At 45.5% G+C, this 50,988-nt stretch overlaps 2 protein-coding genes across 5 annotated transcripts; one reads left to right on the forward strand and one right to left on the reverse strand.

The window, feature by feature from the left end:
* Nucleotides 1–315: 315 nt before the first annotated feature.
* On the reverse strand, nucleotides 316–3,159 carry ZCCHC3 (zinc finger CCHC-type containing 3). The gene has a single exon (XM_059406727.1). The coding sequence runs from the start codon at nucleotides 3,043–3,045 to the stop codon at nucleotides 1,828–1,830; it is 1,218 nt and encodes a 405-aa protein (XP_059262710.1). The 5' UTR covers nucleotides 3,046–3,159; the 3' UTR covers nucleotides 316–1,827.
* Nucleotides 3,160–8,772: 5,613 nt separating this feature from the next.
* Nucleotides 8,773–28,592, forward strand: C7H20orf96 (chromosome 7 C20orf96 homolog). 4 transcript variants are annotated; one of them, XM_059407939.1, is made up of 11 exons: nucleotides 8,773–8,965; nucleotides 9,235–9,283; nucleotides 9,833–9,950; nucleotides 17,749–17,861; nucleotides 21,657–21,815; nucleotides 24,068–24,167; nucleotides 25,273–25,430; nucleotides 25,510–25,611; nucleotides 25,785–25,871; nucleotides 26,556–26,674; nucleotides 28,219–28,592. In XM_059407939.1, exons 1-11 carry the CDS (start codon nucleotides 8,946–8,948, stop codon nucleotides 28,277–28,279), a joined length of 1,086 nt encoding a protein of 361 aa, XP_059263922.1. In that variant the 5' UTR covers nucleotides 8,773–8,945; the 3' UTR covers nucleotides 28,280–28,592. The 4 variants fall into 4 exon arrangements, with proteins under 4 accessions (XP_059263922.1, XP_059263923.1, XP_059263924.1 ...); XM_059407940.1 differs by lacking the exon at nucleotides 26,556–26,674; XM_059407941.1 differs by lacking the exon at nucleotides 9,833–9,950 and having other exon boundaries at nucleotides 8,776–8,965.
* The last annotated feature ends 22,396 nt before the right edge of the window (nucleotides 28,593–50,988 follow it).

Here is a 50,988-nt window from a genome sequence, read left to right on the forward strand (position 1 = left end):
TGGCTGCCCATCAGAATTGTTTGAGGATGCTCACTAAAAATATTTTCACTCACACCAGTGATTTTGATTCCTTGGAGCAAAGTTAGGGCTTAAAACTTGAGTTTTTACAATGTGCTAAGTGAGTGCGATGCATACATAGGGTTTAGGTAACAACTCCAAAGGGCTTGGCACAACATAGTAGGTGCTAAGCATTGCCTGCAGGGGTTAGAAATGTATTTGCAGGGTAAACAAATGATGTGTAGAAATATGGATTGATTGAAGGAGACTCTGTGTACTGGAGCATCTTACACTTTGAAAGGAGATAGGGCAACGGTGTTAGCAATACAAAAGATAAATATTTATTCAGAACAAAACTTAACAATCGATTTTACATTCTAAGCCACAAGGAAATAGCAAAACATAAAGCAAAGGGAAAACAAAAACTAAAACAAAAGCAGTGTACTGTCTTTTCTACTTTAACTTGATAACACTTAGTTGACCCAATGCCCTCTTGCTTGACCTGTTTTGCAAGCACATTTTAGAGTTAACAGCTTATTATTCCAGGTTAAAATCACCTTTCTCCCGTGAGTCAGGAAATCGTGGATGAGCTCCAGTTTGAGACTTCTCTGGGGTTTCTAGCTATGGAGGCTAAGGTACAAATGTAAACGTCTGGGAGGTTTCCTTATTCAGGAACACCCCCATTTCTAAGTGGTGGCAATGAATGATGTAGGGTAAGGCCCCAAAGGACTTGGCACTTTAATCCAGATAAGATACCCCAGGGAGCAATGAGTACCCTCTAGCTTATGTTCCTTTGTCCCTTCCCTATCTCCCAAGTTTATTCAGAAGCCCCTGCTAAATCCCTTTCTGCTTCCTCCCCCAGATGATTTCTAAGCATTCCTCTGGGCTCATCATTCTGGAGAGATCAGACTTTCTGGGCCCTCAAGTGTTGAGGAAAATGTTGTGAAGTGTGAGAGGTAGTGGAATGAGCACCGGGCTTGGGGTCAGGGAACTCTACTCTAGGCTAGCTCTGGCACCAGACAGCTCTGTGATTTTGACCCAGTCATTTAACCTCTCTGGGCCTGTTCCATCTGTTGGAAATCCAGGGGATTGGTCTAAACCAATTTTTAGGTCCTTTCCAACAAGAAGATTCCAAATTCCATGATTCTGTGAAAAATGGCTTCTGAGCCACTGAACAGCTGTCCCAAAGTCCATGCATTTTAATGCCATAAGAGAGGCCCTTGGCCACCATTCAGAGCTTATTGACTCAGATTACATACACTTCTAACAACACTGGTTTCACAAATTCTCAGACCACATAGATTAGAAGCAGCAAATTAAACCGGGAGGGGAAGAGCTGCAAAAAGTAGACACCCTGAGGGAAGCCACAGTCAACAATGTTCTCAATTCAACAAACACTGATGGAGTGCCTACCACGTGGTGGGCCCCGTACCTAGTGCTGGGGCATAAAGATGAGCAAGGCAGCCCAATGGGTGAAAGTCCAGGGAAAAGACAAGGCGTGGGGAGTAAAAAGTACAAAAAAACCCACACAAAAAACCCACACACACAAAAAAACAAAAACAACTCATACAAAAATAAAAACAAAATTTTAAAAAGGGCGAGGCGACACATCTGCACACTACAGTTCTCGGTAGTTACTGATGACAGAGTCACCAATTCAGAAAAGGCTGAAATGGAGTAAACTCGGTTTAAGAAGGCAGAGAGAGAGAGATGTCTCTTGTAGGTTTAAAAAGATCTCCTTCGAAAACGTAAAAAATGGTCTAAAAAAAAGTTTTGGCACTTAAGAGGGGTAAGCTGGCTCTGTATTCACCCTGGCAGGCAGGCGGGTGTTCAGTGTCCAGCCACCCCGGTTAGCTGAGCTGCCACGGAATTGTGAACTGCTTTGGGACACTGGGCAAAGGCGTGTCCTCGCTTGCCACAGAGGTTACACACGATGCCCTTCCGACAGTAAGGGCTCAGGTGTCCCTCCTCCCCACACCTGAAGCACCTGTCCTGCGTGCAGCTGCCGCTCATGTGGGTCCGGGAACCACATTTAAAGCACGTCTTGGGCTGCCCCTTGTACCAGCTGTAGCCCCTCTCGGCCCCCAGGAAGAAGGCCCCCGGCAGGTGCCTAACCCCGCCCTCCCCTTGGCGCAGCTCGATCTCACACTTGTACTCCCCGGTCCAGATCCCAAACCTGTCGGTCACTTTCACGGGCACGGCCAGCACATCGCAGTGGCGCTTGAGCCAGGTCACGATGTCTTCCACGTCCACCGTCTCGTTCCGGAAGAGGATGAAGAGCGTCTTCAAGCTGGACTTGCTCCGCCCCAGCACCACAAAGTTCTCCCAGCAGTCCTCCTGCTCGCGCTTCTCCTCGTAGACGCGTAGGAACAGGGCCAGCTTCTCCGCCGAGCGGAAGCTCACGTCGAACTCGCGGCTGCCAGGGATCTGGATGACCGCGAAGATGTCGCTCGGGTCCATGCCGATGGAGCGTAGGATGAGCGCGCCCACAACGAAGTCCCGGGTCGGGCAGGCGCCCTCGTCTCCCTGGAAACAGATGCGCACCAGGAAGCGCCCCTTACCCGGGCCCGCCGCGGGGCCCGCCGCCACCGCCTGCTCGTCCTGAGCGGACCGCTCCGCCGCGTCCTCGGCCGCGCCAGGCCTGGCCGGGCTCGCCATGGCCGCCGCCGCCTCGGCCTTCTTTCTCCGGCCCGGCTCGGCTGCACCCTTCTTCTTGCGGGGGTCCGCCGCCTCGCCGGCCGGGTCTCTCCGCCGACCCTTCGGATCCCCACGGCCGGCCGGGGGGAAGTCGCCGAGGCCCGGCGCCGCCAGGCCCGCGGGGGCGCCGAGCCCGCCGCCCACGCCGCTGCCTCCCTCCTCCTCCCGCCGCGGCGGCCGCGACTCGCGGAACTCGCCCTTCTTCTCGGCCAGGTTCTTTACCACCTGGGCCCAGCCCATCTTCTCGCGGCCGCCCTCGGGTTCCTCGCCGCGAGCCGCGGGCCGCGCGGGGGGCAGGAGCTGCGGCCGCCCCCGCTTCCTCTCCTCCTCCGCGCCGCCGCCGGTGGCCATTTTACCTCCTTCCCAGCATCCTCCACTCGCTCCCGCAGCCAAAGGGCGCCCATCCGCGCGCCCGCCCGCCGGGGGCTGTGGGGGTTTGGTGGTTTTTTTTTTTTTTTTTTTTTGGAATTTGGCCCTTCCCCCCCCCCCCCCCCCTGAAGGTATTTACCCGCGGCGCGCCGCGGCCAGCGCCGGCCGGGAGCCCTCGGGTAACGGCCGAACTGCGGCTCCGGCGACGCACTCCGGCCCCACCTCCCGGGCGCCAAGGCGGGATGCGCCGCTTGGAGCGCGTCCCTGTCCCTTGCGAGGGCTTGGCAGCCCCGGGCTGCGCTCTCGAGGATTCGCTCTTTCGCAAGCGGTCCTCGATTTCATTCAGGCAGCCTCGCGAACGGCCCTCGGCCCTGAGGCGGGCCCGAGCGGAGGAGGATGTACCCCCGTTTCGTTTGCTTTTCTATACCTTTTCTGTTTCTCCAGAAACAAAACGAAATGGTCTCTGCCTCCCAGAGCACACGACAATGCCTTGTTTGTCCAGGGTTGGGTTATGGACATTTTCTAACAGAGAAAGTTGAAAGAATTTTACAATGGATAGTTTACCTTTAACTTTGGACTATTTTGACTTTATATCGTTAGAATTTTTACTGTGCCTTATCACACTACACCTCTGTCTATAGTCCTTATTTTTTGATACATTTCCAAGTAATACTGCATTATTTTTTAAAACAGACCTCCATCATACTCGTGATGACAATTATAATATATTGAGCTCCTCAGTGCCCGGTACTGTTCTAAGCACATTCGGACATTGCAAGCTTTATCACATGGAATCTTCCAAAACCACACTGTGATTACACCCTTTTTACAGGGGGCAGGGGTTAGAACACTTGGTGAAGTGGCAGACTTAATAGGCTACCACGTGAAGCTGGCTTATATTTCTAAAGGCGCTTGCTTCTGACATTGTGGAGCAAAGCTGTTTCCATCACACTCTCCAGAAAAATCTGGTTAACACAAAGATTCTCGGCTAAAGCTAGCGCTGGACAGAATTTCTGTTCCTCTTTCATTGTCTCAACGGGCTTGGGAAGCATTGATAAAATCTGGGTGTCTGAGGGGATGGGTTTAACAATACCCTTTGTCAGCTTCGTTTTTCTTAATGCAAGTCTGTGTGCATTTCAGGGTGCTTCAGTGACCATTGTGACTTTAGTGAAAGAAGAGGTGGATTGTGGAGACAGAGAGACCCTAGTGTGAATCTGATTACTTTGAATCTCATGAGAGATTCATTGTCACATGAGACCAATGACCTCAGTTTTTATAGATTGCTCATCCATAATGAAGGAATATTAATGTCTACTCTCAGAGGGCTAATGTTGGGGTTCAAGGAGATAGCCTGTGTCAAAGAACTGGGTCCACAGTGGGTTTCCAGGCAAGGTTATTTTTCCTTCTATTGGTGTCGGATTATTTCCTCTTTCTCTGCCATATCTTCCAGTTCTACTTAGCATTTACGGAGTCCCTGTGAGTTCTTGGCTTACGATCTTTCGCTTCTCCCAGTTCCACATATTGGTCTCAGGGAAGCCTACGTCTCCAACTCTTATGCCATTTGGACCTTCCGGTTTCCTCACATTATAACTTCTGGCGTGCTTTCCTCCATCTCTTCACTGCCACACATTCCCATGATCATACTCAGATCACTACCAGAGGCATCGAACTCTGGTAGTCACATAATCCACTCTTTTCCTCTTTCTGTTTGCCAGCTCACTGGGAGAACATTTACAAAACCAAACAGAACCTATATAATTTAAAATAATCTCTTCCATTCCTCTTAACCCTGCCCTCCCACCCCAGGTGAGAGGGTGGGAGGCAATATCATACAAATATCTACAAGATCAGGCAGGTACCTTAAATAAGGACAAGGTGCTGAGTGAACTGGAGAGCAAGTCTTCTACCTGAAGGGGCAGTGGCAAGTCAACCCTAGCTGATTATTACTCTCCATAAGTGAGAGCCCACTGTAGCCAGATACTCCAAATTCTAAAGAGAAAACCGAACTCTATTTTATTTATGGGAAACATTCTTTCTTCCCCTACAAGGCTGTCTCAGCTATATTTGGATCCTCTGCAGAAAATTTAGAATCAGTCTACGAAGTCCAAGGAAACCATTTTTTTGGATTTTAATTGGAATTGCATAGAATTTGTACAGAAGTGCCATTTTATAATACTAAATTGCTGCATCTGACCTCACTGGTTGTCTAGTTTATTTAAGTCTTATTATTTTTACAAATTGCAGTAACATTTTATAGTTTTCTTCATAAGGTCTTGCATAATTAAAAAAAATTATTCCAAGGTATAATATGATTTGGTTGTTATTGTAAATAATATGTTTAGAAATTACATATTTGTTATTGGTATTTAAAGGGAATACAATTGGGGCACCTGGATGGCTCAGTTGGTTAAGCATCTGTCCTCTGCTCAGGTCATGATCCCAGACTCCTAGGATCACACCGCATGCTGCATCGGGTTCCCTGTTTCTCCCTCTCCCTCTGTCTGCCACTCCCCCTGCTTGTGCGCTCTCTCTCTCTCACATTAATAAATCTTAAAAAAAAAATAGAGGGCATACAATTGAATTTTGTGTGATAGCAACAATGCTGACATCTTTTAAAATTTCCAGTGGTTTTTAGAATCATTTTGCTTTTCTGTGTTGATAGTGGTATTGTCGGAGTAACAAAGGTTTTGCTCTTTCTGTTCAGATCTTACACATTTTCTTGTCTTGCCTTACTGCACTAGCCAGGACCTCTCATATAATCATCATATAGAGGGCATTTTTGTTTTATTTCTGACTACAAAGAGATCTATTTGAATTTCAAAAAGATTTGACTTGTGGATTGGGTTCTGGCTCCCTCTGAAATTTTAGTAACAACATCTTGTATCTTAAGGTTTTGTTGGTATATGTATGGCCATTCCTTCCATCAGTTCTATTTTTCTCAGGTCAAATTTTGGAGATCTAAGATCCTATATTCTCTTTTTGTTATTTTTGGCTTAGTTCTTATTATCACTGCCAGCAATTTTCCCTATGAGTTGGACAAAAGACTGGAGACATATATATATATATATTTTTTTTAAGATTTTATTTATTTATTTGACAGAGGGAGATCACAAGTAGGCAGAGAGGCAGGCAGAGAGAGAAGGAAGCAGGTTTCCTGCTGAGCAGAGAGCCAGATGTAGGGCTCGATTCCAGGACCCTGAGATCATGACCTGAGCCAAAGGCAGAGGCTTTAACCCACTGAGCCACCCAGGCGCCCCTGGAAATTTATTTTTATTTCTCAGTGGATTTCTTTAAAAATTGTCAGCCATCCTCCTTAGCACTGTTCCAGCAGTCAGACTGGCCTTTTGTGGAGATCAGGGATCAGGAGCTACAAGGACCAGGCAAAATCCCTCTAAACAAATCAGTCCAGATGGGCACTGAGGCCATCTACAGAGCGGAACTTGACTCATTTTTTGGCAAATTATTGGCATAGAAGGATATCAGAATTGGTCAGTTTGGCACCTCAGTCTAGCTTCTTATTGACAGACTTTTGGAATTGCACTTTTAAAGAATTTTATTTAAACAAATTTTTAAAAAGATTATATTTATTGAGAAAGTGAGTGAGAGAGCAGAAGCTGGGGGTTGGGGGTGGGCAGCAGAGTGAGAGGGAGAAGTAGACTCTGCTGAGCAGAAAGCCTGATGTGGGGCTTAATCCCAGGACCCTGGGATCATGACCCGAGCTGAAGGCAAGCACTTAACTGACTGTGCCACTCAGGCACCCTGCACTTTTTTTTTTTTTTTTTTTTTTAAGATTTTATTTATCTTTAGAGAGAGAGAGAAAGTGGGCAGAGGGGGACCAAGAGGAACAAGCCGATTTTGGAGCTAAGGGTGGAGCCAACACAGGGCTCTATCTTATGATAGAGCTAAAACCAAGAGCCAGACACTCCATAGACTGAGCCACCCAGGCAGCCTGGATTTTCACTTTAAAAAAAAAAGCTACTTAGAAGATTGTGGAGGAGGCATGATTTGAGATGGATCTTGAAAGAAGAAGTAGATTTGGAATGCGAGACGAAGAAAATCTGTGGGCCAGAATTTGGCAGGCAGGTCTTTGTCCTGCTAGTTGTAGTCTGGGTGTGAGAGGAAAGGTGGGTATGTGTATGTTGGGTGGTGGTAGTAAGAAGTATGATTCCAGATGTACTTTGAAGGTATTGCTGAGACTTGGATGTGGGATGAGAGGTGAATCAAAAGATGAATCAAGCGTGACTCCAGGAAGAGAGTTGCCGTTTTGAGTTGGGGGAGAGAGTTGCATGTTAGAGTTGCCTATTAGGCACCCAAGAAGAGATGTTGAGTAGGCATTTGGATGTTTGTGGCTGAAATTCAGTGGCGACGATATGAGTATGTGAGGCACCCAGGTAGAGATGGCATCCGAAGTCACAAGACTGGAAGGAAACTTGAATGGAGTGTGAGTGGAGAGAGGAAAAGAGAGGGAGAAGAGGAAGAACAAGCAAAGGAGAAGAGAAAGGGTCAGGAAGCCATTCAAGAGAGTGGTTTCCTGGGCACCTAGTTTACAAAGTGTTTCAAGGAAGGAGTCTTCCGCTCCGTCAAATGCTGCAGATAGGCCAAGTAAGATGAGGACGGAGAAGTGACTGTGCTGTTTAGCAAAGTGGAGGACACGGGTGGTGTTGGCAAGGACAGTTTTAATGGAGAGGTAGATAATGAAAGCCTGACTAAAGAGGTGGAAAGGAATGGGCAACAGCAGTCAAATCTCTCTAGGAGTTGGGCTGTAAAGTGAAGCAGAAATGGCAGGACAGCTAGATGGGAAGTGGCCACTTGTAAAATTTTTCATTTTTAAAAGTTTTGTTTTTTTTAATTAATTTAAAAAAAGATTTTATTTATTTATTTTACAGGAGAGAGAGCGAGCTAGCGCACAAGCAGGGGGAATGGCAGACAGAGGGAGAGGGAGAAGCAGGCTCCTGGCTGGGCAGAAGTCTGATGTGGGATCAGTCCCAGGACCCTGGGATTGTCACCTGAGCAGAAGGCAGATGCTTAACCAGCTGAGCCACGCAAGCGCCCCTAGTCACTTTTTTTTAATAGCAGAAATTAAAATATGGTGTTATACCGATGGGAATAATACAGGGAGGGTGATAGGAGAAAATTGGAATTTCTAGGGCAGTATCTTAAAAAAAAATGAGGAGGGTAGGATTCAGTGTACAGTTGACAAAATCGGTCTTAATAGGCAGTTTATGCAGTCACAGGAGGGAGACAAAGTAAATGAGACATGAAAATGTGAGTTTAGGGGCGCCTGGGTGGCTCAGTGGGTTAAAGCCTCTGCCTTCATTCAGGTCATGATCCCAGGATTCTGGGATGGAGCCCCGCGTCGGGCTCTCTGCTCAGCGGGGAGCCTGCTTCCTCCTTCTCTCTCTTTGCCTGACTCTCAGCCTACTTGTAATCTCTGCCTGTCAAATAAATAAATAAAATCTTAAAAAAAAAGAAAAAAGAAAATGTGAGTTTACTGATCCCCACAATTTTCTTAATGAAATCGGAAGCAAAGTCATTAGGCAAGAGAAAGGATGGAGAAGAAAGTGATGGGGTTTGATGAGAAGGGAAATATGACATAATTGTTTGGGATAATGGGTGGGGCCAGCTGAAGGATAGCACTTAAAGCCTAGCTGAGCAGGCAGTGGCGAGCTCCGTTTCTGTGAGAGATTAGTCCCTCTGGGCGCTCGGTAGTCTGCGTCCGTTTCCTTGGAAACGGAGGCGAGGGACTGGTCTTTCTGGGAAGTTTCAGTGGCCTAGGTTACCACGCGGTCCACGTTGTGACAAGAAAGTCAGAGAAGCGGAGTAATAAGTATCGCAAGAGACCAGGGCTCCACGGACTCACTACTCTTCTTCCACTTCACCCAATGGCGCACGTCTTTCCCAAGTAGGTGTAAGAACCAAAGGGTGGTGGAGTGCGCATGCGTGCCCCCCTGTGCTCCATATCGGCCTTCTTCTCTTTTGGCCCCGCCCCTTCCCCGCCCACGTCTCCCTAGCTCCGCCTCTCCCTCGCGCTACCGCAGTTCCCGCTTGGTTGCTCCGGTTCCTAGTGGACCATGGTCTCTGTGGAGACTCCACGCCTGTTTCACGTTTGCTGCTCACAGTCCCAGGGGTTGGGAATGATGGAAGTTCTTTTCCGCCCCGAACTCTTTCCAGACCCAGCCACTGTGGGATTCACTCTACAATCTACAACTTCCAGAATCTGGTGAGTCCGGGAGGGCCAGGGAGGAGATGAGGGCTTGCTGACTCTGGGTCTGCAGTCCACATGCCCCCATGGCCGTGACTGTTCCCGCTGATAGAATCTGGAGACCTGAATTCCAGGCTTACCTGTGTCACACATTGGCTGCAGGACCCACTATTTTCGCACCACCGTATCAGAGCGTGAGGGTGTATTATACTGCTCTCTTACTCATCTCTGATCGCTCCTCTGGTTTCCTCTTGGGTCTTTTCCATGCCTTGTGTTTAGTTCTTAGCACCTCACAGCCTGGATGTGCTTAGTAAATTATGGCTGGCTGATAAAACAAGTGATAGCTCACATTTATGGAGCACTTGCCACATGCTTTACAAATACCGCCTCTTGGAATTCTCACATCAATCTGTGGAGGTAGGTTTTATAATTAGATCTAGTTTACAGATGTGAAAATTGAGGCTTCGAGCTCAGAAGTTACTTGCTCAGTGTCACAGATATCTGTAAGGGGCAACGCTGGGATTTGGACACACTGGGCTGTGTGACTGATTGTGTTATATCTGGTAGGATTATGTTCCATGGCAGCGGTCCAAACAGAAATCCAAGTCACCTACTCTGCCTCCCATCCTACAAACCAGAGGCCACCAGAAGAGCAAAACGAAGACTTTGACTAGCGTCCTGCCAGGTGGGCAGAGGCACTTGAAGGTGGACATGGGAACTGGGGACAGGATAGAGTGTACGCCTTTGCCCTTTGGTGACATAAATTATATTAGAGTAGGCTAATTCTTGTGACAAACAATACCCAGGTTTCAGGTATTAGTACAGAAGCTTATTTCTCATTTATGTCAAAGTACATTTGCAGATCTGCAGGGATGGAAGTAATCTTTTCCACATGATCATTCAGGGATCCAGGCTGCTTCAACCTTGTGGCTGTGACAGTTTGGAAGGCCTTGAATTCCTCTGCTAAATACTTGTGCATTCAGCTGGTAGAAAGGGACGAGAGAGCGCATGCGCGCGTGTGCGTGCGTGAAAATACGGGTAATTTTTTGGGCAATTTTTTTTTTTCAGGGCCTAGACTTGAGGTGACACATACCACTCCCACTCTTATTCAAGTGGGCATAACTAGTCATATGACCACCCTTAACCACAAGGGAAGATGGGAAATGTTGTCCTGCTGTGTGTCCAAGAAGAAAAGAGAGGAAAAGAAAACAGGGTTTGGTCCACTTAGGATAATCTCTGCCACATCGTTGTCATGCTATCCAGGGGAGTTCTCAGACCCTTGACTGAGGCAGACACAGGTTTTCATCTTGACTCTGCCATTTACTATCTTGGGAAAGCCATTCTTCTCTCTGAGCTTTAGTTTTCCCACTTGTAATATGAGGACCTGACAAGATTGTCGCAAGAATTGTTGCTCTCAACCTCATCAGACCCAACATTCCTTTCAATAACAAATACTTTGTAATATTCCTTTAGTATAGATAATATAACCTACCTATGTATATAATTTAAAAAACTTAAAATAATGCCCTAAGGTAAAGTAAAGGAAAAGGAAAAGGAAAAGGAAAGCTACTTATAGTTAAGTAATGTATATTTCAGTATGTAAGTGCCCGGGATGAGCTCTACTGGAAGTTATGTCAAAGTAGTCAGAAGCTTACTCACAGATGTGGAGTCATGGTGAACGTAACCATTGCAAACGCAGACTGTCACGTGGTGTTATATCAGGGACTCAAATAACTAGAGGGATTTTTTTTTTTAAAGATTTTATTTATTTATTTGACAGACAGAGATCACAAGCAGGCAGAGAGGCAGGCAGAGAGAAAGGGAGAAGCAGGCTTCCTGCCGAGCAGAGAGCCCGATGCAGGGGGGTCAATCTCAGGATCCTGAGATCATGACCTAAGCCGAAGGCAGAGGCTTTAACCCACTGAGCCACCCAGGCGCCCCAGAGGGTGTTTCAATGAGGTCATGATTTCCAAAGTGGGACCCATCTCTTGGTAAAGTTCTGAACAAAACAAAGTACAACCTTCCCTTGATTGTAGCTGCTTTCTTGGAAAATTTAGCATTACTGTAAAATCCTGCAAAATATCCTTTCTGTTTATACGTGAAAGAGAGTCAGGTTCCGGGATCAGATCATTATAAATAAGTTTTTTTTTTTTTAAAGATTTCATTTATTTATGACAGACAGACAGAGATCACAAGTAGGCACATAGGCAGGCAGGGGGGGGGTGGGGGAAGCAGGCTCCCTGCTGAGAAGAGAGCTCGATGCAGGGCTTGATCCCGGGACCTTGAGACCATGACCTGAGCTGAAGGCAGAGGCTTAACCCACTGAGCCAACCAGGTGCCTTTTTTTTTTTTTTTTTTAAATTTATTTGACAGACAGAGATCACAAGTAGGCAGAGAGGCAGGCAGAGAGAGAGGAAGGAAAGCAGGCTCCCCGCTGAGCAGAGAGCCCGATGCGGGGCTCAATCCCAGGACCCTGGGTTTATGACCTGAGCCGAAAGCAGAGGCTTTAACCCACTGAGCCACCCAGGCACCCCCCCCCCCTTTTTTTTTAAAGAGTCAGGGGAGAGGCAGAGCGAGCCTGAGCATGAGCCGTGGGGGAGGGGCAGAGGGAGAGGGAAAAGCAGACTCCCCACTGAGCAGGAAGCTGATCCAGCACTCGGATCCCAGGACCCTGGATCATGACCTGAGCCGAAGGCAGATGCTTAATTGACTGAGCCACCCAGGTGCCCTGGGAGAGAGAGAATCTTAAGCGGGTTCCACACCCAGCATGGAGGTTGACAGGGGGCTCCATCTCAAAACCCCAAGATCATGACCTGGGCCGAAATCAGGAGTCAGACACTTAACAAATTGAACCACCCAGACGCCCCTCCAGAATGCACAATCTTTTAATTTTTATTTTATTTTAAATTTGTTTGAGAAAGAGAGAGTGAGAGAGCATGAGGGGTTGGGAACAAAGGGAGAGGGAGAGAGAGAATCTTAAGCAAGCTCCATGCTCAGCATGGAGCCCGATGCAGGGTCTGATCCCATGACACCGAGACCATGACCTGAGCCAAAATCAAGAGTCATATGCTCACCCGACTGAGCCACCCAAGAGCCCCGCCAGGATGCACAGTTTTAACCATGTATTAGTGGGGAGCGTATGGGCGCTGGAGAAACATGGACCTGAGTTGGTATTCCAGTTTCCCTTCTTGCTCTCCTATCTAGGTTGCTTGTCACAGCCCCAGTCTGCAAGGATTCCTGCCTTTATACAAGTGAAAGTGTCTGTGTAAATTATAATGATGAAAAGAGCTACTGCTGGCTCAGGACCCATGTTGTGTTGTGGAGTCATTATTCTTTCCTTCCTTCATTTAGCAGCATCCATTTGCTGAGAACCCATGTGCCCAGCAATGGGCTGAATGTTGTTGACTCATAGTGAAGGAGACAGATTGGGTTTCTAGTCATGTAGAGTTCACGGTCCCAACCTCAAACTGTAACTACACAAGAGACAGATTGGGTTTCTAGCTGTGTAGAGTTCATGGTCCCAACCTCAAACTGTAACTACACAAAACTTTAAGAACACTTGAGACAAATAGATAGAAGGAGGTCATCATTTCATTCATTCCTTATGACCTGGGAGATGATCTCATCACCATTTTACAGATGAAGAAATTGAAGCTTAGGTTGGTAACATGTCTTATGCAAAGTCATGGCCTTGAGGGCAGCTTTTGTGTATTAACATAGGTAAATCAACTGATTCCACCAAGATGGGGTAGCCCCATTCCTTCTTGGTGATCCCTTTTACAACTAAAAAAAGCCCTGACTGAACACAGAGAACGTAGAGGACTCTGAAGACTGGCCTTCATGCTACATCTCAAGAGGGGACTGTCTGAAGTAGGATCCTGAGTGTTATTTAGAACATCAAGGATTCAGTAGAAACCACTTGTCATACCAAGAATAAGGAAAATCACAACATGAGTGAGAAAAGACAGACACCAACATCAAGATGAATTAGGTAGAATGATATGACTGTTTTTATTTGCAGATGACACACCCATCTAGTAGAGAATCTTTAAAAATCTACTAAATTTAAGAGAAACTGGAATTAATAAGTGAGTTCATCAAGGTTGCAGAATACAAGTATACAAAAATCAATCACATTTTAAAAACGTATTTATTTAGAGAGCGTGAACGCAAGCTGGGGGAGGAGCAGAGGGAGAGGGAGAGAGAGAATCACAAGCAGGCTTCATGCACCCATCATGGAGCCCCACGCAGGGCTTGATCTCATGACTCGGAGATCATGACCTGAGCTGGAACCAAGAGTCAGATGCTTAACCAACTGAGCCACCCAGGTGCCCCAATCACATTTCTATGAACTAACAACGATTAAATTTAAAATTAAAAAATGTATCTATAATCTAAATAAATGAAATATTTTTAAAAGATTTTATTTGTTGGGGTGCCTGGGTGGCTCAGTTGTTACGTGTCTGCCTTCGGCTCAGTGCATGATCCCAGGGTCCTGGGATTGAGCCCTGAATCAGACACCCTGCTTGGCTGGAAGCCTGCTTCTCCCTCTCTCACTCCCCTGCTTGTGTTCCTTCTCTTGCTGTGTCTCTGTCAAATAAATAAATAAAATCTTAAAAAAAAAAAAAGATTTCATTTTTTTCAAGTAACCTCCACAGCCAATGGGTTCAAACTCACAACCCTGAGATGGAGAGTTGTATACTTCACCGACTGAGCCAGCCGGGTGCCCCAGGAAATGAAATATTTAGATTTAAACTTAAAGCTACTACTCTATGCTGAGAATTACATAATGTAAATGAAAGAAATCAAAGAAGACCTAAATAAAAGGAGAGACAAACTATGTTTATGATTAGAACATTCAGTATAGTAAAGATGACAGTTCTCCCCAATTTTATTTATATGTTTGATGTAATACCTGTCAAAATCCCAGCATGGTGTTTTGTAAATTGACAGGTTTATTCTAAAATTTATATAGAAAAGCAAGGCCCTGGAATAGATATACTATTTTGAAAAAGAAGAATAATGTGGGAAGAATCACTTTATCTGATACTAAGGTATATTATTAAAGCCAAAGTATTCAAGATAGCATAATATTGGCAGAGAGATAGACACATAGATCAATGGGGCAGGCTAGAGAAACCAGAAATAGAGCCACACAAGTATGCCCAGCTGATTTGGACAAGGGTGTGAAAACAGGCCAGCAGAGGAAAGGAAAGCCTTTTCCACAAATGGTGCTAGAGCACCATTTCTTGGACATCCACAGGCCAGAAAAAGAACCTTGACTTAAGTTCAAATATAAATGTAAAATGAAATAAAGATTAAACGTTAAATGCCATACTGGAAAACTTTTAGAGGAAAACAAAGGAGAAAATTATATTTGGGACCCCTGGCCCCATGAAGTGCCCTTAGACTTTCTACCAACACCTTGATCCATAAAATAAAAATGAAATAAGTGGATATGTTGGATGTCATCAAAATTAAACACTAATTCTGTGAAAGACTCTTAAGAGGATGAAAAGACAAGCTACAGACTTGGAGAAAATTTTGCAAATCACCTCTGACAAATGACTGCTATGCAGAACATATGGAGAACTCTCAAAACTCATATTGAATTGAATTGAAAAGCAATTCAGTTAGGAAATGGGCAAAAGAGGAGCCACCTGGGTGTCTCAGTTGGTTAAGGGTCCTGCTCTTGATTTGGGCTCAGGTCATGATCTCAGGGTAATGGGATGGAGTCCAATGTCAGGCTCCATGCTCAGTGGTGGGCTGGCTGGGGATTCTCTCTCTCCCTCTCCCTCTACCCCTCCCTCTCACTTACTCACTCACGCCTGCTCTTTCTCTGAAATAAATAAATAAATAAATCTTAAAAAAAAAAAAGAAAGAAAATGGGCAAAAGATATGAAGGGACGTTTCACCGAAGAGGATCTCCAGATGGTAAATAAGTACGCGAAAAGATACTCAACATCATTATCCATTAGGGATATGCAAATTAAGCCATAATGTGTTTTCCCTACCTACCTATCAGAATGGCTAAAATGAAAAATGGTGATAACTCCAAATGTTGGCAAAGAGGAGAAACTGGACCGTGCATGCATTGCTGGTGGGAATGTAAAATAGTGTAGCTGCTCTGGGAAAAAGTGTGATAGTTCTTTTTTTCAGAGAGAGATTGTGAGCATGAGGGTTGAGGGGAATGGGCAGAGGGAGAGGGAGAGAGAGCATCCAAAACTGACTCTAACACGGGACCCTGACATGGGGCTTGATCTCATGACTCTGAGACCATGATCTGAGCTAAAATCAGGAGTCAGATACTTAACTGACTGAGCCACCCAGGTGCCACCATATGAGAGTTTCTAATGAAACTAACATGTAATTCTCCTCATACTGCAACACTTGCACTCTTGGGCATCTATTCCAGTGAAATGAAAACTTCTGGTCACACAAAAATCATTGCATGAATGCTTTGTAGCAGCCTTATTCATAATACTCCCAAACTGGAAGCAATCCATACCATGGAATACCATCCATTAATTAAAAGAAAGACCTATTGATACAGTCAATAGCTTGGATGAATCCACAGGATTTTGCTGAGCAAGAAAAACCAATCTCGGAAGTTATATACTCTATGATTTCATGTATACAGCATTCCAGGAATGACAAAATTCCAGAAATGGAGAGCAGATTAGTGATTGCCAGGGGTTTGAGACAAAGGTGGGCAGAGCATGGTCAGGGGAGGGAAGAAAGTATAGCTATAAACGGCAGCATGAGGGACGCTTGGGATAATGGAAATGTTTTGTATCTTGTCTGTCTTGATGTCAATATCATGGTTCTGATATTGTAGTTAGTTTTGCAAAATGCTACCATTCAGAGACTGGGTTAAAGACACATAGGATTTCTCTGTAGTCTTTCTTTAAAAAAATTTTTTTTAGTTTAAATTCTAGTTAGTTAACGTACAGTGCAATAATCATTTTTTCAGGAATAGAATTCAGTGATTCAACTCTGTATTATTTCTTAAAACTGCATGTACTTGAACTTATCCCAAAATACTAAGTTTAATTAAAAAGAAGATAAATCAGGGTTACTACTACTAATGAAAATAAATAGTCATTAAAGCTACAAATCTCCCTAAGTATTCAAGTTCAACTTACTAATCTTATAATTTTTATGAACACTTCTAAGGGGGATTTTGGAACTTCGCTAATTAGGTTCCCGCAATCCTTTTAGGCCACATTTTAAAATTTAATATATTCATTTTTCATTTTCAAGTAGTTCACTTGTCTGATTCACAAAGACCATTGAGCGTTTGATAATTCTCGTAATCTAATAAATAAACATCAAGACATGGGTAATCTATGTCCTCTTAAAACTTTTGGTAACCTATACACATTTAATAAAAATGTCTTAAACCTTAAAACAAATCTAAATCAAAATCTCATTTAAATTAGAACCACAAGATTATTCTATTAATCATTTCATCTTTTAAACAATGCAATTAAATACCCGACATATACAGATAATTCACAACTGTAACACAAGATTATTTTATTTTGCTTCATCACTTCAATAGTTAATAGTAAAAATTTCCAGGGTTTGCTGTATTAATTCATTAGAGAAATCATATTTTCTGAGAAGTACTGTGTTGCCCTTGGAGGGGGGGATTTTGGTGGACATTGAGAATGTGGCCTTAGCATTCAAGATGATTTGGGTGATTTGTCTCAGGCTGATGCCTGAGAGGAATCTGGGGTTCTGAGAACATGCCCCCCAATGCCTTATGCTGATTGGAACTATTTCTATATGGTCTTTATCTGGCGGGACCACAGGTTTTATAGGTGTTTCCGTCAGGTAGGAATTTTGCACAGCTCTTGTACCTTTGTGAGGGGCTGTGGTCCTGATGCCAAGCCTCAGGTCATCAGTAATGACAGTGACAGCTAGGAATGCATATTCCTCACTGAGTCTGTGTTGGGCACTGCTCTGAACACTTGAAGGTATAGTGACATCTTATTTAATCTTAGGGACAGCCCTATGAGACAGGTGTGATGATGACTCCTGTTTTATAGGTGGGAAACACTGAGGGACAGAGAGGTCAGGCTACCAACCCAAGCACACATGGCCAGTAGAAAGTGGAGCTTGCATTGGAACCCAGGCTGTCTGGCTCATTAGTTCTTGCCCTTAACCCCTGCTGCATCTGACCTTGCTACCTGCCAGGTTGGTGGGAGAGACTGTGGGCACCTGGCCAGCTTCTGTTGCTTCCCCTCTCCTCCCCTCTGTCCATACCCATAGTCATGTGGAAGTCCCCTGTGCAGAGTGGGGCCTGGGAGCTGATTGACAGATGTGAGTCCCATGCTCTGCCTCACTGTCACATATTAGAAGGTCAAGAGTGGGTGGGGCTGGTGCCCAGGGCCATCTCCTAGATGGTGCCTTCCCTGGGACCCGCCCTCAGGCCTGCCTGTACCCTCACTCCCTCTCTGCTCTTTCCCATGCCCTAGGGTTACATTCCAAGCCCACCACGTCTATGACAAGTCAGCTGAGGAATCCACAAGAAAAGTACAGTGGGAGGTTGGACTCCGGGAAGACACAGAAGAAAATCCGGCTATTGAGGGTATGAGCAGCCTCCCCATAGGCATTGGAGCCGTGGTAGGGACAGAGGGTCAGGGGGATGGTGATTGCAAACACGCACAGACCATTTTGCAGTGCTGCACTTGACTCATTTCCTTTCCAGCAGTGCCATGAGCATGCTTATCATCACCCCCATTTTACAGATGGGAAACTGAGGTGCAGGGAGATCACGGACTTCTATCAAGTCGTGTGGTTAGAAAAATGGCAGTACCAGGGATCAAAGCTGGTTAAGCAAGGTGTTTGCCTTTGTGTTGAAGACTAGGAAGATGATCAGAATCGCTCTTCTGTTTCGCTGCATTAGGAACACAGTCTGGTGGCTTGCTTGTTTAAAAATTTCCAGTAAATTAACCTTTCATGGAATACAGAGCAGCTCAAGGCACAGCTCAGAAGCTCACTATTACATTTTTCCCATCATCTGATACAGCTTTAGATAATTAGTGTTCTCACCATCTATTGCTTTTTTATGGCTTCTGAACAATGTTTTAAAATGTTTGAAATGACTAAAAGAGGAGGAGTCTTTTGTGTCCTTAGCAGAAAGTAGAATACTAAATACTATAAATGCTACAAAATACTGGCAAAGAATTCGTACTTTCTTCAAGAAGGTTTTTAAGAGCTCAGTGAACAATGACTACTATATAAAGAAATAGGGAAGAATATATTCGCTTTGAAACCTTTTCTTCCCTTTAACCTTTAATTTTGCAGAGTGGTTCAGAGGCAGCCCAGAGTTCTTAAAGGAGGAATTCCTATCTCTGGTGTTATTTTTATCCTGACTTTAGAACTTGGACAATTTGGCTCTGAAGCCTGGGCTCCCAAACAGTTCCTAATGTTGTCTCTTGTGATTATTCATTCATTTAATTGATTTATTGAATGTCTACTATGTGCCAGGCCCTGGCATATAGTATCTAAGTGCGGACATTCACCAGTGATATGGCCTCTGACCTTAGAGAGCTCACATTCGACTTTGAGAGACAGACAATAAACAAGACAAATAAGTATATAACATGTGCCACGAAATGAAGAATGTAAAGCAATGCACAGCAATGAAGTATAAAGGTAAGGTCAGGAAGAGTGGCCGTGACCATCTGAGACAGAGTGGTCAGAGAGGCTGCTTAAATGGTGACATCTGAGGAACGAATGTTCCAGACATAGGAACCGCAAGTGCAGAGGTCCTGAGGTTGATGTGGCTAGAGCAGGTGATGAAGGAAACCTGGTGGGTGTGAGGGTATGGGTGATGACTTATTTGCAACTCTGTAGTCCGTAATTAGGCTTTGTGTTTCTATGCTGAGCAAGACAGGAAGACCCTGGAGGATTCTGAGTAGAGTAGAGAGACATGATATGACCTAGGTTTTCACAGGAGTCCTTGGGCTGTTGCTGCTGCTGTGTGGAGAATGGACCGTGGAGACAAGGGGGAAACAAGAAGGGAGCAGAAATTACTCTGTTGATTTGCTCTCAGAAATGGAACAGGATCCTGACTCTGCCCCTCAATCACCAGCCATTTAATTTGTTCAATCTACAATTCTTGAGAGAGTGCCTCCTATGTGCCGGGCACCATGCCAGGTGTTGGGGACACAGCTGTGAACATGGCACTCAGAATCTGTGTGCTTATGGAGCTTACACTATAATGGGGAGACGTATAATAAATGAATTTTAAAAACCCAAAGAATAGTTTATAGCCATCAGTTTATTCAGCCCATACTTATGGAGCTCCAGGCACCATCCTATGTGCTGTGTCCTACAACTGTGATGGAACAGCCAGTTCCCTGCCCCCCCCCACCCCCCCGCCCCCGCCCCCCTGGCTGTGCCTTTTGAGTGGGAGAGACAGTTACAAAATAAGAAAAAAAAGAAAATAAGATAATAAGAAAAACATATAATCCCAACTGGGGTTAAGGGTCAGGAAGGAAACAAAGTCGGGTTTCTGCACTAAATCTTGTGCTCAGGGATGATCCATTTCTAGAGCAGAGGTCATTAATTATATAGCTTCTCCAAATCCCCTGGGAATGGGGTCTGTGCTAAGGATACACATTTCTTTTCTTTTCTTTTTTTTTTTAAGATTTTATTTATTTATTTGACAGACACAGTGAGAGAGGGAACATAAGCAGGGGGTAGTGGGAGAGGGAGAAGCAGGCTTCCAATGGAGCAGGGAGCCTGATGGGGCGTTCCATCCCAGGACCCCAGGGTCATAACCTGAACTGAAGGCAGATGCTTAATGATTGAGCCACCCAGGCGCCCCAAGGATACACATTCCTGATGCCAGCCCCCGCGATGTCTGCTGGGTGGGCTTCTGTGAAACGGGGCCAAGATTGGTGCCAAGTGAGGTCGTGCATGTGACCTGCTGAGCAGAGTGTCAGGCCCATACATAATAAACAGTCTGTATGTTTGCAGGGTTACTCGTTATTGTATGAGGAATGCGGGAGTTGGGGGCCAGGAAGGGGTAGCTTCTCGTGAGGGACAGAGAAACAAGGAAGAACAGGAATAAGACAGAGAGTGCAAAGGCGCAGCAGACCTGGAGGCCTAGAGCCTGTGGGCACGGTTATCACGGTTATCACCACTTCCTGCGGGCAACCTGAGGGTGCCAGGCGCAGCCACTCCGTGTCTTGACTGTGAACATTATCTCATTTGTTTTTCCCAGCAATGCTAGTTTCCTAACCTTTAGAATGAGTACAGCAGGGACGCCTGGGTGGCTCAGTGGGTTAAGCACCTGCCTTCAGCTCAGCTCATGATTTCAGGGTCCGGGTATGAGTCCTGCTCAAGCCCCTTGCTCAGCCGGGAGCCTGCTTCTCTCTCTGCCTGTTGCTCTCCCTACGTGTGTGTGCTCTCTCTCTATAAATACACTTAAAAAAAAAAATAGAATGAAGATAGCAGAGTTCTGGGGGGTGGTTAACTCGTTTGCCCATGTTCCCTGAGGGAGTAAGCGGCAGAACTGGTATTTGAACCGAGGTTCAACCATGCCTTGCGCTTTGAGGCCGCTCACTTCCTTCTCTTGATGTGGTGGAGAGCCAGACATCGGGAGTCAAGAGTCCGGCTTTCCAGTTCCGGTGCCATACCTTCTGGCTGTGTGACTTTAGGCAAGTCACTTAACGTATCTGAGCCTCCATTTATCAATAAAATAAGAGTCAGTAGACAGGGCCTTTGAATGAACCAATATCACCTTCTGAGTGCCCAGTGAAGCCCAGTACCCAACACATAGCTGTTATTATTGTAGCTTTTGTTTACCTGCTGGAGGTGATCTTAGCAAACCCCTTAAGCTTTCAGCGCCTCCTTGTTTCTGCGGGGAAATGCGGGCAACGAGAGAGCGAGTACTCATTTAGCTCAGCCGTCTCTGATGAACATCGGTAGCGACTATCATCCACTTGGCTTCCCCGCTTTTTCCAGACCTGACCCATCACTTCCGCCCCTTTCTTACCTACCTGAGGTGTTTTCTATTTTTATTACTACTGTTACTACTATTTTTTATTGATTCTAAGAAGCCATTGGTAATAAGGTGCAGCTTTATCTTGTTTCCAACGAACAAATTTTGTCAGATCGTGACATGCCACCCGTTGTAAGAGGCGTCCACCTCTGAGGTGTAAAAATCAGGGAAAATGGGCGTTTCAGAATGGATTAAAGAGTTGGGGGGGGGGGGCTGCGTGGGGCGGACTCTGTCCCGCAGACAATGGGGCTGCATTTACCAGTCGAGACCACAAGGGGGCGGGCGTGCGGCGGGAGGGAAATGGTCCCTAAGCTCCGGGCCGCAGCGCGCAGCACCGCCTCCCATCCTTGCCCTCCCCTCCGCCTGCAGGCGTTGCTCAGGAACAGGCGAACCACGCTGCAGGAGCTCTCCAGCCATGAGGTCTTTCTCACCAAGCTCAACCTGGAGCTGATCAAGGACATCCAGGACATGGAAGACAGCTCGGCCCTGAAAGTGCGCACGATGCTGCAGGAGCAGGACATCCTCCAGGTGAGGTCCCACCCGCACCTTCCCCAGCCTTGGCCTCCGCCCCCTGCACCTCGGTCCTGCCCGCGGCACCGCCCCCTTGAGCCTTCGGGCGCCCTCTCCTGGCTTCTCCAGGCCCTTTGCACAAGCTGCTTCCTTCCTCTGGAAGATGAATCTCTCCCACTCTTCGCCCCACCTAGCTGGGCTTTGGAACTATACCAAGATGGGGGTTCTCACTCCAAAGCCAGCATTTATTAGCTGGGAGAATTCGAGTTAACCTCTGAGCTCTGTAAAATAGAGCACAAAGCACCTACCCTAGAGGGGTGTTGTACTTGGCACACAACAGGTGTAGCTATGCCGACCACTCCCATTCCTACTCACACAGGGTTGTACATATCCATATAATCCCTTACCACAACCCCGTGGGGTGGGCATTATTATCTTTATTTTATATAGGAAAAAATGGAAACAGAGGGGCCGGGTGACTTACTCAAGGTCACCTTCAAGCTCACTCATCTAGCAAGGGTCGACACTTGACTTGAACACAGTACATCTGGCACCAGGATCTGGCTTCCTTCCCGCAAGCTGTGATTGTCACCCTCAGCCACTGGTGGTGCTTATGGTCTGGGCGGGGGGAACCACTTTTTCGAGAACCTGGGTGGCATCCTCTGCCTCCTCTGGGAGAGGCTTGGGAAAGCTGCTGGAGGAGAGTGCAAAGTTCACAGGGGACCCAGGAGCTCGGGCTGGAGGAGAGGCGGAGGAAATGGTCTCATAGAGCAGTAATGCCCTCTGGCTGCCGTCTGCCCAGGGAGAAGAGGGACTGAGCTCACCGGAGCCTGGGAGATGAAGAGAAAACTCGGTGTTGGGGACTTAGTCTGCTCAGGTGGCCTTACCAAAGCACCAGAGACCAGGTGACTTACACAGAGAAATTTCTCCTAGTTCTGGATGCTGGAAGTTCAAGATCAAGGCGCTGGCAAGTCCGAGATCAATGTCCAGTGAGGAAGCCTCTGTCGTTGGGGATACAGATAGCTGCCTTCTCTTTGGGTCCTCACGTGGCCTTTTCTCTGTGCTCACATGGAAAGGCTCTGGAGTCTCTTCCTTTTTTTAATAAGTACACTGCTCTTATCGGATTCTGCACCCTTTAGACCTCATTTAACCTTTTACCTCCTTAAAGGCCCTGTCTGCACACACAGCCCTATTGGGGGTTAGGGCTTCAACATATGAGTTTGGGGGAGTACACAGTTCAGTCTATCACACAGGCCAAGGACTGCAGAGTCATTCAGCCCAAGGGAACTTAGAATATTCTCCAAATTTAGATAAAATCATTGTTGATCTTCTGGCATTGATCCATTAGTATATTTTTTGTTCATCCTGAGTGCTCCCTGTGGGCTCTTGGGAAACAGGGATCAGTGGGACACGTTGTCTACATCAAGCTGTCATTCTAGTGGGGTCCAGGCAGTTAGAAAGCCATTTGTGTACTGTCGTGGGGACAGGGGTTCTGGGGAGCTGAGAGGGGCCTCTCACCCAGACATGGGTGGGAGATCAGGAAGGCTTCCTGAAGAAGGTGATGCCGTTGAAACGGGGAGAAGTAGGTGTTACCTGGTAGAGAGCAGGAAAGTGTTCCAGGCAGAGGAACTGGGTGCTCAAGGCCTGTGGAGAGAGGGGGCGTGGCCAACTCAAGGGGCCACATGTTGGCCTAAGCCAGTGCAGTCAGGGCCTTGTCAGCCAAGGTTAGGAGTTCAGACCGTATTTACAGGGCAGAGGGGAGCCCCTGGAGGGTTTTAAATAGGAGAGGGATGAGGTCAGCTTTAAAAAAATTTTTTTTTTATTTTTAAAGAAAGCTCATCCTGACTGCGGCATGGAGCAAAGATCAGAGGAGGACCAGTTAGGGGTAGCTGTGGTACTATTTGAGGCAGGAGATGAAGAGAACTTGAATAAGACAGTGGCAGTGAGGGTGGAGAGAAGGACATGGTTGTGAGAGCTGTTGAGGGTTAAATCCGTTGCACTTGGTGACATTTTGAAGGAGGAGGGAGCGGGGACCACTGCACGGGTTTGGGCCGGTGCCTGGGTGTGTGGTAGAGTCCTCGGCTGGGGTGGATGGTAGGAGAGGGCCCAGTTTGGAGCGGCTGGGCTGGTCTCCGGTCAGGTTGCTGGGTCTAGGACTGTTTTTGGATCTGGGGACTCCCTGGAGGAAATGCCGAGTCGCCTGAGGGGGGACCAGGCTTTGGTAGCGCCAGAAGAGGTGGTGGGGCAAGCTGACCCCGCCATTCCCACAGACTGTCGTGGACATCTTGGAGTACTCGAACAAGAAGAAGCTGCAGAAACTCAAGTGTGAACTTAAGGAGTGGGAGGAGAAGGAGGAGTCCAAGATGAAGTGTAAGTATTCCCGGCATGAATTCCTTCATCCTCTCCCTGGCTTTGGGGAGGTCAGCAGAGCCTTCATCTCGCACCTACCTTTTGGAAGACAGTAGGCCCAGCATCCCCTACCTTAGGCACGGAATTGCTAAGATGCAGAGCTAACAGCTTACTTCTGGAGCAGTGAGCCCTGAGCACTTCAGGCCCCCCGAGGGTTCAGATGTACGGGCACACTCTCAGTCATGGCAACTACCTGTGAGGCAGGGACTGTTTGCCCATTTTACAGATGAGAAAGCTAAAGCTAAAAGAAGTACAGTAGCGTGCCATAGATCATAGCAGCTGCGAGCCAGGATCCAGCCCCAGCCTGCCTCTGCTTCCTGCCGTCTCTCTGGGAGTCAGTGGCTCAGCCAGGTCTCAGGTCTTCTGGCTTCCATAGCACTGACCTTGAGCTTGAGCTTGTGCTTTCTTTCTGGAGTAGACTGGGAGCCCTCTGGCGGGGGTGGTGTGTCAGCCAACCTCAGACCTTGGGGCCACCACCCATGGAGGGCATCAGTACAGACATGATCTTTTTTTTTTTTTTTTTAAAGATTTTATTTATTTATTTGACAGACAGATCACAAGTAGGCAGAGAGGCAGGCAGAGAGAGAGTAAGGGAAGCAGGCTCCCCGCTGAGCAGAGAGCCAGATGCGGGGCTCTGTCCTAGGACCCTGGGTTCATGACCTGAGCTGATGGCAGAGGCTTTAACCCACTGAGCCACCCAGGCACCCCCAGACATGGTCTTAATGGTCATTTCACGGGAGTCAGTGTCACCCCATCTCCCTGGGCTTGTTGCGGGGGAAACTTGTGCAGGAGGAGACGGAGGTCCAAGGAGGGACAGTCTTGGTGAGTGCCACAGAGTAAGTCAGCGGCAGAACTGGGACTCATCTAGGGATCAAGCCCTGGTTTAGTTCTCTTTCCTACCCAGTGTTGCCTCTTCTCCTTCGGGGGTAAAAGACTCTAGGGACTTAGCCTTGTGGGAGCTTGCTTCCACCAGATCCCAGTCCATTGGCCAAGGAGAGCTTTGCCTCCTGGATGTCCTGGGAGGGGTCCCTGAGAGACTGCCTCCTGTCCCTCCTGCCCTCTGCAGCCCTGGCACAGCAGGTGGAACAGCTGAATGCCAAGATTGAGAAGACCTACAAGGAAGTGAGCTTCCTGAGCACGTACATGGACCATGAGTATCCTGTCAAGTTGGTCCAGATCGCCAGCCTTGTGCGTCAACTGCAGCAGATAAAGGACAACCAGCAGGTAGGGGAGCCCCTGGCCCCGCCCTGCCGGACTACACTGGAAGCAGGGCCGTGGCCCACACCTTCCCGCTGGCCCCTAGGATGAGCTGGATGACCTTGGTGAGATGCGCAGAATGGTCCTGCAGTCTTTGTCTAATCAGATTCAGAAGAAGAAGAAAAAGCTTCTGCAAGCTCTGGTGGTGGTGAGTGGCCAGACGTGGTGGTGGGTGTCCAGGTCCTGCCCCAGCCCTGCTTCCTTTCCCGTCCTCTGCCTCCAGGCTCCCTGCACTCACCCCCTCCCACCCCAACTGGAATCTACCAGGCCCTGCCTCCCCGGAAGAGGCACCTGGGGGCCAGATCTCCTCTCCCTCCGCAGAAAAGCCAGCAGCCCCATCAGGAAGCTCTTCTGCAGAAGACCCGGGACAACCAGGACCTGCTGAAGTACATGGACAAGTTCCGAGAAGTGAGTGGGCACGGAAGGGGACGACCCCTCTGTGAGGGAGCAGAAGGGTGGGTAGGCCCCAGGACCTGTGTGAGTCAGGCTTGTCCTGACCTGGTGCTCAGGAGGCCTCTGGCTCTGGTGTCAGCCTCTCGCCCAGCTAGCGCCATATTATTCCTCTGACAAGGAGGTTAGTGCAGGCCCAGGCCTTGCCTCACTAACCAGCATCACCGGCGATGACCCACTAGCAACATCACCAAGCATCCTGTGCTCACCCATCATTTTACTGTCATAACCCCCTCCTATCTTCACCACTTAATTCTCGCCACTGACCATCACTCACTAGCCGAGTTAATGAACTTCACCATCACTGCCCCTCACCCCACATTCATTTTCATTATCACCCTCCATCTGCTGTCAGCATGAGTGGCCTTCACCGTATCTGCCAGCCCCCATTCGTTCTCATCACTGGGTACTGCCCCTCCCTGCTTTGCCACCTCTCTCCATGCTCCATGACCTCCGCGCCTCATTCAGGACCATCAGACATTGGCTCTTACTTGCGAGCAGCCCTCCAGAGTCCAGGAGGCCCCTGTGGCCAAGCCGTGCCATTTCCCTAGATGGCCTTCCTCCTCATTCGGGTGGCCCCATTCTTCCTTTGTTGGGGGACGCTGGGCTCCTCACTCTCCCCTGCTGTGCTTCTCCCCTCAGTTTATCAACCAGTTTGAGGAGGAAATACCCATACTGAAGGCCGAGGTGGAGCAGCTCCACGTGCAGGTCCAGGAGCCCCGAGAGATCGTTTTTGCAGACGTCCTGCTTCGGAGACCCAAGTATGGGATCTTTCTTTTGCAGCTGCTGCTTAAACCCACCATGCTGGGCCCTCGAAGAGGCTCTCTGTCCCCAGGAAAGGCAGCCTGGTGGAGAAGGCAGACCCCCGGATAGAGGGTGCAGGGCCACCCGGGTCTCCTTGGCTCTGCTGCTAACCACGTGGCAGAAGTGACCTTTCCCGTCTCTGGGCCTTCGTGTCCCATTCGTACGCAGGAAGCTGGGTTATATAAACTTTGTGGACTCTTCAGGTTCTCAGATTCCATGTTTCCTCCAAGTGGGTATACCCCTAAGCTCTCAGGGTGTTTAGGAAGGTGGAATTGAATAGGGTGTTTGGCTCCAGGGAAGATGGGCCTGGAAGGCACTCTGTGAGGAGAGAAGGATGTCTTCTCCGCCTGGCAGACTCCCAGGCCCCAGAGGAAGAACTAACTTCCTTCCAAAGCCAGTTCTCCACCTACCTTTCTTGGATCAGGCGGAGCCTGGGGTTCCCATGAGGCCAGGCCTCATGTGATGGTTCACAGGACCTGGGGCACCTCGTGCAGAGCCCTCAAGTCGATGATTGAACTCAGAAGACTGATACCGGCTACAGATGGAAATTTCGGCATTGTCAGTATAGAGATGCTTTTTCTTTTTTGCCATTATTTTGGGAAATTTCAAATATGCAGACAGTAGAGAGAATGTTCTGGTGGACACTAAGTTGCCCGTGTAGATTATGAGTTGTTCTATTTTTGTCATATTGGGTTCATCTTCATTCCTTCGCTTTTTCTCGTGAAATACCGTCCATTGCAGACATCCTGACATTTCGTGCCTGAATAGCTCATTGAGGGTCAGGAGAGTATGGAAGCCACGAGAATGGATGAGAGAATTGGGACGAGGTTGGGGGCAGGGTGTCATCCTCTGGCCCCCTAAATGTGCTGGTCCCTGTGATTGAGGCTGTTCTCACTCCTTGTATGGAAAGAAGGACACCTGTCAGTGACGGAGCTTAGTCCACCTGCCAGAGATCGAGGTTCGAATTATTCCCTCCCTGTTTGAGCAATGAGGAAACTGAGGCCGCTCTGGGCTTGGGCACATAGTGAGTGCTTGTCACATACATGCCAACCAAAGGAGTGGGGCTCTGGGGGAAGTTGGAAGCTCAAGGTGACACACAGCCAGGTGTCCAAGCCGGCCATTCTGACCACAAAGACAGTGCTGGGCGTGAGAGGCTGCGTGTTTCAGAGCCTGCTCCCTCTTGACCCCAGACCTCTGGAGGGGAACATTCATTATGCCAGACCCATTCCTCTTATTTTTGGTGTGTGTGCACATCTCCACGTGCACACACAAGAGATCGTATTTGCAGACGTCCTGCTTCGGAGACCCAAGTATGGGATCTTTTTTTTTTTTGCAGCTGCTGCTTAAACCCACTGCTGCACAGTCACTGGTGTTTGGGATGGGGCTCCCCAGCTGAGTACAGTGTTCTGAGAGCTGGCTGCCCCCGAGGCCGTGCTCTCCCACGCTTCAACTCTGGCGCCCCTGCCTGACCTCCCGTACCCTCTTTGCTCTTCCCTACCAGGTGCACCCCAGACATGGACGTCATCCTCAACATCCCCGTGGAAGAGCTGCTGCCCTTCTAGATGCCGGGGCCAGGGGCCAGCCTTCCCTCCCTGCTCTTTTTCCTATACCTGGAGCCTTGACTTATCGTCTTCCCTGAGCGCATGCCCACGTCCAGAGCCTGGTCTCCTGTTCCTCCCTTCCTTCCTTCCCCGCCTCCCTTTCTCTCTCTTTTCCTTCCTTCTTTCCTTCCATCCTTCCTTTCTTCCTTCCTCCCTCCCCGGCTCCTTCCACCTTTCCTCTTTTCTTTCTGGTTTGCACTGCTGCTTGGGCCAGTTGGGTACTCCCAGTCAAGTCTGCCATTCCTTTTTACCAATAAAGCCGGCCTTCCATTTGCTCTTTTGCTTGGAGATTTCCAGCTAGGCCTTGAGTAGATGTGGTAGGAATGGACTATGGTCTTAAGATAAGGGGTGGTTAGGGTGCCTGAGTGGCTCAGTCGCTTAAGCGTCTACCGTCAGCTTGGGTCATGTTCCCAGGGTCCTGGGATTGAGTCTCTGCATCGGGCTTTCTGCTTGGTGATAAGCCTGCTTCTCCGTCTGCCTCTCTCTCTCTCTGTGTGTGTGTGTGTCTCTCATGAATAAATAAAATCTTAAAAAAAAAAAAAGATAAGGGGTGGCTAACTGCGCCGACTGTGTCTGGGGCACAGGACTTCTCGAGAAGAGCCGAGTGAGCCCCTCTCCGAACTGGCTCCGGGCTGCGCTGTCCCTGGTGCGATGGAAGCCCAGCTTCCCTCCTAATTTGTGCTCAGACCTGTTGAGGCCAGTGCCAGGGCAGAGGGGAGACTCCGGAGTTGGTGTCCCTGGAAACTTGCTGGGTTTTCCTCGCTGATGGCCATCTCTCTTCTGGTCCAGCTGTCTGTCTGTCCAGGGCCTGCACCCCAGCCGTGCGTGGACGTGAACACACGCTCGTATTCAGGTGGAGTTAGGCACAGCCCCCCACCCTGTGCTGACTTGGAGCTGTGCTGCCTGGCCCCCCCTTCAAGCGAGGACAGCTGCTGCAGTCCCTGGGAGTGCCGTGGGAATGTGTCCTTCGGCAGTCAGACCCTTCAGGGTTTGTCTCGGCTGCAGAGAGCCCCTCACCCAAGATCAGTCCCCTCCCACGTCCATGACGGCTCCGTGTGCAAATGCCAATGGCTAAGCCATCCTGGCCTCACCTGGAATGACTCTGAAGACCTCTTCTGGCTCCAGCATTCCCTGTCGGGTCTGCTGAAGCTGTCCCTGGGCCTGCATGACAGCTCATTTCTTCCTCTGCTGAGTTCTGCCTGTTTCTCCCTCCCTGGGTTCCCAGGGACTCAGTAATTGACACCCTGTGCTTTGCACTTGGCCTCAGAACCACTTCCCCAGGGACCCAGGATCCTGCAAGGCCTCAGATGCTCTGACTGCTCACCAATCCACCTGGCGTCCGGAGAGACTCACAGGTTACAGGACACCTGACCAAATTGTCCTACACAAAAAAGGGCTCAGGGAAATCAATGTTCTAGGTGAAGCAAGGGTCTCTCCAGAAATCAAGTGACAGCACCAAGGACCTGGTTTCTGTTTCTTTACTTTGTTCCAAGGTGTTCTCTTCCTGAGGATGAGCCTCCTGTGGTCGTGGTGTGTCTCCCAGCCTCTCCTCGGGGGTTGTACCTCCTGGTTCGGGTACTGCTGGAAAGAGGGTCTCTGTCCCAGAATTTTCAGCCCAAGTCTTCATATTCAGTGTGATGGGCCTGGCTTATATCGCCTGGCCACCTTGAACTAGTCCAGGCACTGAAGAGTGCCTCCTAGTTTGGTCTAGGTCACATGAACTACCCTGAGAGCAGGGTCAGGGTGGCTGGGGTGAAGCACATGACCTAGGTTAAGCCAGTAGGCACCTTTAGAACCGAATGGATTGCAAAACAGAAATGGACAATTTAAAAAAAAAGATTTTATTTATTTATTTGACAGTGATCACAAGTAGGCAGAGAGGCAGGCAGAGAGAGAGGGGGAAGCAGGCTCCCTGCGGAACAGAGAGCCCGATGTGGGGCTTGATCCCAGGACCCTGAGATCATGACCTGAGCCGAAGGCAGAGGCTTTAGCCCACTAAGCCACCCAGGCGCCCCGAAATGGAAAATTTTTAAAAAAGATATTATTATTTCTAAGTTATATTTTAAATTTTAAAAAAAAATTATTATTATTATTTTTAAAGATTTTATTTATTTATTTGACAGAGATCACAAGTAGGCAGAGAGGCAGGCAGGCAGAGAGAGAGGAGAAAGCATGCTCCCTGCTGAGCAGAAAGCCCAATGCAGGGCTCGATCCCAGGACCCTGAGATCATGACCTGAGCAGAAGGCAGAGGCTTTAACCCGCTGAGCCACCCAGGCGCCCCTAAAAAAATTATTATTTTGTTTAGAGAGGGAGGGGCAGGGGGCAGAAGGAGAGGGAGAGAGAATCTTAAGCAGGGTCCCTGCCCAGCATGGAGCCTGATGTGGGGCTTCATCTCACGACCCTGAGATCCCAACCTGAGCTGAAATCAAGAGTCAGATGCTTCACTGACAGTCACTCAGGTGCCCCTAAAGATTTCATTTTTAAGTAATTTTCACACCCAGCGTGGCACTCGAATCTGTAGCCCTGAGATCAAGAGTCTCATTGATGGAGCCAGCCAGCACCCCAGAAATGAACAGTTTTGAACACAACAGGAGCAAAAACTTAGCTAGCACTTAGGACCCTATGCTTTTCTTATAGTCAGTAAGCCTCACAAGGTCAGCCCTCTGAGGTAGGGATCATAAGCATTTCCATCTTACAGATAAAACCAGTCCATGAAGCGGCAAAGTGATCTTCTGAAGTCACCAGACATAAGGTAGTTTACTTTTTTTTTTTAAGTTTTTATTTATTTATTTGACAGAGAGAGAGAGAGAAAGAGAGAGAGACCGAGCACAATCGGGGGAGCAGGAAGAGAAGCAAGCTCTCTTCGAAGCAGGAAGCCAGCCCCATGCATGGCTCGATCCCAGGACCCTGAGATCATGACCTTAGCTGAAGGCAGCTGCTTAACCGACTGAGCCACCCAGGCGCCCCGAAGTCGTTCACTCTTAAGCACTGTACTGTCAGGAGCTCAGCTGAGCTGGAGATCTGAGCCGCCAGGGGCCAGAGCAGCCAGTTAAGACAATTCAAAACTAAAGTGACAGGCCTTTCATTGCTTGCTTCGAGCAAAGAAGAGGCTAAACTAGAGAAAGTGCCACAGTCCGTTCCATGTTCCCTATGGAATGGGACCCATGGTCAGGGGGATGAGCGCCTGGGGCTGGTCTCACTGCTGGGGGAGCCCCAAACAAAAGTCTTTTGCAATTTTGTGAATCTGGGGACCCCCATGGGGGGTTGGGTGGGGAAGGGAGAATGGGCAGGGCTGGGAGAAGGAAAGTGTCTGCAAGGTTCCCCCTCCCCCTGCCCGGCAGATCTTAGCCGAGGCTCTGGAGGAGGGCACTGGGGGCTGAGTCCTTGGCTGCCCCGCACTCTGAGACTGCCAGGCACTGGCCGGGCACCCAGGCTGGGGCGCAGAGTGTAGTTTCCTGCCAGGGAAAGCCTTCGTCATGGCCTTCGTCATAGATTGGACCTAAAAAATCACATAGGATTTTAGCCAGGAGCTTGACACCTTAGAGCGATGGAACAAATGAATTCTGGCAAGGGAAACCAAGCAAGAAAGCCTGAACATACAGATTCCCTGACATCGCATGCAGCCCTCAGGCCTCCAGGTGTGGCAGAGAGTAGCTCACACGTATGCACGCTGTACACAGATCTCCCCCACTTACCAGGGCTGCACGTGGGTCGGCTCTCGTGTGCACAGGGATGCCTCCCTGCACGTGCATGTGCAGACACACACCAGACTGGCCTAAGTCACAGAAGGAGGACCCTTGTTACATGACTTCTTAGGAATTCTATGTCCTGGTCAGCTTTCTCTCCAGTCATACTGCTGCATGAGAACCAACGGTAAAACTCGGTGGATGGCAGCAAGAAGAACTCTTTTACTCCGTGTCTTCAGGTCAGCTATTACCTTTGTCTGGCCTTGGCTGGCTTGGTGGGGTGGCTCTGCTTCTGGCTACAGGTCATCTGGGCTGGGTTTCAGACTGTGGGTTAGGCTTAGGGGTGCTCCTGGGCTCTGGGGTGATCTGGGGCGTGCTTTTTCCAAGGAGGATCCCTAGAGTGAGTCTGATCAACTACTCACGACTTCTATGTGCATGCACGCTAGCATTTCACTGGGCAAAGAGAGTTAAACTTCCAGGCTCTGCGGCCATTAGGCAGGAAAGTGGTCCCTCAGGAGTGCTGGGGAATGCATATTTGCTGAACAGTAACTCAGACCATCGTGTTTCTCTGCCTGTAGAGCCAGGACTTGAGCTCTGGCATTAATCCCCCCCCTTTTTTTTTAAAAAAAAAGATTTTATTTATTATCATTTGAGAGAGACAGAGATAGTGAGAGAGAGCGCGAGCAAGGAGAGGGAGAAGCAGACTCCCCACTGAGCAAGGAGCCCAAAGCAGGGCTCAATCCCAGGACCCTGAGATCATGACCTGAGCTGAAGGCAAAGGCAATTTTGTTTGATGTTTGACCAACTGAGCCACCTAGGAGCCCCAACACAATTTATTTTAATCTTCCAGTGGCTAAAATCAAGGTGTCAGCAGGGCTGTGTTCTAGAGCAGAGGCTCTAGAGGAAGCTTCTAGAATCTACGTGTATTCCTTGGTGTGTGGGCGCTGCTCCACCCCCAGGACAAGTAAGGGCAGGTCAAGTCCATCCCCTGTCACCGTGGCTTCCTCTTCTGCCCTCTTTGGCTGTTAAAGGCTCTGGGACCTTGTATCCATCAGGATAATTCAGGGTGATCTTCTTCCAGGTCAGCTGATTAGCGACTTAATTTTAACTGCAATTGTAATTCCTTTTTGTCCTGTAGCATAACACACTAGGGGAGAGGGTGTGAACATCTCTAGGGGGCTATTTTCTGCTCACCACAGTCTGCCTTCTGGACTCCAAAGATTCACATCCCACATGCAAAGATCCATCCCACATGCAAAACATATTCACCTTGTCCCCCAGTCTCATCCTGTGATCGCATCAACTCAAAGCAAAAAATTCTTATCTGAATCTCATCTGCTCGAAGGGCCCCTATCTCATCATCTGAACTAGGTAGAGGGAGGATCTGGGAATAGCTCATCGTGGGGCACAATTTCCTTCCACACGTGGGTCTAAGAAACTCAATAAACAGGTTACCTGCTCCCAAAATACAATGGTGGGGTGTACATAGGGTACCTAAATTTATAGGCTTTTCCATTAAAAAGGGAGAAAATAAAAGGAAAAAAGGAGTCCCTGGTCCCAACTTATTTCCAGATTCATCTGCTGTCTAGGCCTAGAATAATCCTCTGGGCTTGAGACTTTGCCTTCACTGTCATTTTTCCCTCTTTGATGCCAGATAGTACCTTTTTGTAGTTCCACCAACCTATTTCCTGCCTAGAGGCTTTTGGAGGTTGGTGTCCTGCTTTCATTTTTGGGTCTTATTTCATCTCTGTCCCTTTTATTCTCAGCTGGCAGTGTTTCTGCTGACCTGACACCCCCAGTAAGCTTTTGGGACTCTGGGGCATGTCATAGGAATTCACTCCATTCATCTCCATGTAGCTTTCCTAGAGACTCCTGTCCCTTGTGATTTGTGACTTCTGCTCAGCTGGCTAAGTGGTTCTGTGAGTCCCATGCTTCCTCTCTTCAAGGGACCTTTAAAAATTGTGGTTAAAATATATATAACATACAATCGACCATTATAGCCATTTTGAGTGCATGATTCGGTGACCATAACCACACACACAATATTGTGTAAACCTCACCACTGTCTATCTCCAGAACTTTTTTTTAATCTTCCCTAAGAGAAACCCGTCCCCATTAGATGCCCCTGTCATGTCTGTTTTCCTCTCTTTCTCTGTGAATTTGCCTGTTCTACGTTCTTCATATAGGTGAAACCATACAATAGTTCTTCTGTGTTCAGTTTATTGCACTTAGCACAATGTTTTCAAGACTCCCTCATGTTGCCGCATGGGCCAGAATTTCATTCCTTTTTAAGGAGTAATATTCCATTTTACGGATACATCATGTTTTATTTATCCATTCCTCTGTTCATGGACACCTGGGTTGTTTCCACCTTTTCGATGGTGCGAATAATGCTGCTATGACCTTACAAGTGGAATTGCTGGATTATATGGTAATTTTGTGTTTAACTTTTCAGGAACCACCAAATTTTCCCCCAGTGGCTGCACCACTTTACCTTTCCTCAAGCGATGCATAGGGCTCCAGTTTCCCATATCCTCATCAAAACTTGTTCTGTCCTTCCATTCTCCCTTGGCTCCTCCCTTCCTTCTTGCCCTCTCTTCCTTTCTTCTTCCCCCCTCCTTCCAACCTTTCTTCCTTTTTTAAAATAATAGCCATTCTAGGGACACCTGGGTGGCTCAGTTGCTTAAGGGTCTGCCTTTGGCTCAGGTTATGATCCGAGGGTCTTGAGATCGAGTCCCACGTCGGACTACTTCCTAGTAAGCCGGTGCTGACCGTGGCGTGGGCATACCGAGTGTCGCCAGCAGAGGGCGGCAAAGGGCCAGTAAAATTAATTAAGGGCGGGCTCTGGGGGAATGGATCCCCGGTTTGTAAATCGTTAATGACACTTTTTATTGTAGAGTTCACAGTTGGAACCGATCATGCTCACCATTAGCGTGGTGAGTGGGACGACTGTGTTATGTGCCCAATGCTCCTGCCTGCTCCATGCCTCCAGCCTCATCCTTTTCCTGTCTCTACTTCTAGTCCACCAGCCTTCCTTCTATCCATCAAACGAGTGCATTTCCAGCTCAGCCTTTGGCACTGGCTGGTCCCCTGGTCTGAATGCTCGACTCCACGTCTTCAAGAGGCCAGCTGATCATGTGCTGGTAGTTCAAATTTCTTTTCTGAGAGAGATCTTGCCTGACCACAGTATTTTTTTTTTTTTTCCCATCACATCACTCTGCTTTACTTCATTGATAGCACCGATTACTGCTGGACATCACACATTGGTTTACTTCCTTTTATGTTTGTTCTTGGAGTCCAATAACCATAAGGTAAGCAGCACGAGGGCAAGCAATTTGTCCTTCTGGTTTATTGCTACCTTTCGTGTGGGGAGCTGTTCCTGGCACATAGTTGGTGCCAACAAATATTTATTAAATTACTGAATGGGTGAACTGGCTCTGCTGGTGTAAAGCCAGGTTTCCGCACTGACACTTGCATCGTCATGGAAATGAAGCCCCCACCTGGGGAAAACGGTGCAGTGAGGAGGCAAACTGGAGTATCTGGTCAGCATTCTGCAGTATAAGACTCTCACCATTCTTTTTTTTTTTTTTTTTTTTAAAGATTATTTATTTATTTATTTGACAGAGAGAGATCACAAGTAGGCAGAGAGGCAAGCAGAGAGAGAGAGGAGGAAGCAGGCTCCCTGCTGAGCAGAGAGCCCGATGTGGGACTCGATCCCAGGACCCTGAGATCATGACCTGAGCTGAAGGCAGCGGCCTAACCCACTGAGCCACCCAGGCGCCCAAGACTCTCACCATTCTTGAGCTTCTGATGACAGGACCAGGGTGTTTGGTCCTGCCCTCCCATTGAACCGGGGCAATGAGCAGAACATCTGGAACCTCCAGGTTGTCCCTAGTCTTCACAGAGGCTTGTCCCTGTGCCAAACACCACAGAAGCTTTTTGTGCAGCTTTTGTACTGGTTGGGTTGAATCTGCCAATGGTTTCTTCAGAATGCAGTAGCGTTGGGGCACCTGGGTGGCTCAGTAGGTTAAACCTCTGCCTTCAGCTCAGGTCATGATCTCAGGGTCCTGAGATCGAGCCCCGCATCGGACTCTCTGCTCGGCAGGGAGCCTGCTTCCCCCTCTCTCTCTGCCTACTTGTGATCTCTCTCTGTCCAAAAAAAAAAAAAAAAAAAAAAAAGCAAAAACATTTAATAAAAAAAAAAAAAAAAAAGGAAAGAAAGAAAACAGAAAACAGAATGCAGGAGCACCTGGTGCCCAGTCCACCTGCCACCTGAGCGGGGGTTCAATTACCTCCATCTCCTATGAAAGTGCATCATTGTAACTAGCTCTGCGTTGGCCCCTGTACTCAGGGAATTTCAGCAGAGCTCTGTCTTAGGCAAACTAGGATTTGCGTAGGGGGATGAATAGGGGAGATGAGGAAGGTCAACAGATGCAAGCTCTCACTGTTGAAGATGGTGGTGTGGTTATTACTAGTCGACATCTTAGGGCTGTGTGGTTTGTTTTTTTTTTTTTTTTTTGTTTTGTTTTTTTTTTTTTTAGTAGAAGCACATTTAAAATATGGATTAAAAGTAAGTGTTTAAATAGTCATTTACATAAGTTTAACTAGATGTTCATAGTGATGGGTGGGATCATTTTTAACAAGTCAGTGAGAGAATACCAGTATTACATTGACTGAACAATTTTCTCTTTTTAGATGTTTACAGTAAAAACAATTCTAAAGTAGAAACAAATCTGAACAGCATTCACAGTTGTGAACCATTTTGGAGGAACCGCAGGGTAACTCCGACTGGGCGTACTTCAGTTTGACTCTAGACTCATGTACCTAATGCTGGCTCTCAGCTTTAAGTTCATTTATTTAAAGGGGGAAAAAATGCTTCCAGGGACTCACTTAGACCTGTAGCCCAGAACACTGAAACACAGACAGAAACTTCAGGATGGTTCTTGACTTGTGTTCCATCTCTAAGCTTCTGGGGATGCAGTATCTTCACAGTAAGGGTAGCTTGCTTTCTGCTTGCGATGGACCAGCAGGAAGCTACTCTACTTCCTGTGGTAACAATTCCAAAATTTCCATTTGGGGAATCCATGCTGGCTCCTTTCTCAGTCCCTGCAGAAGCTTTGGGGTGAGATTTTTTATTTTTTAAGATTTTATTTATTCATTTGACAGAGAGATCACAAGTAGGCAGAGCAGCAGGCTGGGGTGGTGGGAGCAGGCTCCTTGCTGAGCAAAGAGCCCGATGCAATGCAGGGCTTGATCCCAGGACCTTGAGGTCCTGACCTGAGCTGAAGGCAGAGGCTTAACCCTCTGAACCACTCAGGCGCCCCTTGGGGGTGAGATTCATGATCAGGACTGAGGCACTCAGAGTATTCTATACACCCCAGCCACTGACTGATTTAGAGATGGGCACAAGACCAAAGTAAGGCAGTTCAGGTCTGCTGAGGCTCAGGTCTTGGACATCTATTTGTGTTGCTCTCTTTCCTACTGGGTTTCCTGTTGCAGTTGGTGGGTAATTGCAGTTGCTTGGAGCTGTCATGTACACATAGCTTACCAATGAGTCCAACAGAGCAGGAGATGGATATTAGCACCAGAGGAGAAAGGAAGGTGGGTTCTAATGACATCATTTGATCCCTTGCCGACAGCCTGGATGATTGTGCCTGGTCTTTCAGTTGGGTGAGCCAATAAATTACCTGAAGAGTGTTGACTGATATGTAGTTTAATTCCTCCTTTTTGTACTTAAGCCCAGATTTTACTTTGAAATACATCAAGAAAATAAGAGGACTGGCTAACGGCACTTTCTAAGGCTGGTCGTCTCAGGAAAAGGAAGATGCATAAGCTTAAGATAATCCTTATTTATCAAAATACATGAGTGAGTTCTGGAAATAGGGCTTTACAGTTTTTAAATTGTTTGATTAATTCAATCAATATTGCATGCCTAGGGGTTGCCTGGCTGATTCAGTCATTAGGACCTGTGATTCTTGATCTCAGATCATAAGTTTGAGCCCCACGTTGGGTGTGGAGCCTACTTAAAAAAAATAGTACATGCCTACTCTGTGTCTGTGCTAAGTGCCCATTCTAGCAAGGTCAGGGAACTTGGAAATGGGAAATAAATGCAGTTCCTAAATGTTTTTTTTATTTGCTCAACTTGCATGCCTCACTTAGTGGAAGTATCAGTACTGCCTTGAAGAAAGGAGCAATTCTCATCATCAATCAGCTTCAAGTTCAAATTATTCTGATATTTTGTCACATCAGTAAAAATAATAACCTTATTTACCGTGGGACCCAGGGCTGGTTTCATGGGTGTGTGACCTATGCAGTCACATAGGTCCTCCTACTCAAAAGAACTCTTTGCTTGGTTAAATATTCTGCTGTAACTATCTTGAAATTCTTAATAATTTTAGGACAAGGGACCTCCCATTTGGCTCCATGAATTAGGTATCTTGCACGGACTGCAGCTGACCAGATAGAGTCTCTTATTCCTGAAATCCCCCAATTTTTTTGATTTGCAGAAGCAGCTGACTACATTCTTCATCAGAATTATGCCACCAGCCTGCATTTCTACCATCTGATTCTATGAAAATGAATGAATTCCTGTACTGTGTTTCATAGCCTTGGGACACACTGGATGATGATTAAGGGCATGAACACAGAGAAATGTCACATCTTTCACTTCTTTCATCATGTTATTTGACCGATAAATGAGGCTGTAGGAGAAGAACTTGAAAAACGGCTGGAACATTCTTTTCTGGTTTGCATTGCTCTAGTGAGCTCAGTTTTTTCATATTCGTGCCAAATTTTAAAAATTATTTGCTAGCTAAACTGAGGCCCCACGTTCTTTGCTAAAAATATCAGGAGGGATGAACTTTGTTCGTAGGCCGCAGGTTGGGTCCTTCTTGAAGGGACCTATGTCTGAGTAAAATGGTTCCGAGGATGGGACCTGGCAGAGACTGAATGCCAGGTCGGGGAAAGTTTCTTTCTATCTCTAAGATATAGTGACAGCTTTTTCTCCTTCATGGCAGCCATGATGTCTTCAAATTAAATAAGGTTTCAGGGACAGTGATCAAAGGCAGCTGTGCAGGAGGCGGAAGGAGAGCACCTTAAGTGCCTTGGGAGAACTTCAAACTCCCTCTGACTTGAAAGGAAGAGATGCTCTCGAGCAAGAAAAAACCCAAGTGGTTAGCTCATTCCAAGCCTTGATTTAATACAAGACTCATTTCCCCAACCCCTTCTGAGGAAACATTTCAAACATACAGCGCAGTGAAAAGAACACACTTGCCCCACCACCAAGATTCTACTCTCAACAATGGTCTGTACTTGCTTTACCAGGTCTGTCCATCTGTCCATCCCCCATCCATCCATCTGTCCATCTTATTTCTGTGACTTTTTAAAAAAATTATGAATTCTGGGGCGCCTGGGTGGCTCAGTGGGTTAAAGCCTCTGCCTTCGGCTCAGGTCCTGATCCCAGGGTCCTGGGATCGAGCCCCGCATCGGGCTCTCTGCTTAGCTGGGAGCCTGCTTCCTCCTCTCTCTCTGCCTGCCTCTCTGCCTACTTGTGATCTCTGTCTGTCAAAATGAATAAATGAAATCTTTAAAAAAAATTATGAATTCTATTTTTTTAAATTGTGGTAAAAACACATAAAATTGACCATCTTAACCATTTCTAAGTGTGTGGTTTAGTGGTTTTAAGATTACACGCATTGTTGTGCGTCTAGTCTCCAGAACTTTTTCAACTTGTGCAACTGAAACTATACCCATTAAGTCACAACTTTCCATTTTCCCATTCCCCAGGGCCCAGGCAACTGCTATTTTACTTACTGTTTTTATGAATTCGACTACTCCAGATACCTCAGATGAGTGGAATCATAGGCAATTTGTCTTTTCTGCAACTTTTTCCCACTTAGCCCTGGGTCCTCCAGGTTCATCCACATTATAGCATATGCCAGAATTTCCTTATGTTTTAAGGCTGAGTAATATTCCATTGGAAATATATGCCACATTTTGTTTTTTCATTCATCTGTTAGTGCACATTGGGTTGGTTCCACCTTTTGGCTATTGTGAATAGTGCTGCTATGAAAATTGGTGTGCAAATATCTCTTCAAGATCTTGCTTTAATTTTTTCCTTAGCTTTATTGAGGTATAATTGACAAATACAATTCTATATATTTAAAGTGTATTAAAGTACTTTCTGTTTCCTTCACCGACCCACCATTCTACCTAGAAGTCTCGTTTTTAGTAACAGAAATCCACTTAAAAAAAAGAGATTTTATTTATTTATTTGACAGGCAGAGATCACAAGTAGGCAGAGAGGCAGGCAAAGAGAGAGAGAGGAAGAAGCAGCCTCCCTGCCAAGCAGAGAGCCTAATGCGGGGCTCAAGCCCAGGACCTTGGGATCATGACCTGAGCCAAAGGCAGAGGCTTTAACCCACTGAGCCACTCAGTTGCCCAGAAATCCACATTTTAAAGACATCTTGCCTCTAGGAATAAAGACAGTATTTTCTAGCTTCCCTTAAAGCTGGTATGGCCATGGGACTAAGTTCTGGCCCATCGTATGTAAGCAGAAATGTTGTGTGGGAGTTTTGGGAATGTTTCCTAAAGGTGAGGTCCTCTCCTATTCCTTCTGTTCTTTGAAACAAAAGCATGATGGCTGGAGGCCCAGCACCGATTTTGTGCCATGAGGTGACCTTGAGTATGGAAGCTCTTCAGTACAGATGGTGAAGCAGCAAATTAGCAACTTGGGTTGGTGATGACAGAGTGGCCCTGTGAAACTAAGGCCTGAACTGCTTTCTGCACAAGTCTTCTGCATAAGAGAGGAATAAACATCTATACTGCTTAAACCCCTTTGGCTTTTTCTATTATATGAAGCTGGATTTAAGCCTGACAATAAAGAAGGTTTCCCATATTTTATTTATAACCTTTTTGCAGTCCCCATTTTTTTTCAAACACAGGCCCATTATAAATTCTATACTTTTACAATCTAAAGCCCAAGATATCATTTTAATTTTTATATATTTTATAATGTCCAAGATTTTTGGTGAAGGCAGGTACTTAACTGACTGAACCACCCAGGTGCCCCACTTAAGAACATCCTTAATGAAAATTATAATTTTAATCAAACTTCATCCTTTGAGTACTATGGGGACCAAGAGCAGGACACTCCCGAATTTGTCATTTTGGCATATTGATTGTTTTAAATAGAAGTTACTTAAGAAAGAGTGGTTCTGGGGCACGTGGGTGGCTCAGTCGGTTAAGCATTTGACTTCGGCTCAGGTCATGATCCCAGGGTCCTGAGATTGATTCCCATGTTGTGCTCCCTGCTCAGTGGGGAGCCTGCTTCTCCCTCTCCCTCTGCCTGCGGCTCACCCTGCTTGTGCTTTCTCCCTGTCAAATAAATAAATAAAATCTAAAAAGAAAGAAAGAAAGAAAGAAAGAAACAATGGTGCAAGGACACTCAGACTCTCCTCTGTCCCCCTGAAAGCAGGAAACAAATCTCCCATGTGAAAGATACTGTTCCTATATAAAAAATAAAAAGACATCTATCATCAGAGATGAGGCATTTTATTTATTTATTTAAAAAAGATTTTATTTGTTTATTTGAGAGAGAGAGAGAGAGAGAGAGAGAATGTGTGCATAAGCAGGGGGAGCAGTGGAGGGAGGAGAAGCAGGCTCCCCACTGAGCCTGATGTGGGGCTTGATCCTAGGACCCTGGGATCATGACCTGAGCCGAAGGCAGACACGTAACCAACTGAGATGCCCAGGTGCCCGAGAGACAAGGACTTCAAAGTAACTGGGTGATAGGTATTAAGGAGGGCATATGTGGTGATGAACAGTGGGTGTATTATACAACTAATAAATCGCTGAGCACTACACCGAAAACTAATCATGTACTATATGCTGGCTAATTGAATATAATAAAAAATAAAAAAATAAAAAAATAAAGAGAACTTAGAAGGAAACTTTTTTCTCTAATTTACTACCTTAGTCTAAATTCTGCTTAGAATTATCTACTACTTAAAGCTCCCAAACACCTGTTTTCTATATCCTGTCAAGTAGTCACAAGTTTATTGTTTGTCTAAAATGTATAAAAACTGCCAGCCTTGGTCATTTCTTTAGGTCTTGATTTCAATATTGGGTTTCTGTGCACATGTAATAAAATCTTGGGTTTTTTCCCTCCTGTTGCCTTATCTCATGTGAATTTAATTCTTGGTTCAGCCAGAAGACCTTGAAGTATAGAAGAAGAATATTTTGTTTCCTAGGGAATGCATCATTTTAATATTCTGTATGATGAAATGGGAAGTACATCTAAAGTAATTTTGAAGTATAATGGTTGTTTCAAGTTAAAAATACTTGTGCCATGGAACTGTGGGTGGTACTAGCCACTCTTCATGAAATACTATTTTACTTGGATAAATGACTTATAGATAAACTATTGAATCTACCCAGCTAGTACCCTGGGAAGACTGATGTGGCTCACTGGTGATCAAGGTGACATTTTTCTATTATGTCTAGATCATCTTAGTGCCTGTGATGATGAACTCTCTTTTCCTTGACAGGGGAGAGGTCAGTACTACAAATATTTTGTTTCTATTTTTTGTCTTATATTTTGGTATTAGTTGTGGTAACATTAGCTCATGTAACAAACTCCCCAATTCAGCCTTGTCACTTCTTACAGACATCCCATTCCACAGTGTGAGGGGAGGTGGCTTGCTCCTCCATGTAGTCATTCAGGCAGCCACGCTGATGGAGACCCTGCCATCTTCAACATGTGGTGATCAAGGTCTCCCAGGGTATCACCAACCTCCTAGAGGCTATTCCATGGAAGAGGCCATATTACACAGGAGGAGTTTCCAGGTCACCCGGAAGTGGCATTAATCACTTCCTCCTACATGCCCTTGGCCAGAACTCAGTCACATGACTCCCCGAAGTGCAAGAAGACCAGGAGATGTAGTGTAGAGGCAGATCCGGGAGGGAAAGAAATTAGTTTGGGTGACAGCTAGTCTTTTCCTCTGGAAAAAGATGATTATCATTTCTTCAGTAGGGAAAAAAGGGCAGAGTGTTCTTACTGTTCTGGGAGTTTTAATCTCACCATCAGCCACCCTGTTACCAAGGCTGTAGCTATAAAAATGGATATGGAGATGACGACATTTCATGTGGTCAGAAGCTGCAGGCAATCTGTGGTTGTCCATTGTGGGAAGCTTACTTAGCCTTTTTTTCCCTGAAAAAAAAAAAAAAAACAAAAAACGAGCACCCAAACTATTGGTTCTAAAAAAAAAAAAATCCAAATATTAAAGCTTTTCAGTTACTTCTTTTCTCATTTCTGATTTTTTTATTCTTCCTCTCACTTATAACTTGTTACTATTTTTTTTAAGTACTATTCCCAACATGGGGCTTGAACTCATAGTCAGAGATCCAGTGACATGCTCTACTGACTGAACCAACCAGGAGACTCACTTCTGTTATTACCTTAAATTGTAGTACGTCCTGTTACCATCTTAATGTTATCAGCATTGTCATATCAAAATGTTTAAATTGTAACATTATTTAAAACTTGAAAACAATATTCATTAAAAACAAGTCTAATTTAAACATATTATTAACATAATACCTACAATGCACTATTTTATTTTGGAGTTCAGAAAAGCCAAGGCATTTTATTTGGGCTGTTTGTACCAATAAAACTTAGACATCGGGTGCATGGATGGCTCAGTGGTTAAGTGTTTGCCTTCGGCTGAGGTTGTGATCCCAGGGTCCTGGGATTGAGCCTCACAGCCAGCTCCCTGCTGGGCGGGGAACCTGCTTCTCCCTCTCCCACTCCCCCTGCTTGTGTTCCTGCTCTTGCTATCTTTCTCTGTCAAGTAAATTAATAAAATCTTTTTTCTTTTTAAAGCATAGATAATCTTTTTTTTTTTTTAAAGATTTCATCCATTTATTTGACACAGAGAGAGAGATCACAAGTAGGCAGAGAGGCAGGCAGAGAGAGAGGGGGAAGCAGGCTCCCTGCTGAGCAGAGAGCCCGATGTGGGGCTCAATCCCAGGACCCTGGGATCATGACCTGAGCTGAAGGCAGGGGCTTAACCCACTGAGCCACCCAGGTGCCCCAAATAAATAAAATCTTAAACAACAACAACAACAACAACAAAAATTTACACAGAGACTATAAGATGACAGTATATCCTTTTAACTCTTTTCCTTTCAGTTTTTAAAATTTGATAGCTTTAGAATTAAACACCAATTATAAAAAGTCTTCAGATATACATGGGTATTTATCAGCATATTAACTTTCGAAAAGGCATTTGAAAATAGCAGATGATATAATATCTCATGCAAATAATATTAATGCTAAAAATTACTATAGAAATTTTATTTTGGGATCGCTTGGGTGGCTCAGTTGTTAGGTATCTGCCTTCTGCTCAGGTCATGTGAGACCCAGCCACACATCCTGGGGCTCCCTGCTCACCAGGAAGCCTGCTTCTCTTTCTTCCACTCCCCATGCTTGTGTTTTTCCGCTGTCAGATAAATACATTAAAAAATCTTTAAAAAATTTATTCCGGGGGCACCTGGGTGGCTCAATTGGTTAAGCGGCTGCCTTCTGCTGGGGTCATGATCCTAGGGTCCTGGGATCGAGCCCTGCATAGGGATCCCCAATCAGTGGAGAGCCTGCTTCTCTCTCTCCCTCTGCCTGCTGCTCTGTCTACTTGTGCTCTGTCTCCATCTCTCTAATAAATAAAATCTTTAAAAAATTATTTTGTTAAATCTCATAAAATTTGAGTGGAATTTTAATTCACATAATTTTATAGTATAACCTGGGTATTTTTGTATATGAACCAAGTTGTAAGTCGTTAGTTCATTATTCATACCAGCCAGAGAAAAATGCTTCTGAAGGCCTCAACTGATTGGGTCGGGTTTTTATGGAACTCTCCACAAATTAAGGCCACTTTGACTTAAGCCTTTATATCTGCATAATCCCTTCATAGTTGTACTTAGATCAGTATTTGAATGACTAACCCAGGGACAGAAACCTTGGGGTGGGAGTAATGTTAAAATTATTCGTATTGCAAAACCCATGTTTATATTACATTTGCGTATCCTCAAGTGTCGTTATAGGTAATGAAAGATCTAATGCTTTATAGAAAAGCAAAGGGAATTAAAATGTTATCAGCAGTTTGCTTTAGCATAAAAATCTAATAAAAAATACAACAAAATGTATTTTTGTATTTTCAAAACTTTTAACATTCTGTAATCAATGCATCATTATAAGGGAATCAAAGCATGTCTATATTCATTTTCTCAAAACAATTACGATTATTTATCAACTTGTCTTTTTGCTAATTGGTAAAATTAAGTATTGAAAGTCCAAAACTGAGTGGCAGGGATTGAATGTTTATGTCCCCCTCCAAGATTTACAGGCGTTGGTTCCCAAACTGGGGAATTCCCAGGGAGGGGAGGATCTGGAACTCGCCCCTCCCCACCCAGAGGGCAGGGGGAGACCCCCCAAAAGAGGCAGACCACCCCAGATGGTCTGCCACCCCAGTTTCAGTAGAGCAGGAAACTGACCTCTGAGGCTTACCCTGGGCCTTACGCGTTACGCAGTGCCCGAGTCAAGGTGGTCTCGTCAATACAGTGCTCTACCAAAGCTGTGTCTTTGAAAATGGCTCCGGCTGCGGAGTTGGTAGGCGGAACGAACGTTCCAAGCCCGCGGCAGGGGGTGAGGGACGTCCAAGCGTCCAGGTCTAGCCCCGGGGTCAACCTGCTGTCAGGTCCTTTCAATGACCTCCTCTAACAGTATGTCGCCGCCCGAGGTCCGCTGTGTGACTGTACTTGAAGGTGGGGCCTTTGAGGAAGGGGTTAAGGATAAACGAGGCTATAAGGGTGGGTTCTAATCCTTAAGATTAGTGTCCTAGTTAGAAGAGACCCCGGAGCCAAGCTCGCTGTCCGCCCCGTCAGGGCACAGCGGAAGGACTGGCAGCCACAATCCGGGAGAGCCCTGCCAGAAACCCGCCCTGCCAGCCCAGGATCGGCGCCCTCCAGCCTCCAGAACTGTGAGCAAATAGACCTCTGTCGTTTAAACCAGTCTATGGGATTTTGTTAGGGTAGCCTGAGCACACTAACGCGCCGAGAAATACCAACATTTACAGTGTGATTATTTCATACACTTTATTATTTGCCTTTACATTTGGAAATAAGATAATAATTAGTAAAATCCAAAAACCGGGATGCCTGTCTGGCGCATTCGACAGAGCACGCCACTCTGGATCTCCAGGTTGTAAGTTAGAGCCTTCTGTTGGGTGTACAGATTACTTAAAAATAAAAACATTAAAAATATTTAAAAATCAGTCCCTATATATATATAAATATTTAAAAATCAGTCCCTATATTAGAAGAGCGGTGGTTCATTCTTTTTTCTGCAACTTACAAACCAGGGCCTTATAATGTAGTTTTTTAAAAAGGAAAATAAGCATTTTATTTTCAAAAACCTCCGTATTTCTGCTTTAGAAGAGAATGCTTTGAAATTAGCTACTGTGCCATTTTTCTGGGCAGGATGCCATGGTATATACGTTATTTTATTGGTTTCATGACTTGCTGCCAATTTGTAGTTGGATAACTCATAAGTTCAGTTTCTTCTGTGAATACGATTATACTGAAGGATGGAATATTAAGGACAGTTCAATTTCATAAGAGCATTTTGGTTTTATTGATTAAAAAACGCCTTGAAGTGGATTAATAGTACAATCTCTTAGCATATTTTCCCCCTCCTTCTTCCTTCCCTCCCTCTCTCCTTTCCTTCCTGGCCAAGAATACAATCATCATACAATTACCCTTGAAACAAGATTCAGAGTTATTTTTCTTCTTTGCAAGGAAAAAAAAAAACCTGGCAAAGAAACAGGGGCAAGCTAAGCACATACTTATTAAAATAGTGATTGCGACCAAGCATATTTAGAGCTCTGGGTTCATCTTTCCGAGCGTTCCTGCTCCTCACAATTACTGTTTCAGTTCCCTGTAGCAAAATGACAAAGAGAGAGGAAAAGGGAAGGAAAGAATCCTTGTCTTTTCATAAGAGAATTGTTTGCTTAAGCTATATGTAGAAGTTTAAGTTATAGTTCTTGGGTACTTGCATTTTAATATTTTCTATTGAAATTTTATTTTATAAGAAGGCCACGTTGATTAAAATGAAAAGTTCTCTGGTGGAGTTATGGACATTGGGGAGAGTATGTGCTAGGGTGAATGCTGTGAAGTGTGTAAACCTGGCAATTCACAGGCTTATACCCCTGGGGCTAATAATACATTATATGTTTATAAAAAAAAGTAAAAAATTAAAAAAAATTAAAAGTTCTCAGAATGCTTGGGCGGCTAAATTGGTTGCGTGTCTGCCTTGGGCTCAGGTCATGATTCCAGGGTCCTGGGATTGAGGCCCGTGTCAGGGGGGAGCCTGCTTCTCCCCCTCCCTTTTCCCCGCTTATGATCTCTCAGTCTTTCTCCCTCTCAAATAAATAAGAGCTTAAAAAAAAGCTCTTAATTGTTCCAGTATATCAAAGAAGTTTCTCCCCACAATGACATTTTCTGTAACTGTGTATTTTACTTTTTAATTTCAAAAATTATGATATTATAAAATGGACTCTTTTGGGTGTACAGTAGTCTGAGTGTTAACTCTCACCAAAATCAGGATGCAGAACAGTCCTCCCACCTCCCCAGATTTCTTTGGTATCCTTGACTACCACAGGAAGGAATTCTTTCATCTTCTGCCCAGGAAATCAAAGCCTGGCTGGCAGGCCAATTGAAGCGGAGAGGGGGAAAGGAACCAGGTGTCTTCTAGATCAATAGGGGCTCTTTTCAGTCCTTCTAGAGTGGCTTTCAGCTCTTCTCTGTCCTTGAATCCAGCAGCTCTTTGTTCATACTCTCTCCAGAGCAGACATTTGGCTTTCTCTTTATATTAATTTCTCATCGTATTTTGTTCTGACTAAAGACTGTGAAGTGTGTAATTTCTGCTTTTAATTTTATTTTTAAAATTTTAGATTGCAATCTAAAAAGACTTTGCCAGGGCGCCTGGGTGGTTCAGTGGGTTAAAGCCTCTGCCTTCCGCTTGGATGATGATCCCAGGGTCCTGGGATTGAGCCCCAAACTGGGCTCTCTGCTCAGCTTCCTCCCCTTTCTCTGCCTGCCTCTCTGCCTACTCATGATCTCTGTTTGTCAAATAAATAAATAAAATAAAATAAAAAATAAAAAGATTTTGCCAATTTTTGTGAATCTCCTACAGGTTTTTGGAAAGAAAATTTTTTTTTTCTAGTCATGCAGAATGACCTATGTTTAATCACTTCCAAGTTTATTAATTGGTAAAAAATTTCCATGTCCTTATTTTTTTGCTTTCTGTAATTGATATATTGATTTCTAATAGAATTGAAGGTCATTTACTTAGAAGAAACTTTAGGAGAGACATCCTGGGTGGGAAAAACTTTTTAAGTAGAACTATTACACAGTATGTTCTCTAGGATCCCCTCCATGCACTGTAGGTAAAGGGAGTAGAAATAATCTGTAGTATCCTATCTTTTTCAGGGGTTGTATCTCATCCTTTGGTAGCCATCACCATTGGTACCATTTGGTATCATCACCGTCGGTAGCACCACAAGTAATTTTGGTATTGTACTTTAAAGAAGCAATTAGCCTAATTTTTGTGTATCAATCAAGTGTTTCTTTTTATAATTATTATGTATTTTAAAATTAAGTTATAAATGACATATTTTAGTTTCTAGCATACTTTAAAGCATCTTTCAAATATATAATACAGTCTTATTAATTATAGTCACCATGCTATACATAACATCTCAGGACTTATTTATTTTATAATTTAAAGTTTGTATCTTCGATTCCTCTCACCCCTCCCTCCCAACCACCAATCATTTATCTGTATCTCAGTAATTTATTTTTTTAAGATTTCACATTATTATAGTTATAGTTATATTCTTAATATTTGGAATAACAGGAAGATAATAAACCATTTATATATCTAATATATATAAATTAGATATATATCTAATTTAGATTAGATATATAATATATATACATCAGAATTAACATATTCTAATTTATAATATATAATATAATATATATTAATTCTAATTTATATATAATATATAATACATAGAAATTATATATAATATATAATAAAATATATAAATATAATAATATATTATATATATTTACATATTGCTTATTTATATATAATATATAAATATATATAAATTATATAATATATATAAATTTTGAATAAACCATTTATATATCTAATATATATAAATAAGATATGTATATCTTTATATACATATATATCTTTATATATAAAGATATATAAAAATATAAAATATATAAATATATAAAATATTTAATATATAATATATAATATATAATATCTATTATAGATATATATCTTATTTATATATAAGATATATAAATGGTATATTCAAAAAATGTTTTTGGCAATTTCTAGCTATTGTGCCCCATGGATCCCCGTGAATCCTTGACAGAGAGTGAGGAAATGAGTAGGTGACTGGAAAATGTTTTGCCAGTTCAAGTTGTGATATGCTATATAATTATTATGCTTCCGTTAGGGTTCTACTTTTTGTCGGTATTTTGTTTACTGTATAAAAGTTAGAAAGAAACATTACACATATAAATAATAGGAAGCATTCTCTGATCCCATCTCTTTGTATATCCATTTAGGGCTCTTGCTATCAGAAATGTTTTTATGATGACAGAGAAGTAATTTACTTGGAATCTTATGCTATTTCCTAAAGAGATTAAGTGCTAAGAAAGGTCATTATCTGCTGACTTAGGGAGGGAAGGTTGTGAATGGAAGCAGCAGCAAGAGGGCAAAACAGCCTTCATGTAGGGAATGGGGAATGTGGGGGAATTATAGGGAGTAGGTTGGGAATCCCAGGCATGATCCGTTATGAATGGAGGAGTGGAGTGACTGCCAAGACTCAGGGCTTGTGGGCTGAGGTGTCAGTGACTGAAAAAGAACTTGGAAAAAAAACAAGGACTTTTAAAGGGAATGGTTGTGAAGATTTGTTGGATAGGATGATGGAAAAGGTCTTCTGTATTTCCCTATAAAAGCTTTAAGTAAAACATTTTTTTTTCTCATGACTGCATTGTGGAACTGAATCTACTTTGGGACGCATTGCATTTCCTTTTTGAGAAGGTCATGGAACAAAAATAATAGCTGTTGATAGAAGCCCCCCCCCCCGAATTTTGGGTACCTGTTTGTGCACACACATGTATCTTTGCTATAAAATGGGATCACTGTGATTTTTATAGTGCTCTTTGAATGAGTAACACAGTTGGATTCATTCTGTATGACTGAAGAAAGCTCTAAATTTATCCTTTTTAAAGGATGCATAGCATTACACATTGTGTATATATCTATTTTATTTAACACCATTCATTCCTAGACATTTAGACAGTTTCCAGTTTATACTCTTCTAATCATGCTGTTAGGATTATGTTTGTACAATACATTAAAAAATGTGGACTCTTAAAAACAAACAAATAGACATGGTTCTTATTATTTCCTTGGAATATTCCCAAAATCATTCCCAAAATCAGAGTCTCTGAGGGGATGCGTGGGTGGCTCAGTTGGTTAATCAATCATCTACCTTTGGCTCAGGTCATGATCAGTGTCCTGGGGCTCTCTGCTCAGTGGGGGAGCCTGCCTTTCCCTCTTCCTCTGTCACTCCCCCTGCTTGTGTGCTCTCTCTCTCTCAAGTAATAAATAAAACCTTAAAAAGAAATCAGAGGCTCTGAGCCAAAAAACATGAACATTTCTGGGGTTTTTGAAAAGGGTAGCTAAATATCTTCCCGACTTACCCATTTAGTCCTAAATAGGAGTGTCTGATGACAAGACTTGTTCCTGTCTATACATAACAAACTTGAGTTTGCAAATCTTTTTTTTTTTTAATTTTTTATTTTTGATAAACATATATTTTTATCCCCAGGGGTAC

The sequence above is a fragment of the Mustela nigripes genome, chromosome 7, assembly GCF_022355385.1.
Source record: "Mustela nigripes isolate SB6536 chromosome 7, MUSNIG.SB6536, whole genome shotgun sequence".
Classification (NCBI taxonomy): Eukaryota; Metazoa; Chordata; class Mammalia; order Carnivora; family Mustelidae; genus Mustela; species Mustela nigripes.

Bases quoted from the DNA above. Each gene is read 5' to 3' on its own strand.
- ZCCHC3 (XM_059406727.1), bottom strand. From the start codon at position 3,045: ATGGCCACCGGCGGCGGCGCGGAGGAGGAGAGGAAGCGGGGGCGGCCG.
- C7H20orf96 (XM_059407939.1), top strand. From the start codon at position 8,946: ATGGCGCACGTCTTTCCCAA. The intron at 9,284-9,832 runs GTGAGTCCGGGA...TATATCTGGTAG, and splicing joins TCTACAACTTCCAGAATCTG to GATTATGTTCCATGGCAGCG. The intron at 24,168-25,272 runs GTAAGTATTCCC...TGCCCTCTGCAG, and splicing joins GGAGGAGTCCAAGATGAAGT to CCCTGGCACAGCAGGTGGAA.